Genomic DNA, 72,089 nt, shown 5'->3' on the forward strand with positions numbered 1-72,089 from the left:
TCCCTTTTCCCCACTCCAGAAGGGAGGAACCTGCCTCCACCAACACTTTAGGGTGAAGAGCCCCAGTAGTCACTGGATGGAATCCTGATCTCCTACAATGGAACTATATTAGAAGGTGATGGACTTGCACGCAGCCACCCCAGAGACAAAGCCAATGGACACTGCTCCTGTGAGTAACACCTAAGCACTGACCCAGCAGGACCAAAAGAAAGCAACACTGGGTTGGACCAAAACTCGAGACACTCCACCCCATGCCATACCCTCACATCACCTGTCCTAGGGATGAGAATGGGGCACTCAATGTCTAGTGAGCAACTCAAAGATGTTGTGGAATGAAGGACTCCTGGGTTGGCCACATGCAAGGCAAGTACCCTACTTGGTGTACGATTGCTCTGGCATTTCTAAATAAATTTTTTCCAGCACACCAGGAGTGACCCCTGAGCAAAACTCCCCTTCCCCATACTCAAATATCTCCCTTTCAGGAAAAGAAAAAACAACAAGTATACCGATGTAGCCACCCCCAAGAGCCAGTTTTCCTGATGTTCTGGTCAGGGAGAGATGAAGAGAAAGGGATAGTTTGCAATTGGACATGTGGAAGTAGAAAAAATACTTGCAGGATTATTGTTGTTTATTCGGCTGTTGATTAGGCTGACTGAAATCGGCATGAACTCCACCTTACTTTTTTCCCCGTTTTTTGATAATTTCATTTTTTGAATCGCCCTGAGCGAAGTTACAAAGCTTTTGGGTTTAAGTCTCGTTCATACAATGAAGCACCCGTCCCTTTACCGTGCCCATTTTCCACCACCAAAACCCCGAGTATACCCCCATTCTACACCCTCCCCCTAACTGTGGGGGCAGATAATTTCCATATTTCTCTCTACTTTGATCACATTCAATATTTTGACACCAGACCCACCATTATTACATTTGGGATTTAACCCCAGCACTCAGTTCAAAAAGGCAACAGTAGACAATTTGTTTTCTATTGCTGGTTAAAAATAACATATGATTTTATAATTTTGAAATTTTAATAATATGGAGGGATTTCTCCCAATGCCTGCTGAGTTCCGAGCTTTGCTCCTCAGTCTCTGGGATCATGGCAATTAAGCAGCTTTATCAGGAGCCAGAGCGGTGGTTCGTGGGCATGATTTAGGCTATTGTTGGGGAGGGGAAGAAATGGCCGGCTCCACCCCCATCCCCCCATCCTGTGAAGCACCAAAAAACTTGTCACTGATGGCCCAAACGTGACTTTCCAATGGCCTCTGGAGGATGGTGGCCAGGGAGCCGCCAAGGTGTAGGTGGAGGGACAGCACCAATTCCCTCTGGGGTTGTCCGGGGATTACTCTCCTAATCCTGGATCCAGACTCATTTCTGCCAAGAGCTGCTGGGTTTCGAGATTTGTCTCTGAATCTTTGGGATCATAGCCATTAAGCAGCAGTGAGAGCAGAGCGGGTAGGATGTTTGCCTTGCACGTGAAAAACCCAGGTTTGAATCCCGGCAACAGTTTGGTCCCCTGAGCACTGCCAAGAGTAATTCCTGAGTGCATAAGCCAGGAGTAAACGCATGCACATCGCTGGTTGTGACTCAAAAAGAAAAAAAAATAATCCAAAGAGAAAATTTTCAGAGACAAAAACTTCTAATTTGTGCAGACACGCGCCGAAGTCCCAACCCCAGCACGGGAGCCAATGAAAATGACGGACCACAAAAGTGTCCCTTTCCTTTGAGGGCTGCCCGTGAACATATCTGGAGGTTCAATAAGTGTTATGTCCAGTCCAAAGGCTCGAAACAGGGCCCCGCCAGTCCCGAGTAGGGAGGTCTGAGATGGCCAAGACCACCATTCTCTGCAGGTCCCTCACACCAAGGACCAAAGTTCATGTGCCCACCCTCCAGTGTCATCTTGGACCTGGATGCGATCTTGGCTGCAGGAACCCTCAGGATAACGCACCCTCACCCATGACACCTGCACCGCAGAACGGCTCCCAATGAATCCCTCAAAAGCTCCACATTCCCTAATGCCTGGATATACAGAAAAAGTTATAAAATAACAAGCAGGAAAACGCCCTACAAGCTGTCGTGTCCTGCCACTCAAGTTCCCAAACTAGGAGCTGCAGGGTGCTCAAGCGTTTTTCTCCGGTGTGAATGCGCCTATGTTCACTAAGTCTGAGGCTCCAGCAAAGGCCTTCCACATTCCTTACAAATATACGGTTTATCTCCAATGTGAATTCTCCTATGTACATTAAGTATTGAGGTCACAGCAAAGGACTCCCCACATTCCTTACATATAAAGTTTCTCTCCAGTGTGAATTCTCCTATGTACAGTCAATTGCGAGGATGTAGTAAATGCGTTTCCACACTCCACACATATATAAGGCTCCTCTCAAGTATGAATTCTCATGTGTCTAGTAAGGGAAGAGGACCACGTGAATGCCATTCCACATGTCTGACACTGATGAGATTTCTCTCCACTGTGAATTCTCCTATGTTTCCTAAGGTACCGAGATTGACAGAAAGCCTTCCCACATTCTTCGCAGATATATGGTTTCTCTCCAGTGTGAATTCTCCTATGTTCATTAAGTCTTGAGGCTAAAGCAAAGGCCTTCCCACATTGCTTACATATATATGGTTTCTCTCCAGTGTGAATTATCCTATGTACTCTAAGTATTGAGGCTGCCGCAAAGGCCTTTCCACATTCCTTACATATATATGGTTTCTCTCCAGTGTGAATTCTCCTATGTTCATCAAGTTTTGAGGCTTCAAAAAAGGCCTTTCCACATTCCTTACATATATATGGTTTCTCTCCAGTGTGAATTCTCCTATGTACATTAAGTCTTGAGGCTACAGCAAAGGTCTTCCCACATTCCGTACACATATACGGTTTCTCTCCAGTGTGAATTCCCCTATGTACAGTAAGTTTGGAGGCTGCAGCAAAGGCCTTTCCACATTCCATACATATATACGGTTTCTCTCCAGTGTGAATTTTCCTATGCCCAGTAAGTTTTGAGGCTGTAGCAAAGGCCTTCCCACATTCCTTACATATATACGGTTTCTCTCCAGTGTGAATTATCCTATGTACTCTAAGTATTGAGGCTGCCGCAAAGGCCTTTCCACATTCCTTACATTTATATGGTTTCTCTCCAGTGTGAATTCTCCTATGTACAGTAAGTTTTGAGGCTCTAGCAAAGGCCTTCCCACATTCCTTACATATATACGGCTTCTCTCCAGTGTGAATTCTCCTATGCACAGTCAATTGTGAGGATGTAGTAAAGGCCTTTTCACACTCCACACATATAAAAGTCTTCTGTCCAGTGTGAATTCTCCTATGTACTCTAAGTACTGAGGCTTCAGAAAAGGCCTTCCCACATTCCTTACATATATACGGTTTCTCTCCAGTGTGAACTTTCCTATGTACAGTAAGTTTTGAGGCTCCAGAAAAGGCCTTTCCACACTCCTGACATATATAAGTCTTCTTTCCACTATGCGTATTCATATGTCTATTAAGGGATGAGGTGTGAATAAAGGCCTTCCCACATGTCTGACATTTATGAGGTTTCTCTCCACTATGAGTATTCATATGTCTATTAAGATCTGAGGGCTGATTAAAGGCCTTCCCACATGTCTGACATTTATGAGGTTTCTCTCCACTATGAGTATTCATATGTCTATTAAGATCTGAGGGCTGATTAAAGGCCTTCCCACATGTCTGACATTTATGAGGTTTCTCTCCACTATGAGTATTCCTATGTCTATTAAGATGTGAGGGCTGATTAAAGGCCTTCCCACATGTCTGACATTTATGAGATTTCTCTCCTGTATGAATTCTCCTATGTCTAATAAGATGTGATGATTGATTGAAGACCTTCCCACATGCTTCACACGCATAAGGTTTCACTCCGGAATTTATATTCAAATGGTCATGATGGAGTAACCCTTGACTCACACTTTGTTCTCGGTGCTCACTTTTCCGGGGATTCTGTCCACTGTAGTTTTCTAAGGGAACACCACAGCACTGAGAACATGGGGAGGCTCCCCTACATTCCTTACACTTACATGGGTTCTGCTCACAGTGACTGTGGTTGAGAGCTTGTCGCTGGAAGGGACTCACTATAAACAGTGCTTCTTTCCCTAGTGGCTGCCAGACTGGGGGATTTTGTGACTGTGAACTGAGAACAACACACCCCAAGGAACTTTTTCCAAGGGAGGGCTTCTTCAAAGTGAGGTAGCACACGCCATTCTGATCACCCTCAGAAGACATCCCAAATGTCTTCGGGTCCTCATGGGGCTGAAGGCGGGATTGCTTCCTAGAGATATTGTCATAGAGCGCAGGATCAGAGACATTCCACTCAGCCTGGCAGCTTCCCTGTAGAACAGCAGAGGACTCCAATTATTGACTTATTCACCGAGTCTTCCTCTCAAAAAACTGAGCCCTACAAGTGTGATTTCTCACATATGCAACAAACGAATGCAATTACCGACATATGCATTGTCTTACTATAGAATAACTTCATGGTACTGTACGTTGGATGCACCAAAGTGGATGGATGCAGATTCATTAAATTCTGTGACTTTTCCCACCTTTAACTTAATGAAGGAATACAACTGGAAATAATTCCTTCTATAGAAAACTTATGCATCCATTTCAAGAGAAAATGAAATACAATCACAGTGGGTTTGGTTAAAGCTCAGAGTGGAACCTTTGATGAAGGTGTGAAGACAACGCTGCATCGTCACACAGCTGAGACAGACCACGTGGCCATTGCTAAGCTCTCACCACAAGTGATTGCTTTCACGATCAACAATTTTTTTGTTCTTTCTGTTTTGTAGTTTCTATTTATTGGGGGTTCGGTGGGCGGAGGAGCACACCACGCAGTATCTAGGATCAGGTCTGTGGGTCTATGGTATTTATAAGGCGTGCTGAGTAAGGGCCATCCATTCCTATGCAAGCAAGTATATTTCTCACGGCACCATCTCCAGGGCCCACAAATTAGCTTTTTAAAGGACTACAACTGTCAAGCAAATGAAAACTCACGGCATTTTTACACAGGGTTGATTTCAGCACCTAAAGAAGCTAAGGGTCCAAGCATCAGGCTTTGGAATTCCTCCCTGCCAACCCCGGCCATCCACCTTAACAATCACATACTTGGTCCACTCCCGCTGGCATAATAATATATATTCCGAATTAGCGAATCTTACCAACTCACTCATACTTGCTGTCCCCATTCCCAAATCAAAGTGCTGTAATGCCAAATCTCGAAGCCGCGGTTTCAGTTCTGAAACTGAACAAAACATGCAGTTCAAGCAATTGTCAAAAATGTAGCAAAATGATGCCATGTATTTAGAGTACATCTCTGTGGTACTCAAAGTCCATAAAGTCCTACACTAAAGAAAAGATTCAGTTAGTGGAAACGGTGAGGATCTTGGCAATACTCCACTAGGTTTTGTTTTTGTTTTTGAGAATTACCTGGTGATGTTTGGGGAACCAGGTTATTGAACAGATTATTGAGCAGGTCACTTTCAGGCACTGCAAGGCACTCCCTGCTGTACTATCGTTCAGATCCACACTGGCTCTGTTATGGTCTTACTTATTCGAAAGCCATGGAAGCAATTTACAGGATCATTCTGTGACTGAAAGTTCAGGGGAATGAAGAGCAGCGTGAGTGTGGCACAGACACAAGGATCCAGGAGACCAAGGCCCCTGTCTCAGGAGCGTGTTTCATACATGCTCAGGGCACCCATACACTGCACAGGCCCTGAGCCAGGAAGGGTCTTCAGACACTCACCCAAACACAAGTCTCTACTCCCCAACCTCAGGTCTCCTCCTTCCAGCCAGGAGATCACTGCAGGCTTCATCCCATTGTGCCCTGACACAACAGAGACAGAGGCAGGGATAAGTGACAAGGAAAAGGTGAAAGGTAAATCCCCGTGTTTCCTGATATAGCGGGGCAAATTACTGAAAGGCATGAACAGAATGTCCATTTTCAAAACAACACATATTTATAGTTACTCAAGAGGTAAGACCCAGGTTTCAATTAAAGATTCAAATAGGTGGGCCCAGAAAATACCACAAACACTCTAGACCTGTCCTTGTGTATGACCTACAGGGGTTGATCAGCACAGCATGTTGTTGGTTTTTGTCTTTTTTGGGGTCTAACCTGGCAATGCTCAGGGACGACTCCTGACTCTGTATTCTGAAATCAGCACTGCTGGTGCTCGGCGATGACATGGGATGCTGGGGATTTATCCCAGGTGCACTTCTTGAAGGAAATCACTTTCCTCACCATACTGTCTCTCTAGGCCTAACACCACATGGAGTTACCTGAGCCCCTCATGGTATCAGAAAACTAAGTTATTAATAAATCTAGAAATGACCAAAGGTGGCAAGAGACCCACCCTTATTTTTAAAGCTAATAATGTATCCAGAAAGAGATCACAGCAGGAGTTTCCCAAAGCCAATCCAGTTGCAATACCCGATATCCCCTTTGGTCCCTCACGCCAGACAGGAGTGATCTCTGAGTGCAGAGTCCAGGAGCAAACCTTGAGTCCCTCTGAAGTCTCAAAAGAACCATTAGAAGTATCTCCAAGCACTGAAATAGGGCAGCCTCTAATGAGTTGAGAGACAAGATATCAAATCCCCTGTGGTGGCAGATAGTACAGCACATAGGCCAGAAGCGCTGCACACACATGTCGGTTTGATCCCAGGCAGCCCTTATGGTCTTGGAGCAAGGCCAGGTGTGGATCCTGAATACTCAGGCAGGAATAATCCCTAATCCCTAATGCATAAGGAAAAAAGAAAAAGCAAAAACCATATGATTTGAGTGCCTGGTGCAAAAGTACTGGGGTTCCGACACCAACATTTTAAATTGCCAAGAGGTTTCAGTACACGGTATCCCGTTTTCCTTGCACTCTTAGGAGTCATCGTTTAGGACAGAGCCAGGAGAACTGTAGACTGTGCTCCCTAAACAAAGGCAACAGCAAAGCCAATTAAACACACAGAAGTTTGTGTAGATGGGAGCCTTGTGGAGAGCAGGTATGAGCCGGGGGTGAAGGAGCGACTAAAACCTCATGGGACGGGGGGCGTTCCGGCACGTCCTTTATGCCCAACCGAGGTCACCAGTTGCCCCGCACGAGCGGCTCTCGGGCACGGCCACGGCCCCAGAAGCAGAAGGACTTAATGCAGAAAACAGCGGCTTGGAGCAGAAAAGTGAACGGACTATGTGTTATTCCATGCCATCATGTCTACCCAGAGGGGAAAGGGTGTTGCTCCATTCGCCCTCTCCTCTCTGGAAAGAAAGATGGCAGACACATAGAAGCCTTGTGGACAGCAGGTATGAGCCGGGGGTGAGGGGGCGACTAAAACCTCTTGGGAAGGGGAGCATTCTGGCCTGTCCTTTACGCCCTACCAGTGTCACCAGTTGTCTCCCACGAGCGGCTCTCCGGCATGGCCATGACTCCAGAGCACAGAAACCAATCTCTTAATAATCTGACTCTCAGTAGAAGTACTTCCAGGGTTAATAAGTAATATAGCAGAAATTCAAAATATCATTTAACTCTTTAACCAAGCTGTAGAAAGCAAATCATTTCACAATGCTTTTTCAGCATGGCACATTTTGGGGGGGTAAACTCTAAATAATAATGGTGCAACTTTTATTGAAACAATGAAGCTAGTCAAAGTAGATAGAGTGTTAACTAGAATTCATCTGCCTCACAGGCATTGGGGGGTGGGGGTTTATTGGGATTCTTTGTGGTGAAAAATAAGTATTGGAAAAGGGAAATGTGATTGATATTTGCATGACCGAGACCTAAACCTGAAAGCTTTGTAACTTTTCCCACAGAGATTCAATAAATAAATAAATTTAAAAATAAAAAAAACCCAGAAGTTCGTGTAGTACACAAAGTAAATTGCTTCACCAATGGATGGAACTATTTAAAGGGAGCTGAGCGATAACTGGGCAGATAGGGATCTCCCCATGGACACAGTCGAAACGGGTTGATCTGAATCACCCCACAGGGTACTCCACAAGAGTGATTCCTAAGGACAGAGCTGAGAGTAAGCCCTGAGTATCCACAGGTGAACCCTATAAAAAAACAGAATAGGCCCTGAGTATCCACAGGGGAACCCTATAAAAAACCAGGGAGGCAACAATTACCTCATGGCTTTCCAACATCCCAGCCCATCACAGTTACAGCTACTGTTGGACACACAGCTATGGCCTAATCCCAGGGAGCTCAAGCGGGTCTGTCCAGAAACGGTTGGCTCCACACTGCTCTCACCTACAGCCTGCAGATGCTGGTAGATCTCCAGCATCACGTCCCTGTAGAGCTTCTTCTGAGAGGCCGCCAGGCATGACCATTCCTCCCGCGTGAAGTTCACAGCCACGTCATGGAAGGTCACTGCGTCCTGAGTCAGCACACAGGGAGGGTGGCAGTTAGAGTCTATCTTAGTCTCATTCCCACTCCTGTGAGGCCAGGATCCAGGGTCTTATATTGTCGCTAGGCTTCTGCCCTTTGAATGAACCAGCCTCCAAGCACACGCATGGCTGACAGGCCCCAGAAATCAAATGAGGCAGCTGGATCTCCTTAAGTGGGAGGATGTTATACAGAAGGTTCTTGGATGTATCTGCCTCTCCTAGTAACTCCACGGCCAATTCAAACACCACTAGTCCAGTGATCACTGTAGAGAGGATCACCTGAATGCAGACTTGTATGATCCAAAAGACCATCCCTGGGTGCAGCAGAAACCACTGCACGCTTACTGCTGCACCCCCAGTGCTCATGACCACTAAGACTGAGAACTGGACAGTCCATATAGACAACTACTCAGAGCAGTGCATGGCATGTGTGCTTGTAGAAACTCACTGCTCAGGACCGCCCCAAATCCCACTCAAAGAAGGTTGAAGTGTCTTGTCCCCAACATCTCTACTGGCCTCAGAAATCCTTGGCTCCTTCTCCTTGGGATCGGTGCATGCCCAGAAATCCACACATAAGATTATGTGAACGTAAGACTGTATCACTGAGGAGAGGCTCTCCAGAGCAGGAAGGACAAAACAGGGGAAAAGCAAGTCCTGGGGCCCAAGTCACTGTAGTTCCCAGTGCGCAAATGTGGCCAGCACACCCCAGGGTGTTCTGATGCCCATCAGTTGTGAATCCAGAGCACAGAGTCAAAAGGATGGCTGAGTACAAAAACAAAGCAAAAGAACACGAAGCAGCAGGTTGGCATAACAGGACAGCAGTTCGGGGACAGCGTCTAGGACTTCTGATCCTGCCAACCCATATGATCCAACAATCACTGCCAGGGCCAATGCCAGAGTGCAGCACAAGAAATGATTGCGAGAATCCTTTGCTCTGCCACCCCAAATAAAACAGAAAACCCAAGACAAGATCTTTGGACCTCCAGCATCTCATTGGTCGCTTAGACCTGTCAGGAATGATCGTTGAGCACTGAGCTTTGAGTACTCCTCATGTACCGCTGGTTCGGTCCCCAAGCCAAATATGGGGCGGTCCAATCGGAAGTCTCATCTTGCAATCCGTCCAAAAGAAACTCAAAACAGATCACCCAGGAAACCCGGCCTCTCCTGCACTACCTCATGCCATTCTGTCCCTCTACTCCTACCTTTGGACGGTTTATCAGAAGCCGCATCACCATCTTCTCCCGCCACTGCTATTCTGAGGATCAGCAGGAGACTCTGTGCCAAGATCTGGAGAAGTCATAACAGTGAGCACCAGACAGCAGAACCTCCTCCCACCCCTGAGCTCAGATCAGACACACCTCACAATTCCACCTCAGGGAGACAATGGCAGAAGCTCCCGTCTCCGCTGGGGATGCAAATTTTGTTGGCATCTGTTCTGCACTTCAGGATAGGAGCTGAGGAAACAGGGGAGGAAACGACAGCCTTCTCTGATCCCTGGATTCCTCCCTGGATTGCAAAGGAAAATCCCTACAGGCCCAGCCAAGGGCTGACTCTGAGTCCTGGTGTTCCCGAGTACTAGCGCCCCTGCAGCTGGCAGCAGTGCTGCCCCCTGGGAGCTATAGCCTGGATGAGGCTCTGCCATGGGGAAAGTCACAGGGACATAGAGTGGACAAAGCTTCAGCCACTCTCTTGCAGACGGGACAAGTACATGTGCCTGGGCACTCTGTCCCGGGGACCGAGATCACTTGTGGGTACAGTTGGGTCAGAGGCACAGCCCTGCTCTTTCCCACTGGACCTGAGCCCTTATTACTGGGTCCTGATTTACTCTAACCCTGAAACGGCACATCTGCGTGAGCCTTAGCCAACACTTGCTCCTGTCATGCAAGAATATATTAGAAAACCGCACAAACACTTGGTTGTATAGAAAAATAATTCAAATAACCAGGGCATTTACTAAGGACCATAATATGAACTGTCAGGAGTTAAGACCTGAGCACTGTAGATTATGACCAAAAACACTGCAAAAAAGGGCAAATTCGACACAAAAGTAACAAACAGAATTCATGTGCAAAATAAGAGGGAAAAACATTTAAATAGTCAAATAGCTGGTCCTTAGAACTTTGTTTTTCTGAACGATTTTTCATGAATTCTTATTATTCCCTTTTTCTGTGATCACAAGTTTTCTGTGTACAGGTGTGTGTGTGGGGGTGCGTGTTTTTCTTCTTTGAGTCAGAACCAGCATTGCTCAGGGAGTATTGCTAGCTCTGCACTCAGGTTTCACTCCCAGCAGGTGTGGGGACCAGTCGGATTCAAGACACAGAACTTGGGTAGGCTGTGTGCAAGGCAATCACCCTACTTGCTGTACTTTTGCCCCACCCCTTCCTATGTAAATTTCTTCAAAAAATACCAGGAGTGAGTCATGAACACAGCTCTCCCTCTCCCACACACAAAAATCTTCTTTCAAAAAATAAACATTAAAATCCCCCTTTTTCCCTCAGTATTTACCCCAATTCCAGGGGTTGTCTGCTCAGGGAGAGAGATGAAGAGTCAGGGCTGCTTTACAAGTTGATGTGAGGGGTGAAATTCATGATCCGGAAAAAGATACACCAGTATTGTATTTAGACAGGTGAGCAATGTGAGTTGGGCGTTTGACTAGATGAACCGATCAGTCCTCTGCATCCCATATGGCCCCCAACAGTGTCAGGGATAATACCTAAGCTTAGAGGATATAGAGTAAGTCATGAGCATCTCGGGGCATTTGCCTCCCCCAATCCAAAGAATCAAAAATAGCCCCCCAAATACATTTTCATTGGCAAACCTCAGAAAAATGCAGGCCCCCTTCCCTCCCACATACCCCACATATCACGGCAGACAATGAAGATGACGAGCAAAAGATCCCCTGCCATTAACTGGAGGGGCTGAAGCTCTGCCCCTCAAATCTGGAGATTCTACAGAAGCGAGGTTAGGGCCGATGGTTCAAACATGGAACTGCTGGGAGGGTTGGGACTGCCAAACTCCTGGCTAATTCCCGCATTCACCAACTACTGCCCCTCCTGGAGCTGGAGACGATCGTGGCCAAAGAGGCCCCCCAGGATCACACACTCACAACGGCCACCCCTGAACCCTGAGGCAGCCCCCACTGCACCCCCAAAGCTCTGCGTCTCCCTAAAGCCTGCTCCGCACCTCAGAATCCACCTGGATTTTGGGGAACAAGTGAAAAACCAGTGCAAAAGTGCCCCCCAAGCTGGCTCAGCCCCTCGGCTCAGAGTTTGGAAACGGGAAGGCAGGGGTGCTCACAGGAGGCTGCTCGAATACTGCCACAAAACCCGCCTTCTGAGTCCCCTTTCCAGGATGGGGAGCAAATTTACTTGCCCTTTGCCAAGTGAGCAACAGCTCCAGTGTCTGTGTCATGGATGGAAAATGAACCATCACATTTATGGCATCACTTATGACATCACTTCCGTTTCCATTAGGTACCTTAAAGAGCAAGAGTCTAGGCACTGAGAACCTTTTTGCCACCCAGGTGAATCTGTGCTGCAAGAGGGATGGACCCGAATAAAGGAGTGGAGAGGCAAATGCTACAGTGGTCGGCCACACACTAAGGGGCCTGGGGGTAAGGAGAAGTCCCCTGATCCTGCAGTTGTCACCAAACATCGAACCAAAGATATCTAGACACACAATGTTACCCTGACTCTTGCCAAATGATCCCTGAGCTCAGAGACAAGAGTAAACACTGAGCACTGTAGGCTTTGGCAAAAAATATAACAACAAAAAAGGCAAATTCTACCGAAGGCAGGGGAAATGATGTGCAAAGAGAAATTCTAGAGTGAAACATTTAAAGAGTCAAATTTCTTGTCCTTATAAGTTCCCTATTCTTGATCTCTCCCTGCTACAGAAACTCACAGTTTCTCCTGAATCCATATTGTACTTTCTCCATTTTGCATCTTTCTTAATTGTATGTGCATATATGTGTATATACAAGTGTGTCTTTGTGTGATTTTTGTTTGGGGGCCACAAACGGCAGATTCAGGGCTTACCCTTAGCTTTACACTCAGGAATCACTCTGGTACGGAAAATATGGATGCAGAGGATGGAACCTGGGCCGATTGCTTGGATGGTTAAGTCCTTACTCACTGTACTATGTCTCTGGCCCTAAATAAATGTGCTCTAGCACAACCAAGGTGATCCCTGAGCAAATGTCCTTACTCCTGAAAAACCAAAACTAAGATAGCAAGATGCTTAAAAAACACAACACTTTACCCTGGTTGGATTAGATTTCTAAACAATTTAAGTTTAATATTGGTCCATCGAAGGAGACGGTGGTCCGATCCCGTTCGAAATTTTGGGACAACAGCGACATCAGTCAGGCAAAACCGTCGATTGAATATGATGTGGTCTATTTCGTTGTGGAATCGTCCACCGGGAGACTCCCATGTCCATCGTTTAGATTCTGCCTTCTGGAACTGTGAGTTACCATGAATGGTCTTGGTCGACATGATGAACTCAGACAGTCTCTCACCCTGTTCGTTCCATTCTAGGCCATGGGTTCCGATGTGAAGTTCTTCAGCTGATCTTCTCGGTCCTATCTTGGCATTAAAATCACCCACAATGATCTTGTAGAAGGTGTGGTCTTCTTTATAGAACTTCTCTAGCTCCATGTAGAACTTCTCGATTTCTCTTTCATCATAATGAGATGTTGGTGCGTAGACAACGAAGATAGAAACTGCAGGCAGTGAGCCACATCTATTCAAATGTAAACGTCCGATTCGGGTTGTTAGGCATTCGAATGAATCAATGCTCTTGGCCAAGTTTGTGTTGACAAGGACACCAACGCCTCCAACACCTCTTTTATCGCATGTTCCGAGGAACAATTCTTCTCCAGTGTCGAAAACGGCATGGTGAGATTCGTGCCTTCTTGTCTCGGTCAGACCAATGATGTCGTACTTGATCATTCGCGCTTGTACCATCAGGTCCTCGATGGATGCATCTGATGCTAGCGTACGTGCATTGAAAGTACAGACGATCATTTTTGTCTTCCTTCGTTGTGGCAGCCTAGGTCGGCCTTGAGATTTTGTCGGCCTCTCCTTTCTCATCCTTCTCAGTGCTGCCATGTCGGTGAAGCCTTCAGGGTCAGGTGAATGAGACCAGTTGTAGTTACTGGTTTTGGCATATCGAATACACAGCGGATAGCTTGCCAGGCTCTTCCGTGCGGGCGGAATACTCTCGGTAGCTTGCCAGTCTTTCCGAGAGGTATAGAGGCTTTTGGGGTGACCTCTAATCCCCCTTGTAGGTGTTACCATATTTGAACCCTATCAAATATGGTACGACAATTCCAGAAGACAGGTATTTAGTGTCTTATGATGTGTCGCGCGGTCGCTTGCGGCCGCGCGGGTCCGGAAAGCGTCCTGGAGTGTGGCGACGGCTGGGTAGTGGAAGTAGTGTCGAGAGTGGAAGTCTGCCAGTGGGGTATTTATCTGGGTAGGGTGGGTCTCCTGTGCACAATTCGATCCCTGGGTGGTTGATGGAAGCAGACAGGGCAGGGTAGGGTGGGGCTCCTGATTAGAATCCCTTTGTCACCTGTGGTGGTGGGAGCAAGCAGAGAAGCTCTGTCCCTGGATCCGGCGAGCCTGGAGTCCAAGGTCTCAGAGAGTTCCGCTTACCTTGTTCTGTGGGTCTTCAGTTGTGCGTGGGCTGCAAAGTTCAAAAAGAGAACTCCCAGAACGACCACCAACTGGGAACTCTTTGGTACTATTGCGGCAACATGGGAAGATGCCATTGTTGACAACATTGACGAGGAATACGATCGACTGGTTCAGCACCTCCATGAATGTGCGAGGAACGCCAAGAGAGAGATAGCCACAAAAAGTCGCCTATCTTCGAAAACTCTTGAGCTAATTCGCCAGCGTGGTTTGGCACATGCCTCAGGCAACCACAAGCTAACGTCCGAGCTCGCAAAGCAGTGCAGAGATGCGATCAAGGAAGACCTCAAAGAGAGAAGAGCAGAAGTACTGGTAGATGCGGCAGAAGCCGGGAAAAGTATTCGTAACGCCCGCCTGTCCTTCGCCAACTATAAGACCAAGATGACTGCCCTCCGACGTCCTGATGGATCCATCACATCCTCCAGAACGGCAATGGAGAAGATTATCCATGACTTCTACTCAAATCTCTTCGATAGCCATGTCCACTTGCCGACATACCAAATTCCACAGGATGGGTATGTCGTTCCCAATGTTCTCCCTTCCGAAATCCGACACGCCATTTCGTCAGTAAAGAAGCAAACAGCACCCGGCCCAGACAAGGTCAGACCTGAACACCTGAAGAACCTGCCGTCAGTACTCATCAATACACTGGCTCGGCTCTTCACTCGCTACCTGTCTGAAAGCAAGGTTCCATCTCAATGGAAAACCAGCAGGACCGTACTACTGTTCAAGAAGGGAGACATCCATGACATTGGCAACTATCGCCCGATCTGCCTATTGTCTGTCATCTACAAGTTGTTCACTCGAGTCATCCTGAATAGGATTGGCAGAACACTAGATGAAGGACAACCATGTGAGCAAGCCCGGTTCCGCAAAGGATTCAGCACCATCGACCATATCCACACGATAACCAAGCTCATTGAGGTTTCTCGGGAGTTCAAGATGCCGCTCTGCTTAACGTTCATTGATTTAAAGAAGGCCTTTGATTCTGTTGAGACGGAAGCGGTCATTGAAGCCCTAGCCAATCAGGGCATTCAAGCCCAATACATCAGGATCCTCCGTGAGCTGTATTGCGGATTCACTACCAGGATCTCACCATTCTACAAAGAAGTGATCGTTGATGTCAAGAGAGGGGTGCGGCAGGGTGATACCATTTCACCAAAACTCTTCAGTGCCACCCTCGAGAACATCATGCGACGACTGGAATGGGAAGGAATGGGAGTGAAGATAGATGGTCGGCAACTACACCACCTCCACTTTGCTGATGACATTGTTTTAATAACACCAAACATCAGCCAAGCGGCACAAATGCTGGCCGACTTTGACCGTGAGTGTGGAAAGGTAGGACTACAGCTGAATCTTACGAAGACAATGTTTATGAGAAACAGCCTTGTTCCTGACGCCCCATTCGCTCTCAATGGAACGACCATCTCCGAATGCAACAGCTATGTGTACCTAGGTCGAGAGGTCAACATGAGAAATGACCTGGCACCCGAGCTGCGCAGGAGGAAGAGAGCGGCTTGGAACGCCTTCAAGAACGTCGAAGAAATAGCTAAGAGGACGAAGAACCTCCGGCTCCGGGCACATCTCTTTGATTCCACTGTTCTTCCTGCATTAACATATGCCTCAGAGACCTGGGCCCTACGCAAACAAGATGAGAATGCCATTCAGGTCTCCCAAAGAAGAATAGAAAGAGCTATGCTTGGAATATCACGTTTCACTCAAATGAGAGAACGAATCCGGAGTTCTGACATCCGTCGACGATCAAGGATCAGGGACGCTGTCTCTTTTGCCAAGGTGTCGAAAATCAGATGGGCTGGTCACGTAATGAGAGTTAAAGACGACCGTTGGACTAGAGCTGTTACTGATTGGATTCCACGGGATGTCAAGAGACCGCGTGGCCGCCCACCTACCAGATGGTCAGACTTCTTTGTCAAGATCATGAACGATCGGTTTGAGGCCCTCCATGTTCCCAGAGCGAAGAGATGCCATTGGGCTACACTAGCACGCGACAGGGACAAATGGAGACGTTACTGGCGCCCGCTCGAGCAAATCGACGACTAACGGGAAGTTAAATGATTAAGTGATTGGTCCATCATTTTTCCTCTGCTACAAGGAGCTTAAGCTTACTGAATAACACCCATCAAAATGCTCCTGAATCACTCCCATTTCCTAAGTATTCATCTTTAACTTCCAGGTGCTCTGCTTCTCCTATGCATTAATCACCCATTTCCCCTCACCAGAACCTGTGAATTGTAAAGTCAGATTCTTCAGAGATCTCTGGATTTTGTATTTGGAAGTCAAATTTTGACATTCTCTTTCCTTCATGTCCTCTGCAGTTTACTTTAGACAAATATCCTTTTTGCTCCTGGACAAGGACCATTGCAGTCCCAGGTTGGGAAGATTGTGCTGGGAGGATTGGGATGGCCATGACCCCAGCCCTCAGCTTTGTATAGACAAAGGAAGGCAATATTATGCTTTTGTAACTTCAGAGTTATTTGACTCCAGATACTATACACTCCTGGGCATTGTCATATTTATGAGACTTAAGCCTCAGCTACCCTCTGTTCTTAGCACCCCAAAAGCAAGAGACTGGATGGACCCAGGATAGCTGTGAGCTACCCTGGTATTGAAAAGGGACAGGTAAGCACCATAACAAATTTTGTCATGACCCAAACATAAGCATAACATAACTGGATAAGGTTCCAGCTGGGATTAGGAAGGAGTATCCTGTCCTGACGAGTGTAGTCTGGGAGCTAAAGGAAATATCCCCAATAGAGCAACCCTATAAGCTTAATAGATCTCTTACTATGTCCATTCAAAATTAACATAAAGATTAAGTGTCACTTTAAGATTATTGTTTCAATGAATATGAACTAAGCAAAGAAAAAATATGTCCTTAGAGAAAATCCTGCCCGTGAGCTGATCTCTCCTTCTGAGTCAAAGTTTTGTCCTAGAAATTTCTCTTCAGGGAAGGGCTTTACATCCTTTGATTGTACAACCACATCTCTGTGTATTTGCTACCCCTAACTCTGTGGGATGGGGAATAAAGCCTGTGGGAGATGGGTGAAGAGAGGGATACAGACCAGTGGGAGACTGGTATGGGTGCGCAGCAGAATGGAATAAATATCAAATGATCACTGTGAGTCCACAAAGTAAAATGGGGGTCCCTTCCCAACAGAGACAGAGAGACAGGGAGACAGAAAACCACACCCTAATGGTGAAAATGGCCCATTTAATGTAGAACAGCTACCATACTTATAGAACATCTGAGGGGGCATGAGATAAGGACATAGGAGTGACTGATCATTTACACAGATAAACATTTGGCAGAGGGAATTCTCTTAGGGAGATTCACCCAAGGAGAGACACTGTCTCCCAGGGACATCGCCATAGCTTTTATCTTTTCATCTAGTTGTATAAGTTATCAATACTTGCAGTTGTTTGGATAAACACAGTAAGAGACAAAGATACCGACACTTATTTTTCTGGGCTTTGAGAGCAAATAAGGATTTTAACACTCTATTCTCTGGGCTCTGAGAGCAAGCAAGGTTTTACTGTAAATCACAGACTAAGACCTCAGGCCAGTTCAGCTTGTCCTTCCCCATGGGGCTCCTGTCTCTTAAGCTGTAACAGTTTGCATCAAGAGCATGCATTTCTGCTTTCTACAATGTCCCATTTGGATACCGGGTAGTTTTTCCACTTGCTCAAAGTCCATCCAAGTCCCATCGCAGAACCTCCCTTTTGGGGTGTTAGGAACTACAGCAACTGAAGCATGAGTCAAGTAATGATGACCAAGCAATTATGCCCAGGAGTAGATAACTTCAGAGTCATTCAACTCCCAAATATTAGGAGCACGGCATTGATGTCTTTCTGGTTTAACCATAGACACTGTTGTATAGTATAAACATAAAAAGCTATAGGGGAAACAGAAAAGCAGGGACAAATACACAGCACTTCAACTACAAAGCAGTACAAATACAAAGCTGAGAATTAACAGAAAGTTATTGCTTATAAGTAATCAAGACTGACTTGGGGAACTGCAACAATGAGAGGTAAAATACAAAGAAAAGGTTAAAGATAAACTTTAACTAAATTAGGGATGTTAGAAAGAACAGGATAAGCTTCTCTGGGAGGAGCAAAAGGGGCAATTCACAGATGAAGCCTAAAACATTGTTAAGTTAATATCCAGCAGATCACCAAGAGCCTGGGCCTGTTTCCTTCTTCGATCCTCTGTCACCCTTCACTGGCCAGGGTGGGGAAATCAATCATTGCCACCAAAGGCACGCAGCGCATGCCCAGATACTATTTGAACACAACTCTCAGTACTCAGTGTAACAGCCGGGTTTTGCCCAGTTCAGGAAGAGATAAAGAGTCAGGGTGCAATTTCAACTTGATTTTAGGGTACAGAAATTTTACATGCTAGAAAAAACAACAACGTGGAGTCAGAGATGGTAAGCTGGGAGGGGCGCTTCCCTTGCAGACCCAGATCAATACTCTGCAACTCGCCGTGACCCCTAAAGATGAAAAAACCTAATTGCAGACTGCTGCTCCTGAAGTTAAGCCCGGAGCTTCCACAGATGTGCCCAAAATACAACCAAAAATAGCCCAAAATTAAATTTTCACTTGCAAACCGCAACCACTACTAGGACCAAGACCCCAGGATGGCCCTGGACATGAAGGCTACTATTGAATAGTGACCGAGGGCTGCAGTATCATTTGCCATTGGGGGGCTTCCCCCCTGCCCCTCAAAAATGAACAGTCCTTTTATAGTTTTGGAGGCACCACCTGCGATATGGATGAGGAAATTGACTCTGCGCTCAGGCACCCGTCCTGGTGGAGCTCGGAGGTCGATCTTGGGTGGGCCAGGTGCAAAGCCAACGCCCTAACCGCTGTGCTATCTCTCCGGTCTTCTAAGAGAATCTGCAGGTTTTGCAGCAGGGAGGTCCGGGCCAAAGCATCCAGGACCGAGCCCAGCTCAGGACCGTGCTGGGAGGGTCAGGACGGCCCAGCCCAGACGCTCTGCAGCCCCCGCGGTCAGCCCCACGCCCACCTGCCACCGCCCCACGGCAGAGCTGCAGGGGATCCCCAGAACCACGCACTCACACCCGCGACCCCTGAGCCCCCGCACAGCCCCCACTGCACTCACCAAAGCTCTGCTTCTCCCACCAAACCCCGCCGCGCCGCAGAAACCGCCTGGATCTCGGAAACGATTGAAAAAGGAGCGGGAAAGCGGCCTCCAAGGTGGCCTTGCCCCACCACTCGGTGTGGACACAGGGAGGCGCGGGGTGGGGCGCTCACTGGAGGCCGCTAGTGTCCTGCCCCCCCACCCAACCGGCCTTCACAGACCCTTCCACTTCGCCCCTCACCTGCGTAACAAGTGGAGGCAGGATCCAGCGTCTTGCACGCAAACACCTGAATGCCCTGCTGTGACGTCACTTCTGCTTCTGCAAGCAGCCTTAAAGGGGCAGACACCAGCTTGGCAGAGAACAATTAGGAAAATGCAGGTAAATGTGTAAGGCTGGTTGGCTGGAGCGATAGCACAGTGGATAGGGCGTTTGCCTTGCACGCAGCTGACCCAGGTTCAATCATCTGCATTCTATATGGTCCCCCAAGCAGGAGCAGGAGAGCAGAAGAGCCAGGAGAAATCCGTGAGCACCGCTGGGTATGACCTCCACAAAAAATAAAGTGCACTGCAAGTGGAATGGGCTCACATAAAGGAGTGGAGAAGTGGTAGCAAGAGTGTCCAGTCACAAAGTGGGCGTCTGGAGAAAAAAGTCCCCTGATCCTGTGTTGCACAGTGACTCTGAAGCCAGCCCTGGAGATGCAGAGAGGAATGGATCTAGTAACAATCCAGACCGCCTGAGAGACACTGGAACAGGAGCAAAGGCTTCTACCCCTTAACCTCAGGAGAGAAGTGTTCTCAAGCCTACAAGGAAAACCCCAGGAGGCAGTTTTAGAAACAATAGTTCAAACCAACAGTGGCCTGAGGGGTAGTACAGTGGGTTGGGCACTTGCCTTGAACCCGGTCAAACTGACATTAGTTCCTGACATGCCCAATAGTGGCCTGGAACCACCAGGAGTAATCCTTAAGAACTACTAGATTTCCCCCAAAGCGAAAATAGATAATTAAGTACATAAAACACAGCATACAGACCAACCCCCAGCATGGAGGCATACATGGGGCTAACAGGCAGCAAACCACACTGGTCCTTTTGTAGAATGGCTTGGCCTTTTGCACAGATCTACATGGTGTTTACCATTTGGTTGAATATTAGATTGTTAGGATTTTCCTGCTTCCAAAGTAAAAGTCTGAAAACATTTACCCTCAACATTTGTGTAAATCCAATGAAAAGCTGAATATAATGAGTGCAAATATTCTACAGCGAGTGAAGTGCTTCCTTGCATGTGGCTTACCTGGACAAAAATTATGGACAGCACAGCGGGATGTGGCTCACAGAACATAACACAGAAGGGCCTGAAGAATGGAGGTTTGGCTGTCTATTCAATGTCAAAAGTGTTCACCGCAGCATCGTGATTGATGAACCCCGCAAACCAGGGCCTCTGAGCCAAGCCAGAGTCACAGCAAAGAATGAAACCAAGGTGAGTCTTGACAGCACCCATCAAAATGCAATTTTTGTACCTATTTACTTCTTATTTAATTCCTTCCAGCTTGGTTTATTACTAAGAACCATTATTTACTAGTTAACATACTCAGAAGTCCACATACCAGGACGTTATCATAACCATGGTGCAGGTGATAATCAGCAAATACCTTTCACTTATGGTACTAGTATCACAGGAAGCTTTCACACGCACCAGGATTATTTCCTTCCTTACTGTCCTTTTGTATCAATCCCCCACCCACTTGTTGAAACTAAGATTGTTTTACCTCAGGGCCCTGTTCTGACGCCGGCCATTGTTATTATGGAAGTGATTGATCCAGCATAACTTTTATATTTACTAAAGCTTGAGGGAACATAAAGGTCTTCCTCTATTCCTTCCCTACAGGATTTTCTCCAATATTCTCTTTAAAGGCCGCAGGTGCCAATAATGGGCTTCCCACGTTCATATATATATATATATATATATATATATATATATATATACACACACATAGTTTCTCTCCAGTGTGAATTCTCCTATGCATAATAAGGCCCGAGGATCCAGGAAAGTCCTTCCCACACTCCTGACGTATATAAGGTTTCACTGCAAAATGACTTTTCCCATGCACAGTAAGGCCTGAAGACAAACTGAAGACCTTTCTACATTCCTTACACTTATGAGGTTTCTCTGCACTGTGAATGTTTCTGTTCAGAAAGCTATGCTACTTGCATGAAAATCTTCCGTCAGTCTTTACATATATAAGGCCTAAAACCAGGTTAAGTTTTTCTACACACAGCAGAGCTTGAGGACTGAGTAAAGTTCTTCTCACACCCTTATATATTTTTATTCGAGTATGAATTTTCCTTGTTTAATAAGGAGTTAGGGTGAAGTGAAGGCTTTGCCAAAGTCTTTCCAAACATTAGGTTTGTCTCCAGAATGAAATTTTCTGTGCCTCAAAAGGCTTGCAAAATAAGCAAAGGTCTTTTCACACTCCTTACCTATATGTGGATTCACTGCAGTGTGTTTTCTTGTGGACAAAAATGTTTGAATAGAAAGTGAAGACCCTCCTACAGTAGTGACACGAATAATGTGTCATGACTGTAAGAACTTTTCAATGCTCAGAAAGACCTGAAAAGAAATTCGAAAGGCCTTTTGACCTACCTGACAAATATAAGGGTTTTATCAAAAATGGAAATTGTGAAAACTAAGCTTCAGGAATAAGCAAAGGCCTTCCTACACTGCTCACAAGTTATCTCTCCAGTGTGAGTTTTTCTGTGTACTAAGGCTTGTGGAATAAGCAAAGACTTCTCACTTCGTACATTCCAGTGTGACTTTTTCTGTGCATACTAAGTTATATCATGATCACGACCATCCTATTATTCGTAGATTGCTTCCAGCAGGCCCCAGTAACGTCTCCTTCATCACAGCCCTGAAATTTTTTAAAAAGTGCCATACTCAAGGCTAAGTTATAAGTTATAAGAATCAGATAAAGGCCACGACACATTCCTTACATGCATACGAACTCTTCAGTATGAAATTTTCTGTGTATAAGGTATTAGGATCCTATGAAGGCCTTCCCGCAATCCTTACACTTAACCGGTTTCTCTACTTGTGGAGGTTCACATAGTCCCACCGGGGTGACACTTTAATCAAGTTTGTCCTCAGTGCTTACGTTTCTGGCGATTCTGTCCATTATGGGATTATAAGGGAAGGTGATAGTGCTGAGGACATGGGATGGGTGATCTTCTGATCACCCTCAGAAGACATCCCACCTGTCTCGGCATCCCCATGGGAATGGGGGGAAAATTGCTCACTTGAGCCTTTATCACAGTGTGCAGGGAGAGATATTCCACCAGGGCTGGCTGACTCCTTGTAGAAGAGCAGAGAAGGATTCTAATTAGTAGTCTATGCCATGAGAGTTTTCATATCAACACAAATCAAGCTCTCCAGGTAGGTAACTGGTGGGTATGGGACAATGAGTTTTTGGGGGGAAGTAATAAATCCAGATGGGGGTGAAAGTAGTGATTCCAAAGCCAGCCTTGGGGATTAAGAGAGGAACTGGCCTAGTAGAAATCCAGAGAGTTGGATACATGAACAGGAGCAAAGGCTGGTAAGAACATCAGAGAGTGCGGTCTGGCCAATGCTCTACCCCTTGACAACACAGAAGCAGTGGACTCTCAGCTACAAGGAAAACCCCAGGAGGCAGTTTCAGAAATATAATTTCAAACTGAGTATCAGGCTAGTACAGTGGGTTGTATGCAGTCAATCTAGGTACAATGTCCAGAATTTCAAATGGTCCCCTGAGCACCATCCACCCTGAGATGGATGGAATTTTGCTCTATCCAATCATAAATGTTGCCCTTTTTTCTTCTAATATTAGTAAAGTGGCATGAGTGGAATCCAGGACTGTGACCGAACTTGTGAGTAATCACAGGTAAATGGAATGGCCTTCTGGGATGTAGGGAGCTTGGGAGCTGACCCATATTCCCACTTATAAAAGATTTCATCAAGGGGTCCCTTCCATCCTTTCAAACGACATTCTGTGTACAGTAAAGTTCATCTAAACTGTCTCCAATTGAGACCAGAGCAACTAACTGTAGATCGGGGTAGAGTGTTGCTTTCACATGGCCAACCTAGGTTCAACCCCTAGGATCCTGGAGAGTCTCCCGGAGCACCAAAAGAAATAATACTTGAGTGCAGACCCAGGAGAACCCCCTGAGCATCACCAGGTATTGTAGGATAATATTGGTTTGCCCTTCCTCCCTGGTCTCTAGAGCTTGTCTTTGTTGAATGCCCCTCAACCTTTCAATTACCTTTGTCTCCTGATCAGAGTTTTACTTTATTTTTAAAATTTTTTTGTAATTTCTATTTTTTAAAAAATTTTAATAGTGAGACATCATGAGGTACAGTTACAGACTTACACATTTTTGTGCTTGGGTTTCAATTATACAATGATCGAGTACCCATCCCTCCAGCAGTGCCCATTTCCCACCACCACGGATCCCAGTATCCCTCCCACCCCCAATCCCCCCTATCCCACCCTGCTCTGTGGCAGAGCAATCCTTTTTGTTCTCTTTTACTGGGTGTTGTGGTTTGCAAAAGAGGCAATGGGTGACAATCATGTTTGGTCTATCAGTCTTTACTTTAAACATTGTCTTTCTCTTCTCCTTAATGCCCCTTTTCAGAGCAATTGTATTTTGTATGCATATAGGAAAACAGTTACAAAGAAGAACCTGTGGCTTGGGAGTTGATTGTCTCCAGATAATATTACCTCCTGGACATCTGCTCTCTTGACTTAAGCCTCAGTTGCCCTTACTTCCTTGATCCCCCAAATCAGGGTCCCGATGAGGGACTGGATGGACCCATGGCAATTGGTGAGCTAGCTACCCTGACATCAAAATGGGCCTGGCCAAAGTACCATAATGCTTATCTATAAGTTAAGAGCATGGTCATGGACAAATTCTGTCATAAATAAAAAGTAATAACTAGACATGGACCCTGCCGGGAATTGGAGTGATTGATCCGGCCTGAGCACTGTAGTCTGAGTTTGTGGTGAGAAGTCCCCAGGAGTGTCACCCCACAAGCCTAAATGTGTCTAGTACTGTGTCCATACAGAATGGTAAATATTAAGTAGTAAAACTGTCACTGTCACTGTCCTCCTGTTGTTCATCGATTTGCTCGAGCGGGCCCAGTATTGTACCATTTTGAAACTTGTTGTTACTGTGTTTGGCATATTGACTATATCACGGGTAGCTTGCCAGACCTTGCGTAAGGCAAACGCCCAACCGCTGTGCTAAATATGTTAAGTAATTTGCTGGTCTAAGGAGAGGAGAAACACACCTTAAGGTGTGCTTTGACCCATGGGCTGCAGGTGATGGGGAAGTCTGGAAAAACATTTTTCATTGCACTTCCCGTGGGGAGGCATGGTTGGGGGGGCATGGTGAGAGAAGAAAACAGAGAAACTTCAGGGAGACAGAGGGATTGAAGGAGACTGAGAGAAGAGGAGACACAGTTAGAGATGGTTGCAACTTAGAGAGAAGGCTGAGAACTGAGAGTAAGAGTGGCCTGGGAGATTGGAGAGGAGTCTCTGAGAGCATTGTACAGCAAGTTAGAGAGATAGTTGGATAGAGCTGGGAGAGACAAGGGATTGAATAAAATGCAACTACTCAGCAACCAGCTTGGCCCTCATTCTTCTTTCGCTGGTCCAAAGCAACAGCTGTCCGGAGAGATAAGTGGCTTGAGAACACCAAATGCGGACAGGGAGAGAGAGCCGCCCAAGAGTCCAGGAACATCTGTTAACATGTCAATCTGGTTCAATCCCCCACTTCCCATAGGTATCCCAAACCCCCCTGAAGTGATTCCTGAGTGCAGAGTCAGGAGTAAGCCCAGAGCACTTCTGGCTGTGACCTGAAAACAAAAACACACAACAAGTGAATTGTGGGGGGCTGGAGCGGGTAGGGCAATTACCTTGAACGGCACTAGCCCATGTTTGATTCCCAGCATCCCATATGGTCCCCCGAGCACCGACAGGAATAATTCCTGAATGCATGATCCAGGAGTAACCCCTGTGCATCACCAGGTATGGTGCAAAAACCAAAAAAAAGTGAATTGTGTAGTTAAACGGAAAAAAGAACAAAACTTTCTCAACTTAGCATAAAAGAATTTTTATGATCACCACAGACATAGCACAGACCACGAGTTGCTTGGTTGGCACATAGCTTACCAGGGTTCAATCCCTATCACATAAAAGGGTCCCCAAACCTAGCATTATCAATGAGAAAAGAGCCGGGGAAAACTCTAATCTCCATCGGGTGTGGTAAACCAAAAATAAATCATCAAATTTAGGTGTCACAACTATAGTCTGGTAGGGTACTAGCCTTCTACATGGCTGACCTGTCTACCTCGGCACCACACTGGGTACCTTTTGGTACTTTTTCGCAGCGACCACAGGGTATGACATTAAATATATATATATATATATATCACTATATATGTGTGTGTTGTGTATAAATATATATATATATACAATTTTTTCACAAGTCAATCTCCTTCACCAGCCAGTTTTGTAGAATGCAGGTGTGTGTTTTGTGGCTACAGGTGGCAGAACTCCGGGCTTACCTGAGTGGTGTTTGGGGAATCCTGCATTGTACAGGAGACTGTACCATGGCAGACTGCTTGCAAGGACAATTCCTGCACTCCTGAACTATCTCTGACCACAGGCATTCAAATTCTATATAAGTAATGTGAACCTTGTGAGAAGGATACAGACAGGGGGCAGGAATCAGGTCCAGCTGGTAGAGGTCAGGGCAGGGCTGCTGGCACCTGGGGCCTCCCAGTGCAAACCTGAGCCAGAAGTACAGGCTGCAATTTCAAAGGTTTGCAGGGGCCTTAAAGAGCTGACAGTGACTGCTGGGTTTGGCAAAAGCGCGCATATCCAATCCTCCTCCTGCCCAAATAAAGGCAATGAGAAGTTATCTGTCAACAGCAGAGGTGTGAAATCTAGTAATATATTCTCAATGTTAGTCCTCTGGGTTTGTTATTTTGTTTTAGGACCACATCCAGAAGTGCTCAGAGTTCACAGGTCAGGTTTTCAGACTATGATTTTACTCCTACGAGTGCGTGATTTTATAAAAGAAAAAGAGAATGAAAAATTACACTTGGAGACAGAGTGATAGTACAGTGGGCAGGGCATTTGTTCGGTCCCCAGAATCCCAGCTGGTCCCCCAAGCACCACCAGGAGTGATTCCTGAGTGCCAAGCCAGAACTAACACCTGAGCATCACCGCTGTGTCCCAAACACGATAAAAGAATAAAAAGTAAAGAAAAATTACACTTATTCCAAATGAGATTTTAAAGTCCATAATGTTGCTCAGAGCCTCCAACTCCTTCCTTTCCTCCTAACAGCCACTTGTTGAAAGGACTCAAGAATGTCCACATCTAAGAACTTTCAATGAAGTTATGAACACAGAGGCAGGAAGAGCACACCAGGCTGAAGCAGATGCCGGCCAACTGGAAACCCAGAGGGTCTTCCCTGGTACCCAGTGTCCACTAGTCCCCTGAGCACAAACGAGAGCACAGACCTCAAGCACTGCCAGGTGGGGCCCCAAATCTCACCTCATCTGTCCCCAAGTAGTGAGATACACCCAAGGAAAGGAGCTGCATCTCAGACACACATACACAGAGGGGGAGCATCTCTGACTATCTTCAACTTTGTAGAAAATGGGGCGGGGTAGACAGGAGATATACTCCAGCCCCAAAAAGATTTTCAAAGGATGCTCATGTGTCAAGACAAATTCTGGAGTGAGAGGGTTGGAGTCATACCTAGTGATGCTCCAGGGACCCTATGGTGTGGCGGGGATAACTCTGGTCACGGCAAGAAAGACAAACGCCTTCCTGGCTATACTACTGTACCAGCCCCCTAAGAGTAAAACGTTTTGAACCTATTGCAGCTGGTCCCTGGAAAACCTCTTTTTGCAAGTACTCACTCAACAGCAGGGCATTTCCCTGGTCTGGGAGTGATGGACAGTGGGGGATGATTGGAATCTTGACAGGTGAGGCCCTACTCCACAATCAGCCTAAGGAATGAAAGGGGGCCAGTAACGGGATGTTCTGCGGACACTGCTGGGATAATCACGAACCCCTGTGACTGACCAGGTGCTGGGAGAAGGCCCAAAACTAAGTTAACTCTGAGGTACCCTCACACGCCCCATCAGATCTGGGGGAGACTGAGGCTCCCTCTAGCTCTGACACTTTCTGCTTTGTGAGGAGCCTAAGCAATTGGTCAGCAGGGAGGGCGCTGGCCTCGCATCCTGACACCCCAAAGGTTCCGCGGATCCCCAGGGAGGGATACCTGAGCACCAGCAAGTAAAGGCCTAAAACACATCACAATCACCAGCATCCTGTTGTTCATCGATGTCATCGATTGCCCCAGCTTCCCCTGGATGCCCCCTCATCCTCTTCTCACATTCTGCAACCCGCTGGCACTTCCACCCAGAATGCCATGGCTCCTCGGATAAAGGACCCAGATTCTGTGACATCACCTGCACTGTTGCCCAGAGCCTTAAAGGGCCAGGCTTCAAATATTACTGGTCAGAAAGTTTCATTTTTCCTCGTTTCTGGGATAGGATCAGGTGACCCAGACATCTGGGGGTCGCCAGGTCGGAATAGATGGAGAGTGATGACTGAACAGATAACATGTCAAGTAGAGAATCTTTGTATTTATGAAGGAAGTAACATTCACAAAAATACTTTGCAAACAACCACCAAGATCATCTCTCTGAGTCCCGACATTCATTTATATATTCATTTACAACTCTCAGTCACATGATATTACCAGGCCCCCAGGATTCCTCCTGGAAGTTGCCAATGAAAAAGACAGGGTCTCTTACCACTGGGGGCTGAGGAGCTGCCCCTCAAAGTGACCTGGCAATTTTACATACACATGTCTACACTGAAAACTGCAGGACAAGGCCCGGCACAACCCCTGGTTGAGAAGGGTGGGATGGTCAAGACTTCTTCCATCAGCAGTTCCAGCATCCTCAAGACCCACAGCCCCCGATGTTCAGCTCCGCACCCAGGCCATGCTGCCCCATCACAAAGCTGGAGGGGAAGGTGCCCCAAAGATAATGCACACACTCCCGAGACCACTGTGCCTTGCTAAAGCCTCCTAAAGCCTCTGGAGCAAGTCAGACCCAGGAACCCACTGGAAATGGATGAGGAGAGTGAGAAACAACCACAAAAGTCCCCCCAAATCTGGTGCGATTCCGTCGATCACATTACAGGCACTGGAGGTGAGAGGTCCTCATGTCCCGCCACTAACTGGCCTTCAGTGTCCCCCTTGGACTGAAGTACCACTTTGTCCTTTAAACGCAAGCCCGTAGGAGGCCTGATCCACTTGACATCATTAGGAAGTAACGGTACACATGGAAGACTCCCGTCTGTGACATCATCCATTTCACCAAGGAGCCTTAAAGTGCCAGGTTCCAAGTGCAGAAAGACCATTATGCCAGCCCAGGTGATTTGGTGCAAGGGGGATGAGCTCGGATAAAGGAGAGGAGAGGCAAATGCTGGAGGGGCTGGTCACAGAGTTCAGGGCAGCGAGTTAAGGCGGAGTCCCTTGATCCTGTACTTGTCAAACATGGAACCAATGCTCCCACACACACGTCCATCATAAAAAAGCAGGTTGATTCCAAGTAAAACAGGCAAGTAGGTTTGAATGGCTCATGGTACAATGGGTTTCGCTGGGAAGTAATTAATCAAGTTGGTGCAGTGACTCTGAAGCCAGCCTTGAAAATGCAGAGGAACTGGCCTAGCAGCAACCCAGAGAGCTGGAGAGACACTGGAGAGGAGCAAAGGCTGGGAAGAACATCAGAGAGCACTGTGCAGTAAACACTCTACGCCTTGAAAACACAAGAGCAGAGAACTCTAACCTACAAGGTAACCCCAGGATGCAGCTTTAGAAACACGTTTTCAACCAAGAATAAGGGGAAAGAGTATAGTACTGTGGCTTAATGCTTGTGTTAAACATGGTTTTCCTGAGTTCCATTCCTGGTATCCAAAATAATACAAACTGCTAATAACTTCCAAGTATAGCATGCATTACATAAAACATACTTCAATAAATAAATCCCATGTATGAACCAACCCTATGAACGGAGGCACATAGGAGCTAATGGGCACCAAAGTGTACCAGATCATTTTGTAGACTTGGTTTTTTATGTAGAAGTACTGCTATTTATTCAGCCACTGATTATCTGATTGAATTGGGCATAAACTCAACCTTACTTTTTTGATAGTTTTATTTATTAGCCCCGATATACCCCCATCCCACCCCACCCAATGCCTGTGAGGCAGATGATTTCTACTTAACTCTTTTCTATATTGGTAACATTCATCATTTTGACAAAAGATGCACCATTATTGTTTAGAATTTCCCCTCAACATTCAGAATTGCTGAAAAGATATTGTGAAATACTTTGTTTTCTATAGCTGCTTATGAGAATCATATAATCTTGCATGGCCGCTATTGTGGCCACACAATTTTGGATTTCTGCAAAGAGCCAGATAATTTAGAGATTGGTTTCTGCGCATATTGTGTTATGGCTGTGCCGGAGAGCTTCTATTGGGGGGCAACTCAGGACCTCGGTAGGGCGTGAAGGACAAGCTGGTACCACCCCTCTTCCCATAAGACTGCAGTTGCTGGAAGAAACCTGAATGCCCAAGAACAGATGACTGGTTAAAGAAACTTTGGTACATCTACACAATGGAGTACTATGTAGCTGTTAGAAAAGATGAAGTCATGAAATTTACATACAAGTGGTACAACATGGAAAGTATCATGCTAAGCGAAATGAGTCAGAAAGAGAGGGATAGACATAGAAAGATTGCATTCATCTGGGGGACATAAAGTAACAAAATATGAGATTAATACCCAAGAATAGCTGAGATCAGCACCAGGAGGATTACTCCATAGCTTAGTGGCCAGTCAGGCATTCTAGAGGAAAGGGCAGCTCAGATAGAGAAGGGAACACCAAATAAAGGGTGTTTGGAGGATCCTCCCAGGAGGGGAGATGCATGTCGAAAGTGGACTATGGACTGAACATGTTTGCCACTCAATGTCTCTTTTGCAGACCACAAAACCCAAAAGGAGAGAGAGAGAGAACACAGGGGATTTCCCTGCCACAGAGGCAGGGGGGATGGGGGGATGGTGTTGGGGGGGATATTATCCATGGTGGTGGAAAATGGGCACTGGTGGAGGGATGGGTATCTGATCATTGTATAATCAAACCCAAGCACAAAAAATTGTAAATCTACAACTGTACCTCATGGTGTTTCACTAATAAAAAAAAAACAACTGCAGTTGCCCTGTCACTGCCGGCTCATACCTGGCTTTCCTATAAGCTCTGAGGCGGTGGCCACCTTGCTGCTGGGGGTGGGGGGAAAGGCGGAAGGAAGAAACACCCTTTCCCTCCCTGGGAGGCATGGCACCATAGTTTAATGCATGGTCCATTCACTTTTCTGCCGCAAGCTGCCAGGCTGTGAACTAAGTCCGTTAGCCTCTGGAGCCATGGCCGTGCTTGAGGGGGGCAACTCGTGACCTCAGTAGGGTGTGAAGGATGAGCTGGTACCGCCCACCTTCCCATGAGACTGTAGTTGTCCCGTCACTGCCGGCTCATACCTGGCTTCCCAATAAGCTCTGAGGCGGTGGCCACCTTGCTGTCGGTGTGGAAAAAGGTGGAAGGGAGCAACACCCTTTCCCTCCTGGGGAGGCATGGTGTCATAGTTTAATGCATGGTCCATTTACTTTTCTGCTGCAAGCTGCCGGACTCTGGACTAAGTCCACTTGCCTCTGGAGCCACGTCTGTGCAGGAGAACCGCTAGTGGGGCGCAACTCATGACCTCAGTCGGGCAGGAAGGATGAGTTGTTACCGACCCCCTTCCCATGAGACTACAGTTGCCCCGTCACTGCCGGCTCATAGCTGGCTTTCCAATGAGCTCTGAGGCAGCAGCCACCTTGCTGCCGGTGGGGAGAAAGGCAGAAGGGAGCAGCACCCTTTCCCTCCCGGGGTGGCATGATGCCATAGTTTAACACATGGTCCATTCACTTTTCTGCCACAAGCTGTCGGGCTTTGGATTAAGTCCTTTTGCCTCTGGAGCCATGGCCGTGTATGCGGTCCAGATGCATTTCTGCCAAAAGCCACTGTGTCTTGAGATTTGTTTCTGAGTCTCTGGGATCGTGGTCATTAATCAGCTTGATCAGGAGCCAGAGAGGCCGTTTTTAGGTGGCGACTCGAGGTCTTGCTGGGATGGGGAGGAAAGGGCTGGTTCCACCCCCATCTGGTGAGGCACCACATGTCTCGTCACTGCAGGCTTAAACCTGACTGTCTTGTGCCCTCTGGAGGATGATTGTCACCAGGCCGCCAAGGGGAACAGGGTAAGGCACGAAACCTATTCCCACCTGGAGTGGCCCAGCCCCAGTAACCTACTGCAGGAACAGTACGCATTTCTGCCAAAAGCTTTTGGGTCCCGAGATTCGTTTCTCAGCCTCTGGGATCATGGCTGTTAAGTAGTTCGATCAGGAATCAGAGAGGCCATGCCTCCAATTATATAGCTGAGCTGGAGGTGGTTTATGGGTATATCTCCCACATACCTAACTTTGGCAGTTTACTTTCTTGGTAAATTTTGCCCCAAGTTTTTGGGGTCGGGCCAAAGGCACAGCAGTAATTTTGGGTATCTGAAGTCCTGACAGTGCCATCAGGCAGCTGATGTACTCGCCTCACAGACACAGATTGACATGCTGGCGGCACCATACCCCTAGATTTGTCTTTTGGACGGACCAAAAACGGTTTTAATTATTCTGGTGGCTTCTTTGCTGGAGATTATACCACTTGCAAACGCAACGTTTTGTCGTCTTTTCTCCTAATATAACTGAACTGAGGAGAGTGGAATCCAGGAATGTGACCAACCTTTATAGTTAGTCATCACAGCTGATGTTATTGCCTGCTGAGATGGGAGTTTGGGCACTCTGCCAAGTTCCCACCATTTGTAAAATATTTTGACCAAGGGGCCCGTTCCATCCTTTCGTAGAATCATCAGAAATCTTTCTGTGCAGTCAAGTCCATTTCAGCTATCTCTAATCCATCCTATTAAATAACAATGACAGGGCTATTATCCTAAACTTTTCAGAAATATTTATTCTTAATGCTTAGGGAAATCTAATAAAAATCTGAAAACAAGGAGTGCAGAGCTGATACAGTGGGAAGATGCTCGACTGCACAAGACTGATCTGGATTCAAAGTCCAGATCCCCATAAGGACACCTATGTCCTCCCTTGCAGGTATGGATGAGCTCAGACCCAAGAGTGCGGCCTGAGCAAAGCAGGTGTGGCTCCCCAAAACATAACAGAGGAAGGGCTGAAGTGTGGAGGTTTGCATCTTTTTCCATTCCAAAGGATTCACTGCAACATCCTGCTTGATCTCTACCATAAACCCTGAAAACCAGGGCCTCTGTTCAAACCAGACTCCAAGCAAAAATGAGACACTGGGCTGGAGTGATAGCACAGCAGGTAGGGTGACCGCATTGCAGCTTGAGTTTGAGTTTCAGTCATACAATGATTGAACACCCATTCCTCCATTTTCCCCCATCAATGTCTCCCCCCTACCTCTATGGCAAACAATCTCTCCCATACTCTCTACTTCTGAGCATTACGGTTTGCAATACAGATACTGAGGGGCTATCACCTATGGTCCTTTATCTATTTTTGGCGCACACCTCCCATCCCGAGCGATCCTTCTAACCCTCATTGACTTAGCGATCTCTCCTCTATTCCAGTTGCCCTCTCCCCAGCTCATGAGGCAGACTACCAACCATGCAGTAATATTTCTGTGCCTTGTGTGTACTGCCCTTGGGTGTCACTATCATGTTTGTATTCCACAATGAGTGCAGTCAGTCTATGTCTGTTCCGCTCTTTCTGACTCATTTCACTTAGCATGATAACAAACAATATTTCTTTCTTTCTCTTTTTCGTCATTTTTTTCCTTGGGTCACATCCAGCAATGCACAAAGAAAGAAGTCATAAATAAACACAGATGAATGGGAGCACTGTGATAGGAGTAGCCTGATGAACCTAAAAACTCTGTCGCATCCCCCACCCAAGGGACTCAGCTCCAGCAGCTGAAAACCTCCAGAACTCAACCACCGCCCTCCTCACTGTCACTCTCCGTACGCTTGGGCCAAGCCTCACGTATGACTGAATCCCCAGAAAATCCAGGTATGCGGGACTTTGTGACAGAGAACTGAGGGTTTGATGGAACCAGGAATGGGGATCCTTCACCCGTATCCCTGTTTCCAGAAACAGCAGTCACACCCATAAGCCACCTCTGGCTGGTTCCAGATAATCTCATCATCGGCCACCATCCAGAATCACATGCCCTTCTCTCCCAGAAAGGAGCATAACATGACACTTGCCATAACCATGCTGCTGGACCCCGTGCCAGGCTGTTTCAGTTGGGGCACCCCAGAGGGCAGCCGGTTGAGACCCATCCCCACCCCAAGGGACCAATCCCTGGCAACCAAAAACCTCCAGAACTCAACTGCCATCATGATCATGGCCACTCTCCACACACTCTGGCTGAGCCTCACCCACAAGTGAGCCTATTCCAGGACCACACGGCCACATTTGAATCTACACAACACTTCATACCACACACCACTCAAACTCCAAGAGTAACGCACCACATTTGGTGGGGTTCAAGTAAGAGGCAATCAATCTTAGCAATCTTAGAGGAAAATATTTTCACACACACACACACACACACACACACACACATATATATATATATATATATATATAGTACACAAGGCTCAACCTTTAACAACATGTGAATAATCTCTTATAGAAGGCCTTAATGGCCCGTGGGTGAAATAAAACAATCCTCATGTTCTTTCCTCTAAGGAAACTTTTTGTATCATGTTCAGTGATTTTTCAGAAAAAAACAATACAAAATATATTATTTCAGTTCTGCTATTGGGGTCCAGGTTGGGGCTTGGGATGGAACCTTCCAAAATATGGTGGTGGGAAGTTGTCATGGTGGTGGAATTGGTGTTTGAGTATTAATTGTAATGAAATATTGTGAACTACTTTATAAAATTAAAAAAAATTAAAATAACCTAATATCCGAGGCCAGTGAAAACAGGGGCCACGTGGACTAGTGAACGGTTGGGAATTACCACAAAGGTTTGAAGATAGAGGGTAATTAATATAGAGGAGGATTCATCATGACAGCATAGTTAGAAATGGTCACTCTGGACAAGAACTGAGTGTTGAAAGTAGGAAAAGGAATATACATAACTTTTCAGCATCTGTGTAGCAAACCATAAAGACTAAAAGAGAATGAGATAGATAAGAGAGGTGTCTTGCCAAAGAGGCAGGCTTGGGGAGTGACTTGAAGGGGTCGGAGGGAAACTGGGAACACTGGTGCTGGGAAATTATACTGGTGGAGGGATGGGTGTTAGAACATTGTATGACTGAAACCCAGTCATGAAGAGCTTTGCAATGCTCTACTCATAGTGATTCAATTAAAAAATTAAATAATATGATGGATTATGTTGATTGATTTTCGAATGTTAAACCATCCTTGCATCCCTGGGATGAATCCTACTTGGTCATGGTGTATGATCTTTTTGATGAGTAGTTGGATTCTATTTGCTAGTAGTTTGTTGAGGATCTTTGCATCTGTGTTCATCAGGGATATCGGTCTGTAATTCTCTTTTTTTTTTGTGGTATCTCTGTCTGCTTTTGGTATCAGTGTGATATTTGCTTCGTAAAAACTGTTCGGATGTGTTTTTGATATTTCAATTTCGTGGAAAAGCTTAAAGAGCATTGGGAGTAAGTCCTCTTTAAAGATTTGGAAGAATTCACTAGTGAATCCATCCGGGCCAGGACTTTTGTGCTTGGGGAGACTTTTTATTACCATTTCAATTTCCTTGATGGTGATAGGTCTGATCAGGTATTCCAGGTCTTCTTGGTTCAGCCTCGGGAGTCTGTAGGAGTCTAGGAATTTATCCATTTCCTCGAGGTTTTGATGTTCCGTGGCATAAAGCTTCTCAAAGTACTCCCTGAGGATCCTCTGAATTTCTGTAGTTTCTGTTGTAATGACCCCCTTTTCATTTCTGATTCGGTTTATTAGGGTTTTCTCTCTCCCTTTCTTTGTGAGTTTTGCTAGAGGCTTATCAATCTTGTTAATTTTCTCAAAGAACCAGCTCTTTGTTTCATTGATCTTTCGGATTGTTTTTTGGGTTTCCATCTCGTTAATCTCTGCTCTGAGTTTTATTATTTCCTTTCTCCTGTTCGGGTTGTGCTCCTTTTTTCGGTCTTTCTCCAAGCTCTTAAGCTGTGAGGTTAGGTTACTTATGTGTGCTCGCTCCTCCTTTCTGAGGAATGCTTGTAGAGCTATAAACTTTCCTCTTAACACAGCTTTTGCTGTGTCCCATAGGTTTTGGTAACTCGTGTTCTCATTTTCATTCGTTTCTAGGAATCTTTTGATTTCCTCTTTGATTTCCTGTCTAATCAACTCGTTGTTCAATAGTGCACTGTTTAATTTCCAGGTGTTTGATTTAGTTTTCTGTTTTCGTGTGTGATTTACTTCTAATTTCAGCGCATTATGGTCTGAGAAGATTGTTGATACAATCTTTATCTTCTTAATTTTATGGAGGCATGTTTTGTGGCTCAGCATGTGGTCTATCTTGGAGAATGTTCCATGTACGCTTGAGAAGAATGTGTATTCAGCTTTTTGTGGATGAAGTGTTCTGTATATATCTACTAAGTCCCTTTCTTCCATTGTTTCCCTCAAATGAAGTATGTCCTTGCTAAGCTTGAGTCTGGTTGATCTATCAAGAGGTGACAAAGCAGTGTTAAAGTCTCCCACTAGTATTGTGTTGCTATTGATGTCTTTTTCCAAATCTATGAGTAGTTGTTTTAAGTACTTTGCTGGTCTCTCATTAGGTGCATATACATTTATTATTGTAAGTTCTTCCTGTTGTACAGATCCTTTGATCAATAAGAAATCAATAAGAAATAAGGGCTGGAGCGATAGCACAGCCGGTAGGGCGTTCGCCTTACACGCGGCCAACTTGGCCAACCCGAGTTAGATTCCTCCGCCCCTCTCGGAGAGCCCAGCAAGCTACCGAAAGTATTCGATATGCCAGACACAGTAACAACAAAAAAATAAAAAGCAAAAAAAAAATCATTTATAATTCTTCTTTTCCTAAGTCAATTCAGACTTGGTTGTTTCACAATAAACCCCAAATTGAGAGAAGCCTTAGAGAAAAGCAATTACTCTCCAAAAGTTGTCAGGGCTATTTGATCGGCTATGGGAACTTTTGATTTCTCTGCGAGAGGCCAATTATCCTCAAGTTTGATATCTGCTGTGCTCCTGCAGTACTCTTCGGACTCAGGCTGATGAAATGGGAAAGTTTCAGAAGTTAACACCTGAGGGGACTTTGATTAAAAACTTTTCTAAATTGATCCATTTGCAACCCAGGCAGTAATTTGTAGTCCATGAGCACATCAGAAAGTTCCCTGAGCTCAAAGTATCGGGGTCTCTAGGGACCAAGTCACCGGTGTGTTTTGATAGCCCTGGATTAATACACAGGCATTCACCCACAGCCTGGCTGAAGGTCCCATCAACTTCACCAACCTCAGACTCAGTAATTATCTCCTGTTTTTGCTCCTGCTTGAAGAAAGAGACGGGATTTTTCTTCAGAAAAATTTCCTTTCCCTGGAGCTGGAGAGATAGAGCGGGGGGTGGGGGGAGTTTGCCTTGCACACAGCTGACCCTGGTTCCAACATTCGTGATATTCCATAGGGTCCCCCAAGCACTGCCAGGAGTATTTCCTGAATGCAGAGCCAGAAGTAACCTGAGCATCACCAAATGTGTGAGTTCACAAGGTAAAACGCTGGGGCTACTACTGTGATGCATGTGTGTGTTCTGTGGCCCAGAGCTGGCTCCCCGCCTCAACACCTCCCCAGGGCTCCCCAACAGAGAGACAGAGAGATGGGGAGATGAAGGACCACACTCTGATGGTGAAAAAGGCCCCTTTTGTACATCGTGGCTAGCATGTTTATAGAATATCTGAAGGGAGATTGAGGTAAGGACATAGGTGTGATTGGTCGTTTACATAGATAAACATTTGGCAGAGGAAATTCTCTTGGGGAGATCAAATTAAGAAGACACTGTCTCCGGGAGACATCTACATTGCTTTTATCTTTCCCTCTGGTTGAATAAGTTAACAGTACCTGGGTTGTTTGGATAAACACAGTAAGAGACACAGATCTCAACACTTAGCTCTCTGGGCTCTGAGAGCAAGCAGGGCTTTTACCGTAAATCCCAGACTAAATCCTCGGGAAATTTCAGCTTGTCCTTCCCCACGGGGGTCCTGTCTCTTAGGGTTTAACAGTTTTCATCAAGACCATGACGCCTTGCACATGTCGACTGGGGTTCAATCCCAGGTACCCCATAGTCCGGCCCTCCAGGCGCGCCTGGAGTGATCCACACCGCCAGGTGTGCAAAAACAAAACCAAGTGCAACCAGGAGGAAGAAATGGGGCTGGCCAGCATGTCCCTGGAGACCTGCTGTTCCAGAACTCCTGCATGGTCACCCGCAGTTCTCCTAAGTGGACGTGGTCAGGGACCAGTGAGCGGCATTCAGCTGATCTTAGGGGACGTAGCGGAAGTTTAGCTGGATGTTTAGCACCTCTGCACCCCATACAAAGGGATCTATAACTGCAAGCCAAGAGTATTAACCACTCTGCTCCTGTTGCAGCAGCCCGAACTGCTTGCTTGATTCTTAATGACCCTATGTCTAACACTGAAGCAAAGAAATGGGCAGGAAGTCTTAAGCATGGGAAGTCGGGCCGCGGTAGTTCCACAGAAATGCCACAAGATGGCGCTGTGGGAGTTTCCATTCCTCAACAGGCCCGTTTCTCTTTAGAGTTTTCCACCCTTGGGTTTGATTCAGTGATAAGCATGGGATAATTAAGGATCAAGCAAGCCGCTTCCACAGGTGCTGCTGTAAAAGAATTGCGTGAGTGCTTTCTTTCACTAGAGTAACCTGGGTTCGATTCCAGCCTTCAGATCTTGTGGGGTACATAACTGAATCTTCTCAGGGGTCGAGTGGGTTTCTCCCACTTTGTCTCTGGACCAGGAGGGGTGCAGAGGACTGAACCTGACGTGGAAAGAACAAGACAAAATTATTTATTTATTTTTTCTCTTCTCTATGAGCTAGAAACCTTCTGGAGCCACTTTGCTATGTCTGTGACCAAGCCATTGAGAAATATTTCCCGCTATGGGCAACCCACACCCCATCACCAGACATTCTGAGGGTGCCCAAACCTCTACGACAAGGAAGAGGCAGCATGGATACAGCATGATATAGCTCAGAAACGCCCACGTTGGGGTGAGGGAATCCTCCAATAAGGGACTGAGGCTGCTTTCATTTTATTTGGTTTGTTCATGGTTTGGGGGACACAAATCCAGCCACACGCAGAGGTTCTCCTGACGCTGCATTCAGTAATCACTCTTGCATGATGGTGGGGCTGTATCGAGAGCCAGAGAAAGAGCCAGAGGCCTGTGGCTGCAAGCCAAGAGCATTAACCGTCCTACTCCCGCTGCAGCGACCCAAGAAGCTTGCTTGATCCTTAATGACCTTATACCAAACATTGAAGCAAAGAAATGGGCTGTAAATCTTAAGCGTGGGAAAAGTGGAGCAGCGGTAGTTCCGCCGAAATGCCACGAGATGGCGCTGTGGACGTTTCTGTTCCTCTCCACGCTCCTTTCTCTAAGAATTTTCCACCCTTGGGTTTGCTTCAGGGTTCAGTATGGGTTTAATTAAGGACCAAGCAATCAGCTTCCACGGTTGCTTGTCTTTCACTTGAGTAATCTGGGTTTGATCCCAGTCTTCAGATATTTGTGGGGTGGATAGCTGAATCTCCTCGGGGATTGAGTGGGTTTCCCTAGCTTTGTCTCTAAACTTCGAGGGGTGCAGCAAATTGAACTGAGCCTTTAATGAGCAAGGCAAGGTTATTGTCTTACATTTATTGTTCTTTTCTCTCTGTACCAAAAAAGTTCTGAACGCACCTTATGATGCCTGTGACCATGACCTTTGAGGGTTTCCTGTTATGGGCAAGCCACACCCCATCATTCCACATTATGAGGGTACTCTAATCGTTTTGTACACCGACGTGGGGAATGGAAGAATATACAGTTCTGACACCCTCAAGTCGGGGTGAGGGAATTCGCCATCAAGGAAATGAAGCTCTGTGTTTCACGTTTTTTTCTTGTTTATTCCTTTATGGTTGTGGCCATACCCGGATATGTTCAGGGCCTTCTGGCTCTGCACTCAGTAATGAGTGATTGAATAACCGTCTGGGAAGCCTATGAATATACCTGGGTCCTATGGATGCAAGGCAAAACCACTATCCACTCTGCTCCTGTTGCAGCGGCCCGAGCTGCGTGCTGGATCCTTAATGACCCCATTTAAGCAAATAGAAGGGCAGAAAATCTTAAACGTGGGAAAATTTGGACCATGCAAGTTATGCTGAAACGCCACAATATGGGGTTGTGGGCGTTTCCGTCCTCTCCATGCCCGTTTCTCTAAGAATTTTCCACCCTTAAATTTGTTTCTGTGTTAAGTATAGGGTAATTAAAGATCAAGCACAGAGATTCAAAAGGGCGTGGTAGGAGAGCCTTCAGGTTGCTAGTTTTTCACACAGGTAACCAGCATTCGATTCCCGCCTTCAGATCTTGTGGGGTAAATAGCTGAATCACCTTGGGGGTCAAGTATGCTGCTCCGTCTTTGCCTCTGGACCATGATGGGTGCAGAGGATTGACGGATTGACCCTGACGTGGACACAGCAAGGCAAAGCTGCAAGGCTGGAGCCATAGTACAGCGGGTAGGGCGTTTGCCTTGCATGCGGCCAACATGGCCAACCGAGTTTGATTCCTCCACCCCTCTCGGCAAGCTACCAAGAGTATCTTGCCTAAAAGGCAAAGCCTGCCAAGCTATCCATGACGTATTCGATATGCCAAACACAGTAACAAGTCTCACAATGTTACTGGGCCCGCTCGAGCAAATCAATGAAAAATGGGAGGAAAGTGACAGTGACAGTCTGAGCTGAAAATCATCAGAAGCCACTTTGTTATGTCTGTGACCAGACCATTTAGAAGTATTTTCTGCTATGGGCAACCCACAACTCATCACCCCACGTTCTGAGGGTACCCAACCCGCTTCTAGGAGGAAGAGGCAGCATGGATGCAGCAAGATACAGCTCAGAAACACCCATGTTGTGGTGAGCTAATCCTTCAATAAGGGACTTTGGCTGTTTTGGTTTTATTTGGTTTGTTCATGGTTTGGGAGCCACAAATCCAGCAACGTGCAGAGGTTCTCCTGGCTCTGCACTCAGGAAACACTCGGGCATGATCGTGGGGCTGTATAGAGAGCCAAAGGATGCAAGTGCTTTCTTTCACTTGGGTAACCTGGGTTCGATTCCAGCATTCAGATATTGTGGGGTACATAACTGGACTCACTATAAACAGTGCTCCTCTCCCACAGGCCAGGAGCTTCTCTCCTGGGGTGGTTTGTGTTCATGAACTGAGCAGAAATTCTCCGAGTAGCTTTTCCCAGGGGAGCGCTTGTTTGCAGCATGGGCACTCACTTCCTACTGGTAACCCACAGAAGACATCCCACCTGTCTTGGCATCCTGATGGGGCTGAGGGCATAACTGCTCACTCGAAATTTTGTCACAGTGTGCATGACCAGAAGAATTCCACCTGGGCTGTTGCTACCCGAGGAACAGCAGAGAAGGATTCCAATTACTGTGCTGTGCCTGATAGTCTTCTCGTCAAAAAAAATTCTAGACCTGCAGGTTGGTTTCTAACATTAACCCAACTTGGTTGCAATTCTGACACGTGGATCGAATTCCTAGGCAACGACCTGACATTTCAGCAAGATGGACAAGCAAAATAGACTGACAGCAGGTCACAGAGCTGTGTAATTTTTTTTCCAACTAAAGAACAGACACAGTAAGTGAAAATAACTCCCTCTGCAGAAAATTGAAGCACCAGTTTAGAGGGAAAATAAAAGGGGAACAAGACTGGGTTTGGTACTAGCTTAGTGTGGAGCTTAGTGGGATAGCTTAGTGGGATACACGTGCGAAGACAATAATGCATCCCCACACAGCCGAGACAGACCTTTGAAAACATCTCACCTGAAGCAGATTCCTCTCGAGGATCAATGAGTTTTCTCTTATCTTGTTCTATTTACTTAGGTGGGGAGAGGGTCACACCAGCATTGCTCAGGCATTCCTGCTGCTGGGACTCTTGAGGCCAAGAGAGATAACCACGAAAAACCGCCTTTCTTTGAACACTCTTGAATTTATTCGCCACCGTGGCTTGCACATGCCTCAGGCAACCGCAACGAACGTCCGAGCTGGCAAAACAATGCAGAGAAGCCATCAAGGATGACCTCAAAGACAGGAGAGCAGCGATGCTGGTAGATGCGACAGAAGCCAGGAAAAGCATTCGTAATGCCCGCCTGTCCTTCACCAACTAAAAGACAAAGATGACTGCTCTCCGACATCCTGATGGATCTATCACCCCTTCCAGAAGAGCAATGGAGAAGATTATTCATGACTTCTACGCATATCACTTTAATAGCCACGTCCACTTGTCCACATACCACATTCCGCAAGATGGATATATCGCTCCCAATGTTCTCCCTTCTGAAATTCAACACGCCATCTCGTCGGTAAAGAAACAAAGAGCACCTGGCCCAGACAAGATCAGTCCTGAACACCCGAAGAACGTACCAAAGTACTCATCAATACACTGGCTCGGCTCTTCACACGCTACCTACTGAATGCAAGGTTCCATCCCAATGGAAAACCAGCAAAACAGTACTACTATACAAGAAGGGAGACATTCACAGCATTGGCAACTATCACCCAATCTGCTTATTGTCTGTCATCTACAAACTGTTCACTCGAGTCATCTTGAATAGGATTAGCAGAACACTAGATTAAGAACAACCATATGAACAAGCCAGGTTCCGAAAAGGATTAAGTACCACCTACCATACCCACACGATTACTAAGCTCATTGAGGTTTCTCATGAGTTCAAGATGCTGTTCTATCTAACGTTCATTGATTTAAAGAAGGCCTTTGATTCTGTTGAGAGAGAAGCGGTCATAGAAGCCCCAGCCAATCAGGGTGTACAAACTCAATACATCAGGATCCTCCGTGAGCTCTATTACGGATTCACTACCAGGATCTCACCATTATAAAAAGAAGTAATCATCCATGTCAAGAGAGGGGTTCGGCAGGGTGATACCATTTCACCAAAACTCTTCAGTGCCACCCTCGAGAACATCATGTGCCTACTGCAATGGGAAGAAATGGGAGTAAAGATAGATGGTCGGCAACTACACCACCTCTGCTTTGCTAATGACATCGTTCTGATAACACCAAACATCAGCCAAGCGACACAAATGCTGACCTACTTCGACCGTGAGAGTAGAAAGGTCGGACTACAGCTGAATCTTATGAAGACAATGTTTATGAGAAACAACCTCATTCCTGACGCTCCATTCGCTTTCAATGGAACCACCATCTCTGAATGCAACAGTTATATATACCTAGTTCGAGAAATCAACATGATGAATGACTTGGCACCTGAGTTGCGCAGGAGGAACAGAGCTGCTTGGAATGCCTTCAAGAGCGTTGAAGAAATAACTAAGAGGACAAAGAACCTCCAGCTACGAGCACATCTCTTCAATTCCACTGTTCTTCATTCATTAGCATATCACTCAGAGACCTGGGCCCTACAAAAACCGGATGAGAACGCAACTCGGGTCTCTCAGAGAGAAATCAAAAGAGCTATGCTTGGAATATCATGCATCACTCAAATGAGAGATAGAATCCGGAGTTCTGATCTCCGTCAACACTCAAGAATCAGGGACGCTCTTTCATCTGCCAAGGAATCAAAAATCAGATGGGCTGGACACGTAATGAGGTTTACAGACAACCACTGGCCTAGACCCATTACTGACTGGATTCTACGGGACGTCAAAAGATTGCGTGGACGCCCACCTACAAGATGGTCAGACTTCTTCGTCAAGACCCTGAATAATCGGTTTGAGGCTCTGCATGTTCCTAGAATGAACAGATGCCATTGGGCTACAGTAGCACGCAACAGGCATGCATGGAGACGTTACTGGCACGCACCCGATTAAATTGATGAATAAAGGGGGATCAAGTGATCAAGTGATAAATTTTTTAGGTTTTAGAATTACTGCTTTTATGCAGCAACATGGTTGGAACTGGAAGATACCGTCTTGAGTGAAGTTAGCCCGAAAAAGAAACAAAAACAGGATGATGTTCACTCATCTGTGGAACACCGAACAGTGGATATGGAAATGTACTGTAAAGGGACTGCTTTAATCATCCCTGATTCCAGTGTTTAGAGAGAAGCCGGACAAAGAAGGAAAGAAATTTGGGGCGGAAGAGAAACAAGTTTACAGGGATCAGGGATTCATTTATGCCAGTGACATGAGTGAGGGGTGTAACCATTTACCCAAAACACAGATGCAACAGAACTGAAAACAAGAGATCTAAGCTGTAACCACTGAAACCTAGTCATGTGCTTGTCCAGATGACAGGCGGGGGTAGAGTTGGGACTGGGGTGGGGAGGGAATACGGGAACACGGGTGGAGGGAAGCTGATGCAGGGATCTGTGTTCAATTACTGTATGCCTAAAGACAGCTATCAATAACTTTGAAAATCCTGGCACTTTAATGAAAACTTTAAAAGACAATACAATAAAATACATTTCCAGATTTCAGCACCCACTGAGGGTTTGAGGCTCTTTAGTCTTTAGTCCCAGCATTAGGCTCCGATATTTTTCCTGTGATGCTGAGACCATGGATGTGGTTGTGTGGATGGAGCTGGACCCCACCTTTCAAGTCGCATGCTCGGTCCACTGAGCACTCCAATGGCATAATAGTTTTAACAAGAGAATCTTACAGCACACTTATATGCAATACCCCTGTTCTCTAAAGAAATTGCTGTAATGCCACATCCTGAACCTGTGACTTGAGTTCTGAAATCAAACAAAATGCACAATGAGAATTAGTCCAATGTTGAATGGAATGCAGTTGAATGACCAAGCAGGTGGAGGACATCTCCATAGTTCTCACAGTCCAAGCAAGCCTACAGAAAGGGAAAATCTACAGGAAGTGTTGCTGGGAGGAGCTCGGCAATCCCAAAAAAAGCCTTTTGGGTTTTGTTTTTAATCAGACCCAGTGATGCTTGGGATACCATAGGGGATGCTGGACATCGAAGGTAGGCGGCATCTGTAAGGCGAGCACCCTCCGTGATGCACTGCTGTTCTGGTTCGAATTAGCTTCACGATGGGCTCACAGTCACAATTTAACATACACACAATAAAACAATTTTTGGTGCATACAAGCGTACAGCAGGTAGGCATTTGCTTTGCATGAGGCTGACAGGGGTTGATCCTTGAACACTGTCAAAAGCAACTTACGAGAACCACCAGGAATAACTGCTGAGCATCCCCAGGCACCCAAACAAAAGAAAACTAAATTTCTTCCCATATTCAAAAAACCATGGAAATGATCCAAAGGCAAAGATATGCATGGTGTCAGATTGACTGAGAGAAGTCCAGAAAGGGCACCCGACCCTTTAGGTGTACAGTCAAGTTAGTTATACATCAGGGAACACAAGGATTACTTGACATACCTGACAGATAAGGAAGAATGACAACAAAGTCAAGAAAGCAAAGCACAGGATCTATCGGAAATGAACAGCTCCGGGGAAAAGACACCTCTACCCCATGCCACACCTCCACATCACATGTTCTAGGGATGAGAAGGGGATACTCAATGTTCAATGAGCAACTCAAAGATGTTGTGGACTGGAGGACTCCTGGGTTGGCCACATGCAGGGCAAGCATCCTACTTGCCCTACTATTGCTCTGGCCATTTCTAAATAAATGGGAGAAAACGGGGAAAATGGGAGAGCAATTACAAAGCTTTCAGGTTTAATTCTCGGTCATACAATGAAACACCCATCCCTTCACCGTGCCCATTTCCCACCACTAAAACCCCAATTATACCGCCATTCCACAGTCTCCCCCTACCTGTGGGGCAGATAATTTCCACATTCTTCTCTCTACTTTGATTACATTCAATATTTTGACACGAGACCCACCATTATTATTTGAGATTTTACCCCAGCACTCAGATGTGGCGAAAACACAACAGTAGACAATTCTTTTTCGATTGCTGGTTAAAAATAACATATGATTTTGGAATTCTGAAAATTTAACAACTAAATCTGCAGGGATATTCTGCCAAAACCTGCTGGGTTCCGAGATTTGTTCCTGAGTCTCTGGGACTATGGCCATTAAACAGCTTTACCACGAGCCAGAGAGGCATTTCGTGGCAATGACATAGGCTCATCTTGGGGAGGGGAGGAATTGGCCGGCTCCACCCCATCCTGATAGGCCCCACGTATCTTCCTGAGTGTGGGCCCAAACCTGACTTTCCAAAGGCCTTGGAGGATGGAGGCCACCGATCCACCAAGTGGGAGCAGTTGGGGGGACAGCACCAATTCCCCCTGGGGAGGACCGGGGACAGTAACCTACTGCAGGGTCCAGATGCATTTCTGCTAAAAGGCGCTGGGTTTCGAGATTTTTCTCTGAATCTCTGATCATAGCCATTAGGCACCTTGATCACGAGCCAGAGAGGTCAATCATAGGTGCCAGACAACTCGGGGTTTCGTTGGGGTGGGGAGAAAAGGGCCGGCTCCACCACCATCCAGTTAGGCCCTGCATGTCTCCTCACAGCAGTCCCAAACCTAACCGTCCAGAAGCCATAAGAGATGGCAGCCACTGAGCCACCAGGCACGAAACCTATTGCCACCTGAAATACCCAGCTTTCGTAACCTACTGTGTGGACCAGACACATTTCTGCTGCAAGCCGCTGGGTTCTGAGATTTGTTACTGAGACTCTGGGATCATGGCCGAATGATCAAGAGCCAGAGAGTCCGTACATGGGCAGCGACTCGGGGTGTCATTGAGGTGGGGAGGAAAGCGCAGAGTCCACCCCAATCCCATGAGGCCCTGCATGTCTTGTCACTGCAGGCCCAAACCTATCTGTCCAATGGCCTCTGGAAGATGGTGGCCACCGATCCACCAAGTGGGATCAGGCAGAGATACACACCCTTTCCCTCTTGTGGTGGTCTGTCACTGGTAGCTCATTGCGGGAACCAGGAGCATCTCTGCAAAAGCTTCTGGGTTCCGAGATTTGTTACTGAGACTCTGGGATCATGGCCGAGTGATCAAGAGCCAGAGAGTCCATACATGGGCAGTGACTCGGGGCCTCATTGAGGTGGGGAGGAAAGGGCAGAGTCCACCCCAATCCCATGAGGCCCTGCATGTCTTGTCACTGCAGGCCCAAACCTGTCTGTCCAATGGCCTCTGGAAGATGGTGGCCACTGAACCACAAAGTGGGATCAGGCAGAGACACTCCCTTTCCCCCTTGTGGTGGTCTGTCACTGGTAGCTCATTGCGGGAACCGGGAGCATCTCTGCAAAAAGTTTCTGGATTCCGAGATTTGCCTCTGAGTCTCTGGGATCATAGCCTTTAAGCAGTTTGATCAGGAACCAGAGAACTTGCCTCCAATTATATAGCTGTGCTGGAAATGGTTTGTTGGTGTGTCACGCACATACCTAAGTTTCGGCCGTTTACTTTCTTGGAAGACTTTGCCCAAAGTTTGTGTTGTCTGGCCAAAGGCACAGCATCAATTTCGGTGTATCTGGAAGTCTGACTGTGCCATCAGGCAGCTGATGCACTCGCCTTACAGGCACAGATTGACCTGCTTGTGGTACCATACACGCTCGAGCCGGCCCAGTAACATCTCCATTGGAGACTTTGTTGTTACTGTGTCTGGCATATCGAATACTCTCAGTAGCTTGCCAGGCTCTCCGAGAGGGGCGGAGGAATCGAACTCGGGTCGGCCGCGTGTAAGGCGAACGCCCTACCCGCTGTGCTATCGCTCCAGCACCTAAAGGTAAAGGCCCTCCCGTTGATCGTCGATTTGCTCAAGTGGGCCCAGTAACGTCTCCATTGGAGACTTTTGTTGTTACTGTGTCTGGCATATCCAATACTCTCGGTAGCTTGCCGGGCTCTCCGAGAGGGGCGGAGGAATCGAACTCGGGTCGGCCATGTTGGCCGCTTGTAAGGCGAACGCCTTACCCACTGTGCTATTGCCCGCCATACACGCAGAAAGTAGAAAATCTATATATGGAAAAAAACACCAATAGTGGGGTTGGACTCACTGTAAAGCGAGTAGGATGCTTGCCTTGCTGGTAAAGGTAAAGGTAAAGGTAAAGGCCCTCCCGTTGTTCGTCGATATGCTCGAGCGTTCCTTGCTGATCCAGGTCAAACGTCCCCATCCCATAGGAATCCAGAAACACCACAGAATAATTCCTGAGATGCAGAACCAGAAGTAACCTTGAGCATCAAAGAATCCCTTCCAACTCCCCTGAATAAAAAAGCTATTAAAATTAATCCAAAGAGTGGCTGAAGTGATAGCAGAGCGGATAGGGTGTTTGACTTGTACGTGACCAACCCAGGTTCAAATTCCAGGAACAATATGGTCCCCTGAGCTTTACCAGGAGTAATTCCTGAATGCATAAGCCAGGAGTAACCCCATGTGCAATGCTGTGTGTGACCCAAGAAGCAAAAAAAAAATTAATCCAAAGAGTAAATTTTCAGAGGCAAATACCTCTCACTTGTCCAAACCACAGCACAGAAGCCAATGAAAATGACCGAACGCAAAAGTGTCCCTTTCCTTTGTGGGCTGCCCGTGAACATATCTGGAGTTTCGATAAGTGTTATGTCTAGTCCAAAGCCTCAAAACAGGGTCCTGCAGAGTCTCGAGTAGGGAGGAATGAGATGATCAAGACCCCCACTCTCTTCAGGCTCCTCAAACCAAGGCCTGGAATCCATGTTCCCACCCTCCAGTACCATCTTGGACCTGGATGCAATTGTGGCTGCACGGGACCTCAGGATAACGCACCCTCACCCATGACACCTGCGCCACAGAACAGCCTCCAATGCACCTCTTAAAAACTCGACATCCCCTAAAGCCTGGATGTCTGGAACAAGTAAAAAAGCGTGAAAGTGCCCTACAAGCTGGCGTGACCTGCCCCTCAAGTTCCCAAACCAGGATTTTCAGGGGGCTCAAGCATGCCAATACCTCACACAGGAAAGACTGAAGAATGGAGGTTTTCCTGTTTTTCCATTTTCAAAGTATTCAATGCTGCATCTTGGTTGATTTCTGACATAACTCCCGCTAACCAGCCCCTCCGGGCCAAGCCAGAAGCATAGCAAACTATAACAGAGTAGTGAGCCATAACAGCTCTGAGCAGGGAGATGTTTCTGTACCTGTTTATTCAGTCACTTTCCTCCTTATTTTCATCACCAGGACCCATTATTTACAAGTTAACACACAAACAATTCCAAGCACTGGAATACTGGCATAGGTGCAGCCCGGGTGAAAATCAGCAGGTACCTTTCATTGACATGAGGAGAAGCCTGTTCCAAACAGGCAGGCTTACTTCCCTCTTAACTGCACTTTTTTAACACCCTTGACCATAGTGTCCAAAGGAAACTTGCTTGACTGACTTGTTCTGTTCTGTCCTTAGAGACTGTTATTAAGGGATAAAATCATTCAGTATGAACTTTTATGTTTATTAAGGTGTGAGGGTTACATGAAGCCCTTCCCACATTACCGACATATATGCAGTTTGTCTCCAGAATGAATTCTCACATAATGAGTTAGAGAATAGCACCAAATGAAGGCCTGCCCACAAGTCTGACACTGATAAGGTTTCCCGCAACTGTGAATTTTCCTCTACTTAGAAAGGATTCAGAATGGCAGAAGGGCTTCCCACATTCCTCGCATATATAAGGTTTTTCTCTGGCACGAATGCTCCTATGTACACTAAATCTGAGGCTTCTCATAAGGCCTTTCCACATTTATTACAAGTATATGGTTCCTCTCCAGTGTGTATTCTCCTATATACATTAAGTATTGAGGCCATATATACGCCTTTCCACATTCCTTACATATACAGTTTCTCTCCAGTGTGAATTTTCCTATGTATACTAATATTTGAGGCTGTAGCAAAGGCTTTCCCACATTCCTTACATATATATGGTTTCTCTCCACTATACGAATTCTCCTACGTACAGTCAATTGTTAAGATGGAGTAAAGGTCTTTCCACACTCCAGACATGTCTAAGGCTTCTCTCCAGTATGAATTCTCATGTGTAGAGTAAGGGAAGAGAACCGTTTGAATTCCTTCCCACATGTCTGACACTGAGGAGGTTTCTCTCTGAGATGAATTTTCATATGTGTAGTAAGTCTTGATGCTCCACCAAAGGCCTTCCCACATTCTGTACATATATATGGTTTCTCTCGAGTGTGAATTCTCCTATGTACACTAAGCCTTGAGGCTACAACAAAGGCCTTTCCACATTCCTTACATATATATGGTTTCACTCCAGTGTGAATGTTCCTATGTTTACTAAGTCTTGAGGCTGTAGCAAAGGCCTTCCCACATTCCTTACATATATAAGGTTTCTCTCCAGTGTGAATTCTCCTATGTACACTAAGGCTTGAGGCTTCAATAAAGGCCTTCCCACATTCCTTACATATATATGGTTTCTCTCCAGTGTGAATTCTTCTATGTACAGTAAGTTTTGAGGCTGTAACAAAGGCCTTCCCACATTCCTTACATATATGCGGTTTCTCTCCAGTATGACTTCTCCTATGTACACTAAGGCTTGAGGCTTCAATAAAGGCCTTCCCACATTCCTTACATATATATGGTTTCTCTCCAGTGTGAATTCTTCTATGTACAGTAAGTTTTGAGGCTGTAACAAAGGCCTTCCCACATTCCTTACATATATGCGGTTTCTCTCCAGTGTGACTTCTCCTATGTACAGTAAGTTTTGAGGCTGTAACAAAGGCCTTCCCACATTCCTTACATATATGCGGTTTCTCTCCAGTGTGAATCCTCCTATGTATACTGAGGCCTGAGGAATGAGTAAAGGCATTACCACACTCCTGACATATATAAGGCTTCTCTCCACTATGAGTTTTCTGGGGATTCTGTCCACTGTGGTTTTCTAAGGGAACACCACAGTGGTGAGAACATGGGGAGGCTCCCCTGCATTCCTTACATGTAGATGGGTTCTGCTCACGGTGACTGTGGTTGAGGGTATGTTGCTGTGAGGGACTCACTATAAACAGTGCTCCTCTCCCTATCAGCTTCTGCACTGGGGGATTTTGTGCCTGTGAATTGAGAATAACACACTCCAAGGAACTTTTTCCAGGAGAGGGCTTCTTCTGAGTGAGGTATCTCTCACCATTCTGATCACCCTCAGAAGACATCCCGCCTGTCTCGGAGTCCTCATGGGGCTGAGGGCAGGACTGCTCACTGGAGACATTGTAATACAGTGCAGGATCAGAGACATTCCACTCGGGGTGGCAGCTTTCCTGTAGAACAACAGAGGATTCTAATTATTGACTTATTCACTGAGTCTTTCTGTCAAAAAACTGAGCCCTTCAGATGTGGTTTCACACATATGCACCACAGAAATGCAATTACCGACATATGGATTGTCTTACTATAGAATAACGTCATGTTACTGTAAGTTGGACGCACAAAATTGATGGATGCAGAGTCAGTAAATGCTGTGACTTCCCCCCCTTTAAATTAATGAAGGAATACAACTGGAAACAATTCTTTCTATAGAAAACGGACGCATCCATTTCCAGAGAAAATGAAATACAACCTCATGTGGGTTTTGTTAAAGCTTAGTGTGGAACCAATGATGCAGGGGTGAAGACAACGCTGCATCATCACGCAGCTGAGACAGACCGTGTGGCCATTGCAAAGCTCTCACCACAGTGATGCCTTTCAGGATCAATGACGTTCTTTGTTCTTTCTGTTTTGTAGTTTCTATTTATTGGGGGTTTTATGGGTGGAGGGGCACACAATGCAGTGTCTAGGATCAGTTCTGTGGGTCTATGGTATCTATAAGGCGTGCTGGGTAAGGACCATCTATCCCTGTGCAAAGCAAGTATATTTCTCACTGCACCATCTCTTGGGCATACAAATGAGCTTTCTAAACAACTACCACTGTCAAGCAAATCAAAACTCACAGTATTTTTCTACATGGTTGATTTCAGCACCTAATAAACCAAAGGGTCCTCTACTCCAAGCAACAGGCTTTGGAATTCCTCCCTGCCATTCTCAGCCTTCCACCTTAACAATCACATACTTGGTCCACTCCTGCTGGCATAATAATATTTATTCTCCATTAGCGAATCTTACCAACTCACTCGTACTTGCTGACCCCATTCCCAAATGAAAGTGCTGTAATGCCGAATTCTGAAGCCGCGGTTTCAGTTCTGAAACTGAACAAAACATGCAATTCAAGCACTTGTCAAAAATGTAGCAAAATGATGCCATATAGTTAAGAGTACATCTCTGAGGTTCTCCAAGCCCAAAGAGTCCCACACTAAAGAAAAGATTTGGATAGTAGAAAACTGTGAGGATTTTGGCAATTCTACACTGTTTTGTTTTTGAGCAGACCTGGTAATATTCGGGGAACCAGGTTATTGAACAGGTCACTTTCGGGCACTACAAGGCAGTCCCTGCTGTACTATCATTCAGATCCAAACTAGCTCTATTATGGCATATTTATTCGAAAGCCATGGAAGCAAATTACAGGATCATTCTGTGACTGACAGTCCAGGGGAATAAGAGCAGCGTGAGTGCAGCACAGACCAAAGGATCCAGGAGACCAAGGCCCGGTCTCAGCAGCATGTTTCATACATGCTCAGGGCACCCATACACTGCACAGAGCCTGAGCCAGGAAGGGTCCTCAGACACTCACCCCCACACACGCCTCTCCTCCCCGACGTCAGGGCTCCTCCTTCCAGCCAGGAGATCACCGCGGGCTTCCTCCCAGAGTGCCCTGCCCCGACAGAGACAGAGGCATGGATAAATGACATGGAAAAGGTGACAGGTAAATCTCCATGTTTTCCTGATATAACTGGGCAAATGTCTGAAAGGCATGAACAGAATGTCCATTTCAAAAATGCCATATATTTCTAGTTATTCGAGAGGTAAGACGCAAGAAAATTCCACTAATACTCTAGACCGGGCCTTCTGGATGGCCGACACTGGGTTGATCAGCACAGTATGTTGTTGGTTTTTGTCTTTTTGGGGTCTCCCTTGGCAATGCTCCGGGGTGACTCCTGACTCTCTATTCAGAAATCACCACTGGTGGAGCTCGGGAATGACATGGGAAGCCGGGGATTTAACCCACGTGCGCTGCTGCAAGAAAATCACTTTCCTCCCTGTACTGTCTCTCTAGGAACAGCAGCATATGGAGTTTCCTGAGACCCTCATGAACTCGTCATGGATTTCAGTTAAACTAAGTGCATAATAAATCTGGAAATGGCCAAGGGTGGCAAGAGACCCTTATTTTTGTAAGCTGAAAAATGTATCAGAAACAGAGCACAGCAGGAGTTTCTCACGGCCAATCCAGTTGTGATACCAGATATCATCTAGGGTCCCTCATGGCAGCTAGGATTGTTCCCTGAGTGCAGAGTCCAGGAGCAAATCCCAAGTCCTGCTGAAGTCTCACAAGAACCATTAGAAGTAAATCCAAGGACTGAAATAGGGCAGCATCTAATGAGTTGAGAGACGAGATATCAAATCCCCTGTGGTGGGAGAGATAGTACAGCACATAGGACAGAAGCACTGCACACACATGTGAGTTTGATCCCAGGCAGCCCATATGATCTTGGAGCAAGGCAAGGTGTGGATCCTGAATGCACAGGCAGGAATAATACCTAATACCTAAGGAAAAAAGAAAATGCAAAAACAATCTGACTTGAGTGACTGGTGTAAAAGTACTGGGGGTGAGGCACCAACATTTTAAGTTGCCAAGAGGTTTCAGTCCACGGTACCCCATGGCCCCTGAGACTCTTAGGAGTCATCCTTTAGCACAGAGCCAGGAGAACTGTGGACTGTGCCCCCAACTACAGGCAACAGCAAAACCAATTAAACACACAAAAGTTCGTGTAGTACACAAAGTAAAGTGATGCACCAATGGATGAACTATTTAAAGGGAGCTGAGCGATAACTGGGCAGATAGCGATCTTCCCATGGACACAGTCAAAACGGGTTGATCTGAATCACCCCATAAGATCTGTCGACCCCACAAATATAATTCCTGAGGACAAGGCTGAATGTAAGCCCAGAGTATCCACAGGTGAACCCTAAAAAAAAAGAGGGAGGGAACAGCTACTGCACGGCTGTCCAACATCACAGCCCGTCACAGAGATACTGTTGGAAACACAGCTGCCCCCAACCCAAGGGAGCCCACGAGGGTCTGTTCAGACATGGTTGGTTCCACACTGCTCTCACCAACAGCCTGCAGATGCTGGTAGGTCTCCAGCATCACGTCCCTGTAGAGCTTCCGCTGAGAGGCCTCCAGGCATGACCATTCCTCCGGGGTGAAGTTCACAGCCACGTCATGGAAGGTCACTGTGTCCTGAGTCAGCACACGGAGAGGGTGGGAGTCAGAGTCTATCTTAGCCTCATTCCGACTACTGTGATGCCAGGACCCAGGGTCCTATTTTGTCGCTGGGCCTCTCCGCTCCGAATGAACCAGCCTCCATGCACACACATGACTGACGGACCCCAGAAATCACATAAAACAGCTGAATCTGCTAAAGTGGGAGGACGTTATACAGACGGTTCTTGGATGTATCTGACTTTCCTGGTAACCCCAGGGCTAATTCGAGCACCACTGGTACAGTGAGCACTGTAGAGAGGATCACCTGAACACAGACTTGTACGGTCCAAAAGTCTATCGCTGGGTGTAGCAAAAACCACTGTATGCTCACTGCTGCACCCCCAGAACTCATGACCAGTAGGATTGAGAACTTGGCAGTCCATATAGACAACTATTCAGAGCAGTGCATGGCATATGTGCCTGTAGGAACTCACTGCTCAGGACCACCACAATTCCCGCTCAAAGAAGGTAGAGAAGTTTCTGGACCCCAAAATCGCCACTGGCCTCAGAGATCCTTGGCTCTTTCTCCTTGGGATTGGCACATGCCCAGAAATCCAAACACAAGATTATGTGAACGTAAGATTATATAACTGAGCAGGTAGTCTCTCAAATGCAGGAAGGAAAAAAACAGGAGAAAAGCAAGTCTGGGGGCCCAAGTCACTGTAGTTGCCAGGGCGCAAACGGGGCCAGCACACCCCAGGGTGCTCTGAGGCCAGTAAGTTTTGAATCCAGAGCCCAGAGTCAAGAGGACAGCTCATGACAAAAACAATGCAAAAGAAACCGAAGCAGCAGGTTGGCATGACAGGATAGCTGTTCCCGGGACAGCATGTAGGACTGGTGATCCCCTACATCCCATATGGTCCCACAAACACTGCCAGGGACAATGCCAGAGTGCAGCGCAAGGAATGATTGCAAGAATCCTTGCTCTGCCACCCCAAATAAAACAGAAAACCCAAGATGAAACCTTTGGACCTCCAGCATCACATTGGACACCTAGACCTGTCAGGAATGAACATTGAGCACTGAGCTTTGAGTACTCCTCATGCACCACTGGGTCAGCCCCAAAGCCAAATAAAACAAAACAAACATACACAAAAGCAGCTTCAAACATCAGAATGGGACGGTCTGATCGGAAGTCTCATCTTGGAATCCGTCCAAAAGAAACTCAAAACAGGTGGCCCAGGAAGCCTGGGCATTCTTGGAACTACTTCATGTCATTCTATTCTTCTACTCCTACCTGGGGACGGTTTATCAGAAGCCGAATCACCATCTTCTCCTGTCACTGTTGTTCTGAGGATCAGCAGGAGGCTCCGTGGAAAGACCTGGAAAGTCAGAACAGTGAGCACCAGAGAGGAGCACCTCCTCCCACTCCTGAGCTCAGACCAGCCACACCCTCCCACACAGCCTCACAATTCCACCTCTGGGAGACAATGGCAGAAGCTCCTGCTTCCACTGGGGATGCAAATTTTGTTGGCATCTGTGCTGCACTTCAGGAGAGGAACCTGGGCCCAGGCTACAGGGGAGGAAAAGACAGCCTTCTCCAATCCCTGGATTCCTTCGTGGCTCCCACAGGAAAGTCCCTATAGGCCCTGCCAGGGGTCGACTCTCAGTCCAGGATCTCCGAAATAGGCTGGCAGCAGTGCTGCCCCCTGCGAACCGTAGCCTGGAATGTGGCTCCACCATGTTATTTAGAGTAAACAAACCTTCGACACTTTCTTGCAGGGTGGACAAGGATATGCCCCTGGGCACTCTGTCCTGGGGACCTCAGTATTATCCACAAATGCAGGTGTCGTCTGCTCAGGGAGAGATGAAGAGTCAGGGGTGCTTTGCAGCTTGATGTTAGGGAGCTGAAATTCATGAACCAGAAAAAGATACGCTGGTATTGTGGTTAGAAGGCGATAATGTGAGTTCGGTGCTTGACTCGATGAACCCACCAATCCTCTGCATCCCATATGGACCCCAGCAGAGCCAGGAATAATACCTGAGCTTAGAGACTCGAGTAAGTCATGAGCATCTCTGTGTATGTGCCCTCCCCCCCCAAATCTAAAGAATCAAAAATAGCCCCCCAAATACATTTTCATTGGCAAATCGCAGCCACCAGCAAGTACGCTTCCCGATCCCCAGCCTGACCCGGGCTCTCACGGCAGACAATGAAAATGACCAGCAACAGGTCTCTTGCCATTAGGTGGAGGGGCTGAAGCTCTGCCCCTCAAATCTGGAGATTCTACAGAAGCGAGGTTAGGGCTGATGGTTCAAACATGGGACTGTAGAGAGGGTTGGGACGGCCAAGCCCCTGGCTGAGTCCCACATTCACCCACTGTTGCCCCATCCTGAGCTGGAGACAATCGTGGCGAAGAGGCCCCCCAGGATCACGCACTCACAATTGTGACCTCTGCATCCTGATACAGCCCCCACTGCACCTCCAAAGCTCTGAATTCCTTCACAGCCTCCACCGCACCTCAGAATTCACCTGGATGTGAGGGAACAACTGAAAAAACAGCACAAAAATGCCCCCCATCTGGCTTAGCTCCTCCGCTAACAGTGTGGAGAGGGGAAGGAGTGGGGTGCTCACAGGAGGCTACTCGTATCCTGCCACAAAATACGCCTTCAGAGTCCCCTTTACAGGATGGGATACAAATTTACTTGTCCTTTGCTAAGTGAGCAAAAGCCCCAGTGTCTGTGTCAGGGATGGAAAAAGAACCACGACACACTTATGACATCACTTCCGTTTCCATAAGGTGCCTTAAAGAGCCAGAGTCTAGGCACTGAGAACCTTTCTGCCACGTAGGTGAATCTGTGCTTCAAGGGGGATGGACTCGAATAAAGGAGTGGAGAGGCAAATGCTGGACTGGTCCGTCACACACTGGGGGCCTGGGGGTAAGGAGAAGATCCTGCATTGTCAACTAACATCAAACCTGATCCTGATCCTGCATTGTCACCAATTGAACCAATTATACCTAAACACATGTCACCCTGACTCTTTTCAAATGATCCCTGAGCTCAGAGACAAGAGTAAACACTGAGCACTGTAGGCTGTGGTGAAAAATATAACAAGAAAAAAAGCAAAGTCTATCTAAGGGGGGGAAAATGATGTACAAAGACAAATTCGAGAGTGAAACAATAAAACAGTCAAATTTCTGGTCCTTAAAAATCCCCTATTCTTGGGGCTAGAGAGATAGCACAGCGGGTAGGGCTTTTGCCTTGCACTCCACGAACCCGGGTTCGATTCCCAGCATCCCATATGGTCCCCTGAGCATTGCCAGGAGTAACTCCTGCGTGCAAAGCCAGGAGTGATCCCTGTGCATCGCCAGCTGTGATCCAAAGAAGAAAAAAAAATCCTCTATTTTTGATCTTGGGTTCATTTCCCAGCATCCCATACGTTCCCCTGAGCACCATCAGGAGTGATTCCTGAGTGCAGAGCCAGGAGTAACCCCTGAGCATCGCTGGGTATCGCTCAAAAACAAACCAAAAGAGAGGGCTGGAGTGATAGCACAGCAGGGAGGGCGTTTGCCTTGCACGCGGCCGACCCGAGTCCAATCCCCAGCATCCCATAAGGTCCCCCAAGCCCTGCCAGGAGTGATTCCTGAGTGTAGCGCCAGGAGTAACCCCTGTGCATCGCGGGTGTGACCTAAAAAGCAAAGAGAGAGATCGCACTGACCTCAGCAGTTAGGGGCCGCCAAACTGCGCAGGGAGGGCATTTGCCTTGCACACCATCAACCCAAGTTCGACCCCGAGCATCCCATATGGACCCCTGAGCACTGCCAGGAGTAATTCCTGAGTGCAGAGCCAGGAGGAACCCCTGAGCATCACCGGATGTGACCAAGAAAAGGCCAAACAAAATCTGGGGAAGGGAGCCCCACCTGGCTGTGTTCAGGATTTATTCCTGACTCTGCACTCAGGGATCACTCCTGGTAGGGCCTGGGGTGCGTGTAGGGCAAACGCCCTCCCCACTGTGCTATCGCTCCAGCACCACGATCTCTGCTTCCACATTCTTTCCTGGGCCGCCTTCCGAATGGCAGGACTGTTTCGTTTTTATTTTTTTGTTTTATTTATTTTTGCTTTTTGGGTCACACCCAGCGATGCTCAGGGGTTCCTCCTGGCTCTGCACTCAGGAGTTACTCCTGGCGGCGCTCAGGGGACCCTATGGGATGCTGGGAATCGAACCCGGGTTGGCCGCGTGCAAGGCAAACGCCCCACCCGCTGTGCTATCGCTCCAGTCCCACTGTTTCATTTTTAAAGGTATGGCAGCAAATCGAGGTAGATGGGGGCCTCTCAGCTCCTTTTGCTGAAGTGGATAATGGGATTTTTTTCTTGACAAAGGAGGTGCCCAGGTGCCTTTCAGGTACCAATTACTAACGTGTACTTGGACTTAATGATCTTTACTTCGGGATGAATCAGAAGCAAATGGTGTCACCCAGAGAGACAGTGGCTTTACTGATGCTGGCTGAGTCCCCGCACCCTCCTCGACTTGAAATAGTTTCACTGTATTTTTGCTGTAGTTGTGTATCTTTTTTTTTTTTTAGGTCACACCCAGCGATGCTCAGGGCTGACTCCTGGCTCTGCACTCAGGAATTACTCCTGGCGGTGGTCAGAGACACTATGGGATGCCAGGGATTGAATCCGGGTCGACCGCGTGCAGGGAAAACCCCTTACCGGCTGGACTATCGCTCTGGCCCCTAGCTTCACTGTGTGTTTGCATGAAGAATAACCCTCTCGTTGATTAACTGTGATGTTTTCATTTCTGGTGTCATTGGACTGTGGCCTGGTCTTGAGCCCCAAGAGAAGCCTGTGTTGTGCCATCTTTCCTTGGAGTTCACTGACTTTGGGCAACCCAAAGTGAATTAATTCCTTTGCTGGTCTTCCATCATTTTTTTTGTGGGTTTGTTTGTTTTGGCTACATCCAGAAGTGATCAGGGCTGACTCCTAACTCTGCACTCAGTAGTCACTCCTGGGTGTGCTCAGGGACCTCCTGGGATGTTGGGGATCAAACCTCAGTTGGTCGCATGCAGGACAAGCGCCTTAACCACTGTACTATCTCTCTGGCCCCTATTGGTTTTTAGCTGTTTGTTTTCATAATCTCCCAGGCTGATAGGAAATTGCAACCCTTCAGTCACATTCCAGAGATAAGTGATGACTCTCTCCTAATGCTTACAGTTAAGCCCCAGAGCTTCTCCTGACTTGGGGATGCTTACTTTCCCATTCGCTAGTTACCCTGCAATCTGTTCTCTAAAATCGAACAAACTTCCCCTGTTCCTCAATCCCCATCTTTTAGATTCAGCTATTTATTTTGTTTTTGAGTCACACCCGACGGTTCCCAGGACTTACTCCTGGGTCTGCACTCAGGAAACACTCCTGGCGGTGCTCGGGGAACCCTATGGGATCCCAGAGATCAAACCCGGATCGGCTGTATGCAAGGCAAACGCCCTCCCTGCTGAACTATCACTCTGGCCCCATGCTGGATTTCTTAAAAATATTATTTTTTAAGTTTGTTCGAAATGATTTATTACTATAAAATCCAGCTCCCAGAAGTGCGTGGCAGCATTTGCGGTCATGCGACACCTCATTATCTCATTCTTACTTTGGACAAAATGGTAGGCTACCGAATGTAACCTGCCCACATGGCAGAGTTTGGCAAACTTCCTGTGGCGTACCCAATATGCCAAATACCAGTAACAATGATGAGTCTCAGTCTCCTAACAGTGGAAGAGCTTTTAATATGGCAGTTTTTAAAAAATCTCAGGGCTAGGACGAAGAAGATGTTACTGGGGCCTGCTCGAGGCAATCGATGAAAAACAGGATGGTCGTGATTGTGATCCTGATTTTTGCTCTATTCCTGCTACAGAAACTCACAGTTTCTCCTGAATCCCTACTGTTCTTTCAGCATTGTTTGTGCATATATATGTGTATATATAAGTGTGGCTTTGTGTGATTTTTGTTTCGGGGCCACAACCGGCAGATTCAGGGCTTACTCCGAGCTCTACACGCAGGAATCACTCTGGTACAGACCATATGGGATGCAGGGGATAGAATTTGGGTCGATTGTTTGGAGGGTTACATCCTTACTCACTGTACTATGTCTCCGGCCGTAAGTAAATGTGCTTCTAGCACACCCAGTGGGATTCCTGAGCAAATGTCCTGACTCCTGGAAAACCAAAACTTTGTTGCTTAAAAAAAACATTTACCTTTGTTGGATTCTAGTTCTAAACAATTTAGGTTTAACATTGGTTCATCATTTCTCCTCTGCTACAAGGAGCTTAGGCTTACTGAGCAACACCCATCCCAATACACCTGAATCACTCCCATTTCCTTAGTATTCATCTTTAACTTCCCTGTACTCTGCTTCCACTATAAGTTACTCATTTCCCAGAAACACAACCTGTGAATTGTAAAGTCAGATTCTTCAGAGATCTCTGGATTTTGTATTTGGAAGTCAAATTTTGACTTTCTCTTTCCTTTATATCCTCTACAGTTTACTTTAGACAAATATCCTTTTTTGCTCCTGGACAAGGACCAGTGCAGTCCCAGGTTGGGAGGATTGTGCTGAGAGGATTGGGATGGCCATACCCCCAGCCCTCAGCTTTGTATAGACAAAGGAAGGCAATATTATGCTTTTGTAACTTCAGAGTTAATTGACTGCAGATACTATATACTCCTGGGCATTGTAATGTTTATGAGACTTAAGCCTCAGCTGTCCTTTGTTCTTAGCACCCTAAAAGCAAGAGACTGGACGGACCCAGGATAACTGTGAGATACTCTGGCATCAAAAAGGGACAGGTAAGCACCATAACATAGGAGTGACTGATCATTTACGCAGATAAACATTTGTGAGAGGAAATTCTCATGGGGAGATTCACCCAGGGATACACTCTACATTGCTTTTATCTTTTCCTCTAGTTGTAAAAGTTATCAAAACTTGTAGTTTGGATAAATACAGTAAGAGACAAAGATCCCAAAACTTAGTTCTCTGGGCTTTGACAGCAAATAAGGTCTTTTTTTGCTTTTTTGGGTCACACCCGGTGATACAAGGGGTTACTCCTGGCTCTGCACTCAGGAGTTACATCTGGCGTTGCTCAGGGAACCATATGGGATGCTGGGAATCGAACCCGCCTGCAAGGCAAACACCCTACCCACTGTGCTATCTCCCCAGCCCCCGGAGCAAATAAGGCTTTTAACACTTACTACTCTGGGTTCTGAGACCAAGCAAGGCTTTTACTGTAAATCCCAGAATAAGTCTTCAGGCCAGTTCACCTTGTCCTTCCCCGTGGGGATCTGTCTCTAGAGTTGTAACAGTTTGCATCAAGACCATGAACACGTGCTTTCTAGAATGTGCCATTTCGAAGCTGTGGTAGTTTTGCCATTTGCTCCGGGTCCATACAAGTTCCACGGCAGAACCTCCCTGTTGGGGTGTTAGGTAAAGGTAAAGGTAAAGGCCCTCCCGTTGATCGTCGATTTGCTCGAGCGGGCCCAGTAACGTCTCCATTGGAGACTTTGTTGTTACTGTGTCTGGCATATCGAATACTCTCGGTAGCTTGCCGGGCTCTCCGAGAGGGGCGGAGGAATCGAACTCAGGTCGGCCATGTTGGCCACTTGTAAGGCGAACGCCCTACCCGCTGTGCTATCGCTCCAGCCCTGGGTGTTAGAAACTACAGCAAATGAAGCCCGAGCAAAGTAATAATCACCAATCAATTATGCCCTTGAGTAGATGACTTCAGATTCATTCAACTACCAAATATTAGGAGCATAGCATTGATGGTCTTACTCTGTTTAACCAAAAAACATTATGTATAGTAAAAATATAAATAAACTATAGGGGGAATAGAAAAGCAGGTACAAATACACAGCCCTTCAACTGCAAACCAGTACAAATACAAAGTTGAGAATTACTAGAAAGTCATGGTTTATAAGTAATTAAGACTGACCTGGGGAACTGAGACAACACGAGGTAAAATATAAAGGAAAGGTTAAAGATAAACTTTAAATGAGGGATGTTAGCAAGGACATGATAAGCTGGGAGGAGAAAAAGGGGAGGAGAAAAAGGGGCAATTCATAGATGAAGCCTAAAACACTTTGGGTCACCAACAGCCTGGCCTCTGTTTCCTTCTTCGATCCTCTGTCACCCTTCACCGGCCAGGGTGGGGAGACCAATCATGGCCACCAAAGGCACGCAGCGCATGCCCAGACATTATTTGAACACAACTCTCAGTACTCAGTGTAACAGCCGGGTTTTGCCTGATCAGGGAGAGATGAAGAGTCAGGGTGCAATTTTCAAGTTGATTTTAGGATAAAGAGATTCTACGTTAGACAAAACAACAATGTGGAGTCAGAGATAATAACCTCAGAGGGGCGCTTCCCATGCTGATCCAGATCGATATTCGGCATCTCACATGACCCAGAAAGAACTTAAAAAAATTCCAGAGTGCTGCTCCTGAAATAAGCCCTGAGATTCCACATATGTGCCCAAAATACAACAAAAAATAGCCCCAAAGTAAATTTTCATTTGCAAACCGCAACCACCCCAAGAACCACGCCCAAGGGATGGCCCTGGACATCAGGGCTACTAATGAATAGTGACCGAGGGCTACAGTGTCATTAGCCATTGGGGAGTTTCCCCATGCCCCTAAAAAATGAACAGTCCTTTTATAGTTTTGGAGGCACCACCGGCGATATGGACGAGAAACTTCTGACTCTGCGCTCAGGCACCCGTCCTGGTCGAGCTTGGAGGTCGATCTTGGGTGGGCCAGGTGCAAAGCAAACGCCCTAACCGCTGAGCTATCTCTCCGGTGCTCTAAGAGAATCTGCAGGTTCTGCAGCTGTGAGGTCCAGGCCAAAGCGTCCAGGACAAGGCCCAGAGCAGTCCCATGCTGGGGGGGTCAGAACGGCCCAGCCCCGACGCTCTGCAGCCCCTGTGCTCACCCTGCACACAACCACCACTGCCCCACGGTGGAGCTGAAGGCGACTGTCGCAGTAGGGGATCCCCAGAACCACGCACTCACACTGCGACCCCTGCGCCATGGTACAGCCCCAACTGCAATCACTAAAGCTCTGCGTCCCCAAAAAAACCGTGGCGCTCCTCAGGAAAAGGAGCTTAAAAAGTGTCCTTAGAGCTGGCTTGGCCCCGCCCCTCACAGTGATGAGACTGGGAGGCGCAGGGCCGGGCGCTCACTGAAGGCCGCTAGTGTCCTGCCACGAAAATGGCCTTCACAGACCCATTCCACGCAGGACAGCCTCTTCTCCCTTCACCTGCGTAACAAATGAAGGCCTGATCCAGACTCTTGCACACAAACACCTAAATGCCCTGCTGTGACGTCACTTCCATGTCTGCAAGCAGCCTTAAAGGGCCAGACACCAGCTGCACAGAGAACAACTAGGAAATTGCAGGTAAATGTGTAAGGCTCCTTGGCTGCAGCGAAAGCACAGTGGATAGGGTGTTTGCCTTGTACGCAGCTGATGGAGGTTCAATCATCTGGATCTATATGGTCCCATTTTGGTGTATACTAGATTGTTAGGATTTTACTGCTTCCAAAGTAAGTAAGTAAGTAAGGCCCTCCCATTGATCGTCGATTTGCTCGAGCGGGCCCAGTAATGTCTCCATTGGAGACTTTGTTGTTACTGTGTCTGGCTTCCAAAGTGTAAGTCTCAAAACATTTACCCTCAATGTTTGTGTAAATCAAATGGAAAACTGAATACAATGAGTGCAGATATGCTACAGCGAGTGAAGTGCTTCCTGGCATGTGGCTGACCTGGACACAAATTATGGACAGCACAGCGGGATGTGGCTCCCAGAACAGAACACAGAAGGGCCTGATGAATGGAGGTGTGGCTGTCTATCCAACGTCAAAAGGGCTCACCACAGCATCCTGGTTGATCTCTGCCATGATCCTCTGCAAAGCAGGGCCTCTGAGCCAAGTCAGAGTCACAGCAAAGAATGAAACCATGGTGAGTCTTGACAGTACCCAGAAAAATGCAATGTCTGTACCTATTCACTTCTTATTTAATTCCTTCCACCTTGCTTTATCACTACGAACCATTATTTACCAGTTAACATCCTGGGAAGTCCACATGCCAGGACATTGACATAACCATGGTGCAGGGGATAATCAGCAAGTACCTTTCACTTATGGTACTAGTATCACAGGAAGCTTTCACACATAACAGGATTATCTCCTTCCTTACTGTCCTTTTGTATCAATCCCCCACCCACTTGTTGAAACTAAAATTGTTTTACCTCAGGGCCCTGTTCTGATGCCGGCCATTGTTATTATGGAAGTGATTGATCCAGCATAAAGTAAAGTAAAAGTAAAGGCCCTCCCGTTGATCGTCGATTTGCTCGAGCGGGCCCAGTAACGTCTCCATTGGAGACTTTGTTGTTACTGTGTCTGGCATATCAAATACTCTCGGTAGCTTGCCGGGCTCTCCGAGAGGGGCGGAGGAATCGAACTCGGGTCGGCCATGTTGGCCGCGTGTAAGGCGAACGCCCTACCCGCTGTGCTATCGCTCCAGCCCTATTTTCTAGAAAAGAGCTGCTAAATTAGAGCCTGAAACTAAAGTGAAATAAGAGCTCAGAGAATGCAAGGCCTTATCTTACAAGCCTCTGTGAATCTTCATGGAAAAATTAGGCCATTTTTACAATAAAAGAAGTACAGAAGTCATGAAGACAAAGCTTTCTCATGTTTTCATAAAAATTGGGTCCAAGTTTTTCTTATGCTCCTATGTCAATATATGTACATTTGTTTGCACCTGCACTGGATTGTTAAAATGAGAATTGAAAAAGTTGTGGTACAATACCCAATAAGAGAGAGAGAACAACAGGAAGTGCCCTGCCACAGAGGCAGGGTGGGATAGAGGAGATGGGGGGTGGGAGGGATACTGGGATCCGTGGTGGTGGGAAACGGGCACTGGTGGAGGGATGGGTATTTGATCATTGTATAATTGAAACCCAAGCACAAAAATCTGTAAGTCTACAGCTGTAACTCATGGTGTCTCACTAATAAAAATTAAAAAAAATTGTGGTATCTAAAAACAGGTTCAAAGAGTAATGGTTTGGTTCAAAACATGAGTTTCTAGAATTATAAAATTGGTTGCAAGACTTATCCTGCCAGTGTTTTACCTGATCTCTGAGACTTTTGGTAACTAAAATTTCTAGAGCTATTTAGCAAAGAGTTAGAATGGGTTAATTTCAGCTTTCAGCATGAAGCCACAGCATTGTGCCTTATAATAAACAAGAAATCAAATGGCTACACATCGACAAGGGGTTGATATCAAGGATATACAAAGTACTGGTTGAACTCCACAACAAAACATCCAACCCCATCAAAAAATGGGGCGACAAAATCAACAGAAACTTTCTCAAAGAAATCAGAATGGCAAAAAGGCACATGAGACAATGCTCTACATCATTAATCATCAGGGAGATGCAGATCAAAACAACAATGAAACATCATCTCACACCACAGAGATCCAGCATAACTTTTATATTTACTAAAGCTTGAGGGAACATGAAGGCCTTCCTATATTCCTTGCCGACAGGATTTTCTCCAGGATTCTCTTTAAAGTCGCAGGTGCGAATAATGTGCTTTCCATGTTCTGACATAAATAATTATATTCTTACATATATAAAATGTATATTTATATATAGCTTCTCTCCATTGTTAATTCTCCTATGCATAAGGCCCAAGGATCCAGGAAAGTCCTTCCCACACTCCTGACAGATATAATATTTCACTGCAAAATGACTCTTCACATGTGCAGTAAGGGCTGAAGACAAATTGAACAACTTTCCACATTCCTTACACTTATGAGGTTTCTCTCCATTGTGAATTTTCCTGTTTAGAAAGCTATGCCAATTGCATCAAAATTTTCCTGCAGTCCTATCATATATAAAGCCTCAATCCAGGATAAATTTCTCTCACACAGCAAAGCTTGAGGATTGAGTAAAAATCTTCCCACACCACTACATATGTTTTCTTCAAGTATGAATTTTCCTATGTTTAATAAGGAGTTAGGAGAAAGTGAAGGCTTTGCCAAAGTCTTTACAAACATAAGGTTTGTCTGCAGTATGAAAACTTCAGTGCCTCAAAATGATTGCAAAATACGCAAATGCCTTGCCACACTCCCAACATATATATATATATATATATATATATATATATATATATACACGTGTTGGGTAACATTGCTCTGTCCTTCAAGAAGCTTAGGTTTTATCTGGTTACACCCATTCATCTGGTTACACCCATCAATCTGGTTACACCCACCACAGTACCCAGAGGCACTTCCACTTCCATTGTGTTTACATGTAAACATGTAAACAGTCTTCCCTATGCTCTCCCCTTCCCACCCAGTTAATCAGCTTTCTCCTTAATCAGACTTTGTTAATTTGTAAGATCAGTTTCCCAGAAATCTATGACTTTATATGTATGAGTGAAATATTGCCTTTCTCCTCTCCTTATGCCTTATGAATAGTTTACCTTAAGGTAATATCCTTTTTGTATAGATACAGGAAGACCGTTAACATTATGCTTTGTAACTTAGGATTTGATTGGCCTTGAATATTATTCACTCCCGGGCATCTGCTTTCTCGACTTAGCCTCAGTTGCCCTTAGTTCCTAACACCCCAAAGCAGGGTCCCGACGAGGGACTGAATGGACCCAGGGCAAGCGGTGAGCTACCCTGGCAGCAAAATGGGCCAGGCCAAAGTGTCACGATTCTTAACTAAGAGTTTGATCATGGACAAATGCTGTCATGATCCAAGGTAACGATAAGACTAGGATCCTGCTAGGGGTGGGAAAGACTATCTGGCCTGAGCACCGTAGTCTGAGATCGAGATGGCCCTAGGAGAGCAATTCTATAAGTTTAAGATATTTTTTACTGTATCCATACAAAATGATTTATATTCTTGTATGCTTGTTGGACAAGGAGAGGAGAGGCACGCCCATGGGATTATGCTCTAGGGTGGGTCCTCCTGCTGAGGAAGGATCTGTCCTAGGAGCGGTCTTCCCTGAGGCTAAGATTTCTACCCCTGTTGATCTCTACCCCTATTGATTGTGACCGCACCTATGTGTATTTGTTCCCCCAATTCCTCATGGAGAGAGGATTTAACTGTACTGTAGGAGTGGGGCGAGGGGCAGAAGGAAGAAGAGAGTTCAGAGAGGATCAGAACCCAGACTCCAGAGAAGGAAGATGAAGGGGAATGGAGAAGGAGAATGAAGTAGCTGGGGGAGGAAGAATGGGGGCAGAGACAGAAGGAGAGATGAGGAGAGGATCAGAATAAACTACGACTAATATCTACGACTAATATGAGAGCAGTGCAGTCTCTGCCCCCGCGCCTGGGTGTTCCTTCCCGGAGTCCCTTGGAGGGGAGCGGGTTGAGCTTTCCTCCCTGCCCCGACCAGGGCTACGGCAGCCGAAGACCTCCAGGACCAGCCACCACCATGCTGAGACCACTCTCCGCACACCTGAAGGTACTGGCAGAGGGACAAAGCCACGCGGGTTCCGTGGTCGAGACCTCCAAGCCTACTCGAATTGGAGTCGAGCATCTTCCACCCAGATCCTCCAAATTCCAGTAGGCGGGGGTCACACCCACCACCTGGCCCCCTGGCGCCGTGTAATCCCATCAGCGGCCAAGACTCAGAGACTATAAGATCCAGATCCCGGACGAGAGCAGTGCAGTCTCTGCCCCCGCGCCTGGGTGTTCCTTCCCGGAGTCCCTTGGAGGGGAGCGGGTTGAGCTTTCCTCCCCGCCCCGACCAGGGCTACGGCAGCCGAAGACCTCCAGGACCAGCCACCACCATGCTGAGACCACTCTCCGCACACCTGAAGGTACTGGCAGAGGGACAAAGCCACGCGGGTTCCGGGGCCGAGACCTCCAAGCCTACTCGAATTGGAGTCGAGCATCTTCCACCCAGATCCTCCAAATTCCAGTAGGCGGGGGTCACACCCACCACCTGGCCCCCTGGCGCCGTGTAATCCCATCAGCGGCCAAGACTCAGAGACTATAAGATGCAGATCCCGGAACCGCCGGCCGCGCGACATCTTATTACCTCATTCCTACTTTGGACAAACTTGCAGGCTATCCGAATGTAGCCTGCCCACAGGGCAGAGTCTGGCAAACTCCCCGTGGCCTACCAAATATGCCAAATACCAGTAACAATGTTGGGTCTCATTCTCCTAAAGATCCGTGAATATAATCTCAGGGCTAGGATGAAAGAGACGTTACTGGGGCCTGCTCGAGGCAATCGACGATTAATATCTACCAGCCTGGCCCTCGTTCCTTCCTCCACCTGACCATTGCCATCGACCTCTCCGGGGTGGGAGAAGGGTGAGACTACCGAACGCGGGCGGCGGGAGAGATAGAGCCACCGCCGCTGTGGGTGCCGTGCCCCCTCTTGTGTGAGTTTACACATATATATATTTAGAGAGAGAGAGATTCACTGCAATGTATGTTTTCTTATGGACAGAAAAGTTTGAATAGTAAGTGAAGGCGCTCCCACAGTAGTGACAAGAACAGTGTTTCATTCCCCTGTATGAACTTTCCCATGCTCAGAAAGTCCTGAGAGGAAATGAAAGGCCTTTCCACCTACCTCACATATATAAGGGTTTTCTACGAAACAGAAATTATGAAACTAAGACTTCAGGAATAAGCAAAGGCCTTCCTACATTGCTCACAAGTATAAATTATCTCTCCAGTGTGAGTTTTTCTGTGTACTAAGGCTTGTGGAATAAGCAAAGACTTTCCACTCCGTATACGCATGTGGTTTCTTTCCAGTGTGACTTTTTCTGTGCATACTAAGATGTGCTGAGTGATAGCACAGCGGTAGGGCGTTTGCCTTGCACGCAGCCAACATGGCCGACCGGAGATCGATTCCTCCGACCCGAGTTCGATTTCTCCGACCCCCTTGGAGAGCCCAGCAAGTTACCGAGAGTATCTCGCCTGCACGGCAGAGCCTGGCAAGCTCTCCATGACGTATTCGATATGCCAAACACAGTAACAACAAAGTCTCCAATGGAGATGTTACTGGGCCCGCTCGAGCAAATTGATGTTCAACGGGAGGGCCTTTACTTTTACTTTGTTGCTAAGATGTATGAATCAGAGAAAGGTTTCGACACATAGCTTACATGCATAAATACTCTCCAGTATGAAATTTCCTGTTTATAAGGTATGAGGATCCATTGAAGCCCTTCCCCCAGTCCTTACACTTAAACGGTTTCTCTCCTGTGTGGATGTTCAGATAGTCCCACTGGGGTGATGCTGGACTCAAAAGTTTGTTCTCAGTGCTTACATTTCTGGGGATTCTGTCCAATATGGGCTTCTATGGGAAAGTGATGGTGCTGAGGACCTGGGAAGAGTGATCCTCTGATGACCCTCAGAAGATATCCCACCTGTCTCGGCATGCCTGGGGGGATGAGGGCCAAATTGCTCACTTAAACCTTTATCAAAGTGTGCAGGAAGAGACATTCCACCAGGGCTGGCTACATCCATGTAGAACAGAGGATTCCAATTATTAGTCTATGCCATGAGAGTTATCATGTCAAAAGAAATCAAGCTCTGCAGGTAGGTAGCTGGTAAGGTACGGAACAATGAGATTCTTGGGGAAGTAATAAATCCAGATGGGGATGAAAGCAATGACTCTGAAGCCAACCCTGGGGATTAAGAGAGGAACTGGCCTAGTACAAACCCAGAGAGCTGGAGACATGGGACAGGAGTAATGGATGGTAAGAACTCCAGAGAACAAGGTCCGGCCACTGCTCTACCCCTTGACAACAGGCGAGCAGTGGACTCTCAGCTACAAAGAAAACCCCAGGAGGCAGTTTCAGAAACATGATTTCAAACTGAGAGTATCAGGCTAGTACAGTATGTTGTATGCAGTCAATCTAGGTACAATGTCCAGAATTACAAATGGACCTTGAGCACCGTCTGACTAATAAATGGATTGAATTTTGGTCTATCCAATCATAAATGTTTCCTTTTTTACCTCTAATATTAGTAAAGTGACATGGGTGGGATCCAGGAATGTGACCAACCTTGTGAGTAATCACAGGTAAACGGAATGGTCTGCTGGGATGTGGGGAACTTGGTACCTGACCCATATTCCCACTTATAAAAGATTTCATCAAGGCGCCCCTTCCATCCTTTCAAACGACATTCTGTGCAAAGTTACCTACATGTAAACTCTCCAATTGAGACTAGAGCAATTGTAGATCTGGGTAGGGTGTTGCTTGCACATGGCCAACCTAGGTTCGATCCACAGGTTCCTGTAGAGTCTCCCGGATCACCATCAGAAATAATACCTGAGTGCAGATCCAGGAGAAACCACTGAGGATCACCAGGTATTGTAGGATAATTATCGTCTGCCCTTGTTCCCTGGCCAGTGCGAGCTTATGTTTGTTGATTGCCCATAACCTTTCAATTACCTTTGTCTCCTGATCAGACTTTGACTTGTAAATATTGTCTTTCTATTCTCCTTAATGTCTTTTGCATGGTTAGCTATTTCAGAGCAATTGCTTTTTGTATGGATACAGGAGGACAGTTACAAAGACAAGCCTGAGCTTGAGAGTTGATGGTCTCCAGATAATATTACCTCCGGGACATCTGCTCTCTTGACTGAAGCCTCAGTTGCCCTTACTTCCTCGATCCCCAAAAGAAGAGTCCGATGAGGGACTAGATGGACCCATGGCATGTGGTGAGCTAGCTACCCTGGCATCGAAATGGGCCTGGACAAAGTACCATAATGCTTATCTATAAGAACCTGGTTATGGACAAATTCTGTCATGAGTCAAAAATAAATAGACTTGGACGTTCCTGGGATTAGGAGTGATTGATCCGGCCTGAGCATTGTAGTCTAATATGTGGTGGGAAGTCCCCAGGAGAGTCACCAGCAAGCCTAAAAGTGTCTATTACTGTGTCCATACAGAATGGTAATCATTAGGAAATAAAACTAAACATGTCAATTAAGTTACTGGTCTAAGGAGAGGAGTAACACACCTTAAGGGTTGCTTTTCCTTCGTGGGCTGCAGGTGATTGGGAAGTCTGGAAAACTATTCTTCATTGTGCTTCCCGAGGGAAGGCGTGGATTGGGGTCGTGGTGAAAGAAGAAAAAGAGCACCTTCAGGGAGACATGGCGAATGAAGGTCAATGAGAAAAGGGATGGTCCTCCTCCACCAAGATCCCCTATCTTCTAATATGTAGGCATTACACCCACCAGCTGCCCCCGGTGCTGTGTAATCCCATCAATGGCCAAGACCCAGAGACTATAATACCCTGCTCCTGAAAGAAAACACGCAGTCTCCTGCCTCCGCGTCTGGCTGTCTTACTGGGGTGCTTTGGAGGAGGGTGTGTTGAGTTTCTCTCCCCACCCCAAGTAGAGGCCCGGTAGCTGAAGACCTCTGGTTTGAGCCACAGCCCCACAAGTTTGCACGAGCCTCACGCATGAAGGAACCGGCAGAGAAACCCAGGTGTGCAGGACCTGGGGCTAAGATCTTCAAGCTACTCATATTAGGACTGGGCCTCCTCCACCCAGATCTCCCATCTTCCACTATGTAGGCGTTACACCCACCAACTGTCCCTGGTGCCGTGTAATCCCATCAATGGCGAAGACCCAAACACTATAACACCGTGCTTTGGGGAGTGCGCAGCCACACGAAATCCTGCCCACACCACAGAGTCTGGCAAACTCCCCATGGTGTATTCATTATGCCCAAAACCAGTAAAAATGATGATTCTCATTCTCCTGAACCCGAAAGAGCCTCAAATGTGGCACTTCTTAAACTCTCAGGGACAGGACGAAAGAGACATTACTGGGGCCTACTTGAGTCAATCGATGAACAACAGGATGACAATTATACAGTGCGAGAAGAAGAGACACAGAGTTAGAGGACACGGCTGCGACTTAGAGAGAAGGCTGAGAGCTGAGAGGTGAGAGTAAGAATGGCTGGGGAGATTGGAGAGGAGTCACAGAGAGCATTGGAAAGCGAGTTAGAGAGAGGGTTGTATAGAGCTGGGAGAGACAAGAGATTGAATAAAGGGCAACTAATCAGCAACCAGTCTGGTCCTCATTCTACTTTCATCTGTCCAAAGCAACAGCTGTCGAGGGTGGAGACGTGACTAGAGAGCACCAAATGTGGACAGTGGGAGAGAGCCGCCAG

The sequence above is a fragment of the Sorex fumeus genome, unplaced genomic scaffold (genome assembly GCF_029834395.1).
Source record: "Sorex fumeus unplaced genomic scaffold, SorFum_2.1 ptg000019l, whole genome shotgun sequence".
Classification (NCBI taxonomy): domain Eukaryota; kingdom Metazoa; phylum Chordata; class Mammalia; order Eulipotyphla; family Soricidae; genus Sorex; species Sorex fumeus.